We start from the raw sequence: 72,089 nt of genomic DNA, 5'->3' as shown, positions 1-72,089 counted from the left end.
TGCAGGTAATTTCTTATTAAAAAAAACAGATCTAATTGACATTTAATGGGAATTCTGGCAATGTTATTTCAAAGATACTTTTGCCCATTGTTTTGCATTTAGAAACACTCTGCTGTCAAACTCTTCAGTTTGATAGTCACTGATGGAATAAATATTTTGAAATTCTCTTTTTGTCCCCTGGTTAGATGGGAATAGACAGAGGATGATGGCTGTGCACAGCTTGGCTGTACTTGCAGGCTTATGATGTTGCACTTTGGCTCAGATTTTTGCTCTTTGATTCCCACTCCTGTTTTTGCCTGACTGCCTGTTAACAGCAGTGCCTGGGCCAGTTCCTCTTGCTGGGGGAATCTACCGCGATGGAATGCTGCCTCTCCCTCCCTGATCCGACCCTTTCCCATCCAATGCTACGCAGAGTGTGATGCCAGAATTGCCCTTCCAAAACCTGAAGTAATTTAATGTAGCATACAAAATGTCATCTATACAATTACATGTAAAATAGAGAAAATATGCAAGCACGAAGAATTGGCCTTGGAAGAGCTCCCCAGAAAGAATTTTCTTTTTAAAACACTGGCTTTATTACACCCAGGAGAAGCACAGATGAATTCCTGCTTCCCATTTCTTATGATGTGTGAGTTCTTCACACTCGGCCCCTGAGTTTCTGCAAGGCACTTGACAGAGCAACAGATGGAGAAAGGAAAAGAAAAGGTCTGAGACTTCTGGGGTGAATTTCACACCAAAGACCATCACAGGAGTGGATTTTGCCTAGCTGGGCTTTAGACTGATTTTATAATGCCTTGAGAAACAACAGCCTGCTAAGAAGAAACTGGATATATCACAAATTCACTTTTCTTGGGAAAAGGAAGACATTAAGGTAGTTGCTGTTTCCTCCATAGTGACTTCCTATTTGGGATTTGGTCAACAGGCAGTATTAGAGATGGAGAAACAAGAAAACAAAGCAAAACCCCACAAAATTCACTGCCCCATTTTCCAAAACATCTACAAGGACCCAAGTCATCTGTTGTCCTGTTGACTACAGATCTGAATGATATCATGAAGCTGACTGCCTCCAAAGAAATAAAAGGATGAAGGCTCAGTAGAATATCTGATCGTCTGAGTAAGATTCAGGCCAGTCAGACCCAAAGAATAAGAACAATCTCAATCTCCCAACATCTGCAACTACTGCTGTTAAAGGTGAAGTAATCCCTTTGCCAAACAGATGAGAAAAGGAAGCATCAGATGAAAATTCTGTGTGGTGCTGCTTCTCTTCAGAGAAAAGCATGAAAAGGGTGTTAGAACTGTTTCAGTACCACCAAGATAAGGAGATATCAAAGAGTTGCTTCTTCAAGTGTGGTCAAATTAACTAAGATTTTTTAAATTAACTTGTAAGCCATTAAGGAGAAAAATTCAATACTTCTGTTCTTTTAATGTGCTTCAGTGAAAATTCCCCTTTTTCAGTTGTTACTAAGGAAAGCCATTCTGACTCGCTTTCAGTGACTGAAGGAGCAGGAAAAGAAGGATCACAAGAAGCAGGAATCCTGGACTTGGCATCTCAGCCTTTGCCATCAAGGCAGCACCTGACAGCACAGTGTGTGTGTCAGGCCATGTCCTAGCTGCTGCTCTTTTCCCTGGTGACAAATATCTTTACCCAGACAATTTTACAGCCATCTGTTAATTGGGCAACACCACCACTCCACATTCCCAGGGAAGCCTCCACCTGGGTGTTTCAGGCCAAAGGATAATTGAGATTCCATTCCAAAGACATACCCAAAACAAGCTGGGTTTAAGAAGGGTGAGCCCTTCTGAGGTAAATTCCCCCAAACAGCACTAATGACCTGAATAATGAATCAGGGCAGAGCAGCAGCTGGTGCAGAACCAGGAGTGAGTGGGAATAGTCAGTCTGGCTGCCAAATTAAAACCAACACAAACAAATCAACCAGCACCTTAAAAGGATATGTTCTGCTTACCTGGCAACTGATAGAGCTTCATTTCAAACACTCCCTTCAGTTGTATCTAATAATTGCCTTGCGTAAGATAAATATTTCTCTCTTGTTTCACCTTTTAATGGCTGAAATATTACTGTAAAGGTCCCAAAAACTGAAAAAGCAATTAATGTTGGCTTTTGTTAGGTTTTTGTTAATTTTGGTAAAAACCTGATTATATCACACTAAGAAAATGATGAATCATCCAGTCCAGCTTCTCCCAGGTCTCATAGCATGGGTGAGGTAAATATAGACTTGGATAAATCCACCAGGAGAAGGGCTGGGGCACAATCATTTCTATTAAGTGTCATTTAGCCCAAGTCTGCTGCCTAGCAAGTCTTCTCTGGAACAAAGCAAGAGCATTTCCACAATTTATTTGTCCAGGAAAGTTATCCTGAAAGTTAAGCACTGGGAATGGAGTAGGATGTGTTTGATGTTTTTCTCAGCTTCAGTTAGGGAAGACATCTCAGCCAAGTTTAATCACATTGAAATATTTCCCCTGCCTAAATGGGATTTTGGGATTAATGCCTATTGAGCTGTGTGCTCTCAGTAACAATGGGACTTTAAGCCAGAAAAGATGGAAAAGTGTGATGAGCACAATGCTGCAGGAGCTCCCAGACCTCTGGTGCTTTGCAGCCATATGCTCTCTGTTCTGCTGTTGTCTGAGCAGGACAATCACAGGAATTACATGAAAGAGTTTCACCTCTGGCACTCAAGGAAGGTGTCCCTGTGAGCCCAGTGCCCCTCTCAAGTTCTGAGAAGTCAGGAAAGGTGAGCAAGAGATCACCTGGCTCGCCTGTGCTGGGTTCAGCCAGAAGCCCAGGGCAGTGCTCAGGCAAGTACTGACCCAAAGACCTCACTGAAGGTATTCACACCTTTGCAAACAGATCTTCACAAGAATATGCAGGTAAAAGTACAATTTCTGACTACAGCCTGGGAGAAAAAAGGAAAAGCCAAACATAAATAAAAGAAATATGATTTTCCTCTCCTTTGAAAAAAGTTTGAAAAACTCAAAACTTTAGATGTGCATTTTCTATTTCCAAATGCAAAAATGTAGCTGCATGGTGCAAGCCCAACCTGGTTAGCTGAGTGAGAAGTTTCTTTGACTAAGGCAAGGTAAATAGAATTCTGTTGTCGATTCATTTATTCAATTCTTACTCCCTGGGGTTAAACTACACCATCTCTCTTCTGTGCACAGCCCTGCTTCTCATTTTAGCAATTTGCTTATTGTTAGGCCCTCTACTGAGTTTACTGCTGGGAATCTGGAATTTTAGACCTCAGGAGATGCCATCATTCATTATCCTTGATATCATCTACTAATCCAAACCCTATCTTTCATCTGTCTACAGGAGAGCCTAATACCACTCCATCACACCTTATCTACCTGAGTCCTATTTCCATTCTCACTGCAGTCAGGAGAGCTGTACCTGTGCTGCAGATAATGCCCTGTTTTCATTTAGAAGAATGAAAAATAGGATGAGGTGGAGGATGGAGATGCAGAGAGAATAACCATAAGGAGTTTGTGCTCTCCCTCAGCATACCCTGGAGATTACAGGTAAGGTTTGAAGCTTAGGGAAATACAAATGTTTGACACTCTTCCCTTTTGGAAGCAAGGCATGATGTACATTTGTCATGTGCCACTAAGAAAATCACCTAATTCAACTACAGTGATGGAATGCAAATTGTTTAAGTGGCCACAGCCTCCCTGGGATGGAGAAATGTCCCTTCAGGGAGCTGATTGCTGAGGCCTCTTGCACAAAGTACCCAGGAGAGCTCTGCCAAGGGGGTTTTGCCTCCCTATCTTATGCTGTGATGAGCTGACTTTTGAGTTAATATAAATTATTCATGGCCCTTTAATCAGTTGTTTCTCCTACTTTGTCCTCTGCTTGATTTTGGCTCTAGTTGCCAGATTGCCTGGTGTCTCTCCAGTATAAATGATAAACTGATATTCCAGACACATACGTCATTATTTGACTTTTGCTAACAAATTCATACACTTCAGCATTTTAGTATTCATATATCCCAGCGTTAAATTACAGGAATTACAATGGTTGTTTTATCATCACAAAGAATACTCTGAATTCTTTGTGCTCCATTGGAGTTGTGAAATTATTTTGACGTTTTTAAATCCCAAGAGTTATTTCCAAGATACAATAGAATTGTTCGGTGGCTTCCTTTTGCCTTTTCTTTAGCTCTTGAGTTAGTAATAATTTTCTTTACTAAGTAATGCCCATTAGCTACATGCATAAGCTCCTTCAAAGTATCCAAAAAAGAGTACAGTCCACGGTTATAATCCTATCACAGCAAAACTGTTTGGGAGTTCCTTTGCAAAATGCCTTAAAAAATTGTATGCACAAGAATTTTCTATCAATGGCTGAGAGGCTTTTGGCAAAACAACCCTTCAAAGTATTCAACTCCTTTTAAAAAAACCAAACCTATAAAATCATGTGAATTTATCCTACTTAATCAGATTTATTAGGCATAGAATCTAAGCAAAAAGGAAGCATTTTCCATGTAACCACAGAGAGCAGATCCCATTCATCTTTGGAGTTTCCCTATCACAAAGGAGTTCAATGTATGTGGATGGAGCTGTGACACCTGTACTACCCAAGGATCTGTCCCCAAAACATTACAAATGAATCCCTGACGCACATAATTCTGCAGTTTTATACCCCACATGAACAGCTTCTGCTGCTTCCAAAGATTAGAAATGCCCAGAGAAGATACCCGTGGTATCCATCCATTCATCCCTGTGCTGCTCTAATCCCATTACAGCTGCGCTGCAATGTTGGAGTGGTTAATTGAGCAATTATGTACTGTGGAGTACAGTTAAATGAATAGAAGATGAAGAGATGGGAGACTCCAGGAGTGCCACAGGAAAGAAAAAAAAAAAGGCTGAGAGAGACACCAGGAGCTGCCGCGGTTTAGATTAATAAATCTTCAAATTTAGACTGAGATATCAGTTCTGAGGAAAAGGTAAACCCCAGAATTAGGAGGTTTTTTAATCCTGATTATTTAACCCCACTGTGACATCCAGTTTAAAATGTCCATCAGCCCAAGACATCCACAGAGAAGGTGAGGGGGACAAGCACCAAGGCACAGAAAAATCAGTTGTGCAGAACCTCCTTCCTTAAGACAACAAGCTTGGAACTGCCACATGCAGTAAAGCTGAATTTCTGTCCTCTGTTGTCTTGGGTTTGCCCATAGCTGCTGACTGACAGAGAAGCCCAGATTTCAAAGCAGAAGTTGGCAACTGGAAGTGTCAGGAGAGAAGAACAGAAGATAGAAGACAAGTGCCCAAGTCAGCAAAGCACTCTCAAGAGAGAAGACTTTGAAAAAATGAGTCATGGCTGGTTTTTGGCAATGAAGACAAATAACATGTTAAAACCAAGCTGGAGACTGCTCCTTTCAGAGGGGCACCTGACCCTGTCAGTTTGCACGTGCTCTCACCACATCCCACTGACTGTCCTGCTGCAGAACTGAATCTGGGGAGGAGCAGAAAGCTGGAAGAAAAAGCAACTAAAACCTGGGAACTGCAACAGTCACAATGAACAGCTTCAGCAAAGCAACTAAAGCAAATGTTTACTTCTGTAAGTAAACCTAAGAGATTAAATGCTCTTGTTTCTTCCTCTGTCAGCCTGCTTTATACATTTCTCATGTAACACCTGACACTTGAGCAACAGTGAATTTAGTAAGTAGTTCTCTTTGTTGATAGCTGTATCACTCTGGATATGCAAATCATACATCATAATATTGAAATAGTCACAGCATTTATTACAACAACATCAAATGCAATGCAATTCTCTCCTGTGCAGTCAGTCAAGCACAGCCAGGGAAGTGTTCAAGAGCTGGGATGAGAATATGTGACCACAGGCAGCACTGCCTCGGGAGGAGAACCAGAGTCAGGTACCAGTGCCTGCTGCTGACACAACATCAAGTGCTCTGGTCAAGCACTTCCCTCTCTGGGTTGGAGCTGTTCCAGAAGTGCCTCAGCAGTCACAGCTGCTTCCAGGAAGAGTATGCCAGGATTCAGAAATTGGGCCTTCTTTCACCGTGGCCTCCCAGCCAGCTTGTGTGAGAGACAGGCTCCTCACACAGGTCAGGACCCTCACAAACCCCAGCATTTCCTTTTGAAATGAAAGTGCCGGAGCAAGGCTTAGAAAAATGGTGAACTTTGATGCTCTTTGGTCCTATGGTGAGTTAGACCTTGTATTGACACCTGCCCCAAACCTCTTTAGGAAGCTTGGCCAACATGCAAAAAGGAATTTGAGCTTTATTTCTCCATTTATAACACATTCCTTCACCAGAAACTCAAGGAATGAAAGCAAAGTGGAAAAACGTCACCTGTGCACACATCAAAGTGTTTCTATATGAACAGATATTCTCCCTTTTCTATCACTAAGCAAACACACTCTGGCATGACTCAACTAATGCACAAACACGATAAACCTACTGGAAACAAAACAATTGTGCTTTTCCATTCTGATATTATTACATCTTCCAGATAGATGATAATGTTGAATGCAATGCTTTATTAATCAAAGCTGAGGTGGCTGCCTTTCTTAGTCATTAAAATTTCATGTTTGCAGCTGCTGATCACCTAACACTATATTTCATATTTTGCATTTTCCTTATATTTGACAATTCATTAGGCATTTGCCTGTGCTATTTCCCCAAGAACGTTATGCATTACTTTTTGAAGGAATACAGATACATTAATGTATACACATAAAGTTTCTTGCCTATGAGTGATCTTGCTTTGATGGACATATTTAATCAAGACATTTTTACATCCACAGAGCTGCGCACTCTAGAATTTTTCACATCACAGGTTTACTTTTATCACTCAGGTAAACATCCCCAACACGATACAGAACAGACTTCAAACTCCACTCAACATAGAGACACAAAGTAGTCACCAGCATCCTCTTCTCAACTGATTGAACAACCCCCAAACATTCAAAGCCATTATCCAGGCTGCAAGCCAGAAGTTTTCCTATTGGGGAAATACTCCAGTTTCTTTCACAAAATGAGGTGTATTCTATGCATTGTATTTATAAAAGAGCAGGTTTTAAAGGCATCTCAGGAATCCAAGTACAAGTGCTCCAGCACCAAACACAGCTCTCAAGATATACTGCACAATTGTACAATTCTACACATTCACTCTTCAGTGGAAATTCCTATCACTTCCACATGTTACATCCTAAAACTTCCCTACAAAACTAATCTGGAGTCTAAGACAAAAACTAAATTCTTTTTGCCTTTTATTACTTATTCTAGATAGATGGGGTTTGTGAACAAGCTTTTGCAAAGCTGACACAATGATCACTGAAATCCCATTTATAATAAATTGTACAAGCAAAGGTGATTAGAATGTATGAAAACAAAGATTTTTGGAACCTGCCTCTTCTGCCAGGTCACCAGCAGCATGCTACCAGCACAGATTCATTGTCCAGCCCCTGCAGGAGCCAGAGAAGTAAGAGCAGTAATTACCTCCACAACACACACAATTTCTTCCCCAAAATTGGACTGTCTCACTCAGTCCCTGCCTTAAAATCAAGCAACTGGGCATGTAACTCCAGAGCAGGGTTTGCTCAAAGAATTAGAGCATCCTCCAGAGTGATGACTTAACTCTGGCCTCTAGGAAAAAATATCTTCCAAGAAAAGCCACAAAACCTGAACAGCATTAAATTTATCAAGCACAGCCAATGAACCCATGAGGAAGAACCACTACATTGGATAAAACTATCAAACATTAACCAAATGACAGTCTTTGCATTCCTCTTGTGCCCTACAAAATATTTTACAAAATACTATTACTCCTCCTGAAAGTTGACTGAAGATACAGCTAGAAGCCACCTAGGGCTATTGTCAAATCATGTTTGAGAATAATCCTATTTGTTTTCAGCACCTGAACATGAACAGACCTTCAATTACTCTGCTGTCCATCCAGCTGGGTGAGGGGTTCCAGCCCCTATGTTTTAGAGGGCAAACCTATGGATCACCTATGAAGGATTCCACATCCCATCCAACATGGAGCACAACCTGCCAGGCATTCCACAGATTGCTCACTGCTGATTTTTCTTTTTGAGAATATTTCTTCTCTGCTCAAACACTGCAATGCAGAATTGGAAGGAATGTCCTGGGGTCAGTGTGCTGCTATCATAATGATCTCACCACAGCATATTTCTCCTCAGGGCATCACATTAAAAATCAGAAGGAACATCTTTAAATGCTGAAACATTTTCTGAATATTAAATAATTTTCATATAATTTAAATTGCTTCTGAGATCTCTATAAATATATTTTTCCTGTTTAAAAAAAAATCAACCTGTTAATATCTCAGTGTTTAAGGCCAGGACTCCACAAGCAATTTAAGCTCTTGAATAACTTGAAAGATTCCTTTATTAAATATTGAAAATTCCTTCCAAAGTATAAAATTACAGACCTTGTGAATTAGGATGGTAGAAGTAATACCCTCTCTTCCAAATTATCCTATTTTCCTTGTTCAAATGGTGCAATTTATTACAGAGTGAATAATTCATGAGTACTGTGAGACCTTGGCCAACCCTGCACAAAATCAATTGTAAACAACACACTGTTTGAACTTTAGGTCCCTCTGCTGTGGGTGCCTTCACTTCCCAGCATCTCTGGTTTATTGGCTGGCATATTCTTCTCAAACCCTAAATCACCAAAATTTGCACAAGAACCTGCCTCCACACTGACCTAGCAAAATAAGAATATATAACACAAGCTAAAATTTATAAATATCACCCCATGCTCTGAACTTTCAAAAGGAATTATAGCTAATATTTCAAATATCTTGAAGGCACAAGAATAATTTTATCACTAAAAATTAGTGACATATAGATGTTCACTCAGAAGTTTTGTGCTACCCCCACCCCCAAAATACCTTAATTTAGAGAAAAAATTTAAATACTTAAAAACATCCCACAAACCCTAATCCTCATACTCTAGTTTCAGGAATTCCGAATATCTTTTTAACTTAGAAAATAACAGCTCAAAGATACTGAATTCCCTGTACCTTAATCTTCCTTTTAGTCCAAAGAGAGACAGGGAAAGGGCAAAAAGGTGTGGAAGAACTCAGGACATTAATCACAATGGCAGCAACAGCCTGAGCTCTGCTCCAAGTCAAGAGAAATCTCACGTACACCTTGCATTTCTGACTCCTGACTGTGAGAAGCAAGCTAGATATTGATGAAGGAATAGAAGGCATGTGACTAAGGGAATACAGACTCATTTCAGACAGTGGTCTGAGACATGTGAGGGAGCTAATCCATTGCTGCCTCCTTTTCCTAGTATTAATATTAATTCCTAAATTTATCTGTGATTTTGGGAGTAATTTTTCTCTTTTCCACATGCTAGACCTCAACAATGAAAAGCTGTAGCCATAGTAACCCTGATGGCGTTATTAGGGAGAACTGTACATCCACTCAGAAAAAATAAAAAGTGGGTTTAAAATGAAATATCAGCACTGAAATGGCAAGGGTGGGGAAAAGGCATTTGTGGTGTGTTGTAAAAGCAAATGCATCCAAAGACCAATTCAGCATCAGTGCCAATAAAACAAGCAGGTTGTGACATTCTGTCCTGATGCTGCCTTTTTTTTTTTTTCTATTTTTTTAGCAACTCAGGCAGTTATGGCAAAGAGGCCAAAAGGCCAAGAACGTCATCTGTGATATCCTACCCTTGCTGACGTCAATGGTCTGTCTCAGGGTGATTTCCTAGGGACAGGATTTCTCCACAGTTTACCTCTGGGGAGAGTTTCTGAGCAGGATCAAGTTGGTAGGACACTGAAAAAGCACCTACAGCAGTGCAAACTTCCTGTACCTCCATCCTGAGTGTATCCTGGATGTAGGAGACACAGCCATGCCACAGCTAGGATCTGTCCTAGATTACAAGATAATGTGTGTATTCTATTCCCATCTGTTAGAGGTGGGGCAGTTATCTTCTGTTAATAGGGCAATTTTCATCTCTTCCACAACCAATTCTCCCTCCAGGAGATATCTTCTGATAATGGGCCATTCTGTTAATGGGTCACCACACTGCTGATAAAATTCCATCATCCCATTGGGAGATGCTCCGCCCAGGGGGAGGAGCCAAGCATTCCATCCTGGATAGAATCTGTGCTTTTGGGACACCAGGCCAGCCTTTTACACTGGATTCATAGAGGAACAGCAGCCTTTTCCACTGGATTCCCAGAGGAGGACCAGGCCCATTTACACCACCACTGGACCTTCAGAGGAAGACTTCTACAGGATCACTGCTCCAACACAACCACAGCTGTCAGTGCAGGAGGGCTGCAGCCAGCATTTAATGTGACTGCTACCAACACCCTGACCCACAGGGTGTCAGGTTGTATTCTGACTCTGTCAGTGCTGTTTTGTATTACTGCATTGTTTATTTTATTTTTATTTTCTTCCCTAATAAAGAACTGTTATTCCTGCTCCCATATCTTTGCCGGAGAGCCCCTTAATTTCAAAATTATGTCAGTTCAGAAGGGTGGGATTTACATTTTCCATTTCAGGGGAGGCTCCTGCCTTCCTTAGCAGACATGTGTCTTTTCAAACCAAGACATGATCCTACATCTTGCCATTCTAAATTTGCCTTTCAAATCACCTGGTAATAACAGCGTGGGTGAAGACCACAGCAATAGTTCCCCCCCTTCATGGGATCCCTTTGGAAAGCAAAGTATGTGCATTTGGCATTTCAGTGAACTGACTGTGTATTCTCACCTCATGACTGAGGTCTTAACAGCACTAAATCCCAATTACAGAGTGACAGCAGCATTAGGCATTTATTGGATAAGTCCTCCTCCACCCACCTCCCACACCATCGTGCCTTAAAGAGGAGATGCAGAAGAGAGGCCCCACATATGAGGAATTCTATTATCCATGCAATATCCCACAACACCCCTGAACTCAGGTACTTCCTGTGGAAAGCTCTGATATGGCAGCAAGAGCAACAGCAGTGTCTACACGTTCCCATAGGGAAGAGAAGCACAAACTAGTGAGGGACAGAGGCACAGAGCCACTTTGCAGATTCTCCAGTGGCACCAGTGACCCCACAAGAGCGGCTCTGGGAGATCATCCATGCCCTGAGGAGCCACATCTGAACCCAATTTATCAATACCTCATATGAATGGAACTGCTCATGGCTGCCACCCAAATTCAGCACAGCTTTTTGACCAGCAACCCCAAAATCATATAGCAAAGCTCAGGGACACCTGCAGTGATACCCAGCATGGCACTGGCTTCTCCCTGCCTTTATTTTGGAGTTCCTGAGAATATATCCTGATTTCTTTTACAGCATTTCTTTTGCATATTCCCTGCTGGAGCAAATGATAGCACTATAAATGCCTCAAAAAGCATTTAATTTAGATTTAATAGGGCAGTAAAAAAATCTATGGGTTCTAAAAGAACACTTAGATCCATTTAATGAGTACATGGGATAAATCTGGGCAAGAAATATTCAATCAAGACAACACAGTGCCAGGTTTGGAGTTCATTACCTGGGAGATATACTTGCTTACTTTACATTTGTAATTACATTTGCAATAAAAGTTGCAGCCCAACTGAATCTCAAACCCCTGGTTTTCGATGTGAGTTAGAAAATGGAAATGCAGAAAACCCAGAAGCACTTCATCATCTTGCAGTCATTGTGGACATTTAGTGAAAATCAGCCCCTGAAGATCCTGCACTTGGCACAGCCGGAATGCTCTCGCTTGCTAGAGTAATTTCCAGGAGTTTCCCCGCTGAGAATGAGTTTTAATCAGCAATCCAACCATGCAAAACCTACCCTAGCTCTGTCTCCTTCTTCCTTTTGTTTTTTATAGCATTCTTCCTTTTTAACCCATCTGCAATAATCACGGCTCTGGATCAACTCCTAGCTTTTGCTCTGCTTGGAGGTGTCTTCAATGGCCATTTTTTGATCCTGGGGGCTGATTCTGGGCCTCATCCTGCAGCTGTCCTGTGTGCAGGGGTGCAGACAAACCTTCTCTCTCCTTTGCAACAGAGCTGAGCAAACAAGGGCAGTGACAAAAAATATTCTAAAAGTGCCCATGGCCTCAGTCCCTCCAGGAAAGAGAATGGATGGAGCAGCACCGAAAGATTGGAGCAGTGTTAGACAAGCTCTGCCTTCTCTCAAGTGAGGCAGCAATGGGGCCTCTCTCAAGACTGCACTTGAAAATTCTTGTTTTAAACTGTGCTTGCTGACACAGCTAATAAATGCATTAAGGGCCTTATTAAAGAAGATGGATTTTGAAATGTATACCTTTGCCATGTGGTTACTTTGCCTATGAAGTTCAATTAGCAGTACCTACTTCAGAGAGATCATGGAAGGTGCATTTATAATTAATTTATGTCCTGCATTTTAAGGTATTCAGAGGAAAGGCATCCTAGGGGCACACCATTACTATTACTAGCATGTTTCTGCACTGGCTTGTAAATATCTGTCCTACTTCTCTTTACTTTTCCTTCATTTTAAATTATCATATTCTGGAAAAAAACAAATGCTAATTGTAGGAAACCTTCAGAAAGAAAATTCTCAAATAAGCTTGGAAATTAGATTTTCTTTCATAATTGAGCATGTTTATTTTGGGCAATAGTACAAGTAAGCCAGAAAAAAAATGAGAATATAAAATATATATAGGATGCCTGCCACATAATTGTTTTTGCAAGAGAAGAGGAACAATAAATATTTAATAGAAATGCAAATATAAAGCCATCTGAGGAGAAACTTTTGCCATAATTTCACAGGGACAGACCAAATGAGTTAGGTTAACACCCTAGGTTAACCTCTCCTCCAGGGAGCTGGGCCTTTAGCAATTCATCCCCCTCACCTAGAAAGGATTGAGCTGAATTATTTATGTTTTGGAAATCTTTGGCAGTCTGCATCCATCAGTCCAGCACAGGAGGTGCAGTTACTGCCTGTTGCTCCAGCCACTGCTGCCTGACAAGCTCTCCTCATATCAGAACGGCTCCTGCTTCCAGCTCCAATTGGCCAATTCTCTCCTTGGCCATCTGGGTGCTGGCAGGTGGTGGTACCTGCAGGAAGCAGAACCTGGCACAGTGGCACCAGCAGGGAGAGAAAATTGGGTTGTTGCTCTAGTCTCTGGCAGCAGCTCTGGAGGAGCTGTGTCCAACAGAAGATGAAAGGACCTCAAGACTACGGTAAGTTGTTTTCTTATCTCTCGGATGTCTTTTGATACATGTGATCCAAATAAATGGGTTCTCTGTAATAATTAGATCCTGCAACCTATTTAAATGATCCTATCACCAAGCACCTAACAGGAAGCATAAATAATTTACTCCTTGCTTTCTTAGTAAAACAAAACCTCTTGTTTTGTTTTGTTTTGTTTATATCCACACAGAATCTTCAGTTAGAGAAATCTGCATGGAGCACTGATTAAGTTATGTTCTGGGATGCCTCATCTTCCTGTGCTGCAGTAGCGCCTTTCTTTTAGAAATTAAGATTAATAGAGTGCAATTTGGTAAGCAAAGCCAGAGCTATAAGCCTATGGTCATTTGCTCAGAATGCAGGATTAAAGTAGAAAAAAATTACTTAAACACACCTTGCTGGGAGCACTGGGTTGTCAGGGCTCCAACTGCTTGACTGAGCCACTGTTGTGAGGAGCAAAGGTGGGCAGGGCTCATCCTCCTCTACAAAGTCACTACAGGGCGAACTTGGCAGGTTTCTTTGTTTTCTCTTGGAAAAAAAAAATAAAATCAGAGATAGAGTTAAAACTCAAATATTTGTGGTACCATATCTCTGCCAAAGCACTGCAACTCAGAGTAGTTGTTGGAGTCCAACACACATATATTTGTTAAACATCTACCCAAAGGCCTTCATTTTTTGAAATAAGGTAGCCATGAGCATAAGAAATTTCTATTTGGACCTGTTATATATGTATAATTCGTGCAGTTGGGGTTGTATGTAATAGGTTGTAGTTATAGATGTTATACACTGTAGCCACAAAATGTTTTAGAGTTACTGGAAAAATCAAGGCAAAAGGAAATTTGCAGATTAAGTTGCCGGGCACCTAATTAGCATTTTAAAAAGCCCTAGAAAACAATTACCACAAAAAGCTGGCTATTAGGTCACACCCAAGTGAATCACAGGCAAGTGCCGTCGAGGCCTGGACCCAGACTCAACACCAAGAGGGAAGACAAGGAGGGGGACATCTGGACTCATCACTAGCTGATGATCTGCTGCTCAGAAGACATCAGCGGCCAAAATGCCTTCTCTGTGAGAGAAGACTGCATGAATATGCAGCTTGCCACAATGACTTATAGCCAAAGGCGGAATAAAAAGTATAAAAACCCTCTGCAGCAATACAATGGGGTGCAAAAACTCAAAGGAGGCACTGACTCTGTCGGGCCCCATTTTGCACCCGGAGCTGCTCTGTAGACTGTGGGCTGATCCAACCGAGCTGTGGTTGGAGGAAATTCGAACTCTAAATTGTTACGCAATCGCAAAATAAATTTATGCTATTAATTAATTAAGATTGGTTTGTCTCTATTTACAACAGACCTGATATTGCTTCCTCTATTTGTCCTCAGTTCTCCCATATGCCATGGAGAGAGGAAGTGCCCAAACTTGTAAATGGGGTGATCTCACTAGACAGAGGTGCTTGAGAGTTGTTATGTGTAATAGGCATGTTATGTGTAACGGGTATAATTCGCGCCATTTTTAGCATGATATATATAATATTAAATATTTGTTAGAATGTACCCGTTTGTATTAGAAGCCCCCCCACCCTCTCAGGCAAAACCAGGTGTGTGTTGAAACCCGATTTACAAGCAAAAGGATGTGGCTCGCCAGGAGATGGGCCTTAACTGAAGCAGATATGGAGACACCCAGGCGCTAATCATCGTGTGAACGACCTGAGATGGATATCAGGAAAATCCCCCGGGCTGATACATGTGGATACTGTGTTCCCATAAATTTCATCAAGGGTTTCAACGACTCCAGACTTCGAATTGTTCTACCTTGTCGCCAAGAAGGAAATCTCATCAACTTATGGGACTCTGAATGAAACAAAGGACTGAATGCTGAAATCCTGGCTTCAGGCAAAATTTTCCCTATAAAAATCGCTTGTACCAGGATGGTGGTGTGTGGGCATAGAGGAAAACCTCCGCTGAGGCTGACTTCTGTGTCTCGCACCCAGCGCCGATCCCGGGCTCGGCACTGCCCTTTTCCTTGTGACTGGCTAGTTAGATCTCTATTGCTAAAATAAATTTTTATTTTTGTTTTTAATTTGGCTGGATCATTTTTCATTTCTAACAGGCATAATTCGTGCCTATAGAGTGATATATAGATAGGAGTTTTTATATGATTAAACAGACACAAAGCAAGTGAACCAGGGCAAAGTGGGGAGGCTGTCTCATGTATGTCGAAACCATTGCAGACAAGGCTTCATTTACAAGTTAATGCAAGTGGCTCGCTTGGAGATGGGCCATTTCTTGAGATAATCTAGGAACTCCCAAGCAATGATTGTCCCGCCAACTACCCGAGATTGGAATCGCTGGAATCTCTGGGAGATGCATCTCAATGTCGCTTCCCGGACCTTGGATTGTTCAACCCAGCGCAGAGAAAAGAGACTTTATGAATATGTGGGACTTTGAATGGAAAGAAAAGGCTGATCACCGAAATCCCAGCCTCAAGCAAATAAACTGTATAAAAACTGCTTGGGCAGGACGGGTGGTGTGAAGCATAGAAGATACCCTCTGCTACAGTAGTGGAACCTGTGTCTCACCCATCACCGATCCCAGGCTTGGCACTGTCCTTTTCTTTGTGGCTGGCTCAGATAAAATTTGATCCTTATAATAAAATAATATTGTTTTTCCTTTTAATTTGGCTGAGTCAATTTTTACCTGTAACAAGAGTGACAGTGCCACACCCAAACTGATGTCACCTTATGACATTTCACAGCAGGCACAGAATTCACAGAACTTACCCCAGTTTCCACCACAGACAGGACTTTTGTAGCACAACTTTTTTTTTTTTTCTTTTTAATTCTCTGAAAAGTAACACAACTGACAAAAGTATTTTTGTGTCTGGCCTGGAAAAGAAAAGGCTCTGCAAACTCACTCTGACACCCAAAAGAAAAGCTGGGATATTTCTGTCTCTTGTATCTCTGATAGCAACTAAAACACAGCTTCTTAAACTCTGCTGGAGAGCCACAGAGAACTTTGGACTCAGGAGACTGCTGCCCTTGGACCTGGGAGGTGCCCTCTGCTAGGAGAGGGTGCTTGGACATCTGCAGAGGGAGCAGGGCTTTTCCAAGGAGGAATTCAGGCTTTGTGAAACCAGTTAGATAAGGCCTTGAGCAACCTGGTTTAGTGGGAGGTGTCCCTGCCCATGGCAGGAGCAGTTGGGATTGGATGATCTTTAAGGGCCATTCCAACACTTTCACACTCTGGGATTCTCTATCCCTTATTTTTGGTACTATCTCCTGTGCTCTGTTTGAGCCCTGTCCCACAGGCAGCTCCTCACAGGTGTTCCTGGGGAATTCACTGCTGTTTTCCTCATGTTCAGGACTCACTGAAGGGTTTAATACACAAAACATTGCCTCCTTCACTTTATCATATTTTAAAGAATCCTGGTTCAATTTTGCTCTCAAGCTGTCTTGTGGTGCAGGACCACAGCATGGCCCCATTTCCCTTTGTCTGTATGATTTTCCCCTTGAGCACACTCCTGGTAGAAGCCAGGGTAGGACTTCCCATCTGTTTACAAAGGCTCTGAACAGCAGCAAAGGACCAACCCCTCTACATTAGGGACAAAACACCTCTGAGCCCTTCTGTAGCTTGTGAGATTCTTCTTTGCCTGACACTAAAAGAGTTGGTGAAACTCAGATACAAGGCAAAAATGACATCCTGCCACTCTTCTCCTTCTCTGTTCTACTTCTGTAGAGCAGCCCCAGGGAATGTCTCCACTCTCTTTAAAAGCTGGAAGAAAGCTGAGGCACCTGCCATGAATCTCTGCAGTGCAAAGGTACTTCAAGCCCCCTCTTTTCCTTTCTGGGCATGCCATAGCCTGGACACAGTGGTGGGACAGCAGCCAATAGAGCAATGCCAGGCATTCCTGCCAGGAGCAGTGTTTTTATACATCTGGAACAGGGCAAAGAAATAATGGTGCCACCAGAGTTATATCTGCATTCAGCATTCCCTGTTAACACCCTGCTTTTGATAGCATGACTGTGCATCTTCATGGTCTCTCACCAAAGGGCTGTATTTGTATCATTTTCTTGTTCATTGCTCAATAAATAATAATATTTTTCTTCATGGACTTAAATTCAAATATTCTATCCAAGCTGCATACCTGTGAGTAGTTTCCCTGTAGGCCAACTCCTCTTTTGAGAAGGATTTGGTAACAAGTGGAATGGACTAGCTGATTCCCAGCCAATTATTTATTCAGAGAAACTTCTCCTGCTTGTGAGCAGACTGCAAAGTCCTCAGGTCTGTTTCTCACTCAGAATTATTCATGGCTTTTCTCAGTGACAGATAGTTGGTCTGCAAAAATGTGCATTTCACAATTTTTGTGAAAAAAGCTCAGTTGAAGAAAGCTCAGTCACTCAGGGATCTGGGAACGTGACAATCCATATAAGAAATAACAACTGTGCTGCACTTTGGACACTGACAATGCAACACTGTCCTGGAAAAAGAGCTAAAGATGCTCAGATTCTAGGAAAAATGTGGTGGGTTTTTTTTTTTTTTTTTTTTTTTTTTTTTGTCTATACCTGGATAGCTTTGTCCTCTATTTCTGTAAGGGGAATACCAGCAGGATTGTTCCAAGAGCCAGAGTTTTAGATGTTGATAGTTAATCCCTGTACCCCAAACAGCAGATATCTGAAACATTTTTGGCTGTGGAAGATGATGAACTATCAAGAAGAAAACTGAATTTCTTCTCCAAAGACAACTTCTGACCCACGACCTGTTGCTTGTTTCAGACATGTCATCTCATTAACCATAAACATGCATTACATTGTTCTTTTCCTTAGAAAGGTGCAGAAAGATCCCTATCCCAGTGAAGTCCACTGGAAATCTGCTGTATAGCCCCTCCAGGAAATGGTATTTTTCTTACTCGAAAGTGGACCATAAGCACTGTCATCTTTGATACGGTGCCTCTTATACAAATTTATCCTCCATATTTTTATTTCTCAGCAATAAACATTTGGAGAGTTTGTCTTTATAAACTGCTATTTTATCAAGCTGTATATTTACAGACATAATTTGCCAGTCCCTTTGTTCACTTGACAGCATCCAATTATCCTCTGAACTCCTTCACAGAGCACTTAATTTCTCACTTTGGCAATTCCTACTGTATTTCAGTGAACCTTTCTGCCCGAGCTCTCTACAATCTGTTAATAGCTCTGGCTTTTAAGAGCTGCAGACTCACTGACAATTCCCACCACCTTCCCTGTGGCACCAGGGTCTTTCTGCCCAGCTGGGCACTTGTCTTCCTCACCTGGCTTCTGCTGCACCCCCAGCTTTCCTAACTCAAGAATTTTTCTTGCTCTCTAGCTATTATTCTGCCCCTCACATAATATCTGATTCAGTCGTGTTTAAGGTGCCAGGTACCCTCTACAAACCTTTACATTTTCCTTTCTACAAATGCTGGGCTACAGTAACACATTCCATGTAACCATGTGTTAACATTCAGTCTATTTTTATTTTGCAGAAATGCTAGCAATGACTCAAATTGCTCTTGCTTCAGCACCAGGGGAGGAGGGAGAGAGAGGATGATTTTGCAATTAGTGATGCCCAGCTCTGCTCCTCCTCAGGAGTTGACCAGCTGCTGTAGCAGCAGGCCAATGCTAAACATTTGGAAAACCTCCCTGGATTTTCTTCACTATCCTTACAACAAGTATAACTGGATACAGAATGATTTCCAAACAATTTCATTGTGTAAACCTTGAGTAAACAAAAAATATTTCAGACAGTGATTAATATTTCGAGGGGAAAAAAAATCCCAACCCTCTAAAAAAATCAACAGAAACCCCCTACCAACTACTTGGATTAGGATAAGGAAAATTTTATTTATGTGAGCTTCCGCTATGTTGTGACGTTGTCCTTAATACATGGCTTCAGCTTTAAGTACGAATCCATTTTTTAAAATACTCCTCGAGTGTTTTGAGTCCCTTTTGGACACGCCTCTCTCAGCCCTCCCCAGAGAGCACCTGTTTAACTCTGGCTGGGATGATGTAAGGCAAGATACATATGTTAAATGCGAGGGTGTCCTCTAGTGGTGGCAGGGCTGGATCTTTTCCATGGGACACGGGCAATCCAGGAGGAAAGGATCCAGGAAGGCCGATTCCTGTACATTCAGTGCTGCCCCAAACGCAGGCATTTGCTCTCTATGCAACGTTTTTGCTTTCTTCTTGTACCTTTTCCTTTCTTTTCTTTCCTACTTGCTTCATTATCTCCTGTGGGATTTCTTTTTCACTCTGTAACATCCATACAAAAATCGAAACTACAGCTTTCCCTAAAGACAGTGGTGGGTTTAGGAGTTGGTGAAGTCATTAGAAAACATGCAAACTCAAAGTGGAATAGCTTCATTTTGAAATCTGATGCTACTTTAACCAGAAATCTGCACCTTAATTTTCACCAGTGCAGAGTAAATAATTAATTCATAGTGTTCAGTACCAAACTGCAAATCCTGTGGCTTTCTGTCCTTTCCTCCATTTCAGCTACAGGTCAGCAGTGCAACACTGGGGGCTCAGGACACAGAAAATACCACTCTCAATCTCCTGAACAGCATTTTTCAGAATGCCTGAGCCCTCCTGAAACTAATTTCACATGGCAGGTGGCACTAGGTTGTTCCACTAATTAATTTTTGTTGATAATTATTATTTTTAATATTATTAGGGAAACCTCAGGAGCATGGGTTTGGTTCTGTTCTCAAATGATTTATCTTGTGAAAACTTTGCAGCCATTCTTATGAAGATTCATGGCCCTGTTTGTGTGTCTGTATAGGAATATAAAAGGAGTGTCAGCTGCTCTTTTTGCGCTCTGCCATCCTGTGGATTTGTTGGCACGTCATCAAAAGGAAAATATTTCTTTCTGTATGTTGCTACAAAGTAGCAAGAGGTGATACACAGTAATTACAGACAAGAGACTGAGCTGAGCAAAAGGAAGAAATCCATCTCTATTCTTTGCCCTGTTCTGCTTTTTTCTTCCAGGCAGAGAGTTAAAGGGAAATTTGATGTGGATTCTTTGGGGCAATAAAGACCAGAAATCCTGCACACGAATCAAGATGCAAATGTTGCTTGTCAGTGTCGCTGTGCTGCCAGGGAAGGAAAGCAAAGTATTGGGGTTCCTGGGAGAATGAGGACATCCCCGAGGGTACCCTGGCAGGCAATGCCAGAGGTCATCTTCAGGGTGCCCACACACCCTCAAACAAACACATCAAACCACAGCATCTGGAAATTTTTGGTTTGTGAACTTGGTCTGAAAACGTCTTGGGAACCATGAGAGTCTGGGAAATTTTCCATCCTGCCAGTTCTTTCCCTGCAGAATAATGCTCCTGCTGCCAATCCACAGCCTACAGAAAACATATTTGTTTTACCCTAAGGCTGTTTTTCAAACCCCTGGATGACTTCAGGTCACCTGAATGAACCGTGAGGTTTTGTGTGAAGTTTCATTTTTCTTGCTACAAACAAACTGATGGAAAATACAAAGATGGGTAGGGCGGGCACAGAAATTGATGGACACAGCCATTGTGAGATGGAAGCTCAGTGATGTGGGAACAAGGCCAGGAGGAAACTAGTTTGAATGATGTGTTTGGGTGTCAGCCTCCAGCAGGTTACAGAGTCCTGCAGTAAATGTGACTCCTTTCACTTCTGACAGTTTGGGGAAAACAAAGGTCAGAAGTTACCTGCTGTTTTGGGTACTAGAATATCTGCCAGTGGAACATCAGATATTAATGATATTGGTGTTTTCATCTGATTCAAGACTTCCACTTCTGCTATGGAAGCATCTGCTGCTGTTACGAAATGTAACTGAGGCTATTGATCCATGACTCAGCTGCAAACAGTGGGAGCTTCCCTCACACTCCTCAGGCTCAGAGGATATTGGGAGCTAATGGCTCCAGCCCCACACTCTTCTCCCAGAGGATCTGCCAGGGCTGAAACAACTGCCCAACTGCACTGCCTCTTTCATGCTGACTCTCCAATACGCGCACTTGTCCACCTCTGACTTAAACCCTCTAGGCACAATAATGTCCCCATAACAGCACATCTCACTCACTCCATCTACGTGCTCATACTTCCCTCTGATTATTTTCAGCTTCTCTGAGACTGTTTCCAGTGGAGATAATTGTCAGTATTACACACTAATCCTGAAAGTATATTTTTCTTCCTAATATTCTTAGTCCTTAAAACACGGGGTATTTAAAAGAGAAGAAACACAGTTTGATGTCTATATTCTTCTACTTCAGGACTTTTGTAGAAAACCTCTTATTTCCAGTCTCTCATGACAATGTGCAGTGGGTGAAATGTAGAATACTTTTTAAATATAACAGTAATAAATATTTTAGTAGTAACTCCCTATTGTCGGACCTAGTTATGCTAAAAAAATTAAGTTACCTCAGTTATACGACTTCAGGTGGAGTCATAACATAAATACTTTTGATAGCCAGGTTTTACAGTGCAAGCCAAGAAAATGTTCTATATAAACAGAGATACCAAAATTATTTATTACTGCCACTGGTCAATGTTACACGAACCTTTCTGCATTCTTCGTACCACCTAAGAACAAGCACAATTCTCCTTTGCCTCATACCAAGTGATCTCACATGGTAGTCATGCTGAATTATGAGCCTAAACAGGCATCCATCACTGTGGAATTCCATCACTCATTAGCTTAAAGGTGAATAAAATGCTCAAAAAAAAAAAAAAAAAAAAGTGACGGGGGGGAACAAGTGAGAAATGTGATGTTAATTATATAACATCAGAATTACTCATACATATCTTGTTATAGCTCAACATCAGCAAGACTGGCAGAACCATCCTCTTAAATAAAAAAAAAAGAAAATGTTTTTACTTAGTAATTCCCATTCATTAATGCTAAGTAGCTTGAAACAGTTCCCAGTACCCAGCAAAGCATTGTTGGCAAAGCAGCTTCCAGTGCTGTGAAAATGTTTTATTTCTGTAATGCAATTTAATTGGTATTAATTCACTTCTTATTCACTGAAAGGCCATAGTTACCAGAAATTTTCCTAGTACTCTTAGAGGAGCAGTGTGTGTAATTCCATCACAAATACACTGCACTCCAGGATTCAGGACAGCATAGCTAAAGGCTTCCAAAAATCTGTCCCATTCCACACCACTGTCTGTCTTCCAGAGGTTTCTGACTCATTTATACTTATTTAGTTTAAGGCAAAGCTTGAGGAAATATTTTTATTATTAAATGACTAAAAGCTCTATTTTTCAGCATAACATCATCCACCAATATAGTTAAATATTTCTTGTTAGGTCAAATGTTCAACTTAATTAAGGAAATTCTCAGGGAAAATCTGATTTCTGTCAGCCAGTGGCAGGCGTACAGGCTCAGAGAAAACAGATGCTCTTTAACAAAAATCAAGGCATTTTTGCAAGCATTAGACTGTGGCTTTATGCTTTATTTTGCTCTAGCAATCCAGTTTCATTAAAAAAATGCAAGTGGAGATGCATTGAGGTGCAAAATAAACTTGGGCCAAAACAGAAAAAAAAACAGAAAGAGACATGAACACCTTCCTCTCTCACTGCAAGTCCTCAAAGGCTCCTTCCATGTGCTATTTGCTTTTTTTCTGCTGAACCCCCTGGCCTCTGCTCACTTGAAAGCTGTTGAAGTTTTCAGCTAAAAACCTATCAAGCTTCAGCCTTAAACAAGGCCTTCACCAGTCACCTGTGAAAAATTCATATTCCTGACAAACATAATTTTGGTCTCACTTCACCAACAAAAGAGAATGTCTCTATAGGAATAGCAACATTAACAACTAATCTTCATTAAAGCTCTTCACTGAGAAACACAATGGAAAACTTGCATCTGACCATGTAATTGGTCACTGCCAATTATTTTTTTCTGCAAAAAACCCTTCTCGTTTCATTTATGGTAAAGCTGGCCTCATTTTATGCCATCTCCTATTTTCAAATGGATGGGCAGCACAGCAAAGCCCACAGCTCTCACCTAGGCACCAACAAAAGAAGCCCAAGGAAAATTTTCCACAGTGCCAGGATGGCTCTGAGATGATCCCTGGAATGCACAGGGTGTCACTCAAGGCCCAGCAGAGCAGGGGTCCTGGGAAGTCATCCACACTGGAAAACTCAAGGAAGTGCAGGAACCTCTGTTGCCATTCAGCAGTTTGCACATTCCTTGGGGCTGGGCAGAGCTGTCTCCCCTTGCACACAGTTACAGTCGGGTCTGTCAGAGCCTCCTTCACACCATTTTTTTCCCCTTTTTTGGAACTAAGCATTTCTTTCAAACACAGCCACCAACCAGCACCTCCCTTGTTACGTGACAGCTCTGTGATAAATCTGCCATGAGGCTGACACGAAGACATGAAAGATTTTGCAACTCCCTAACCCATCTAAAAGGTTTCAGCTCCATTTTTTCACATCTAAGGAAAAAGCCTGAGTGGCATCTGCATGAGAAAAGGGGAAAGGGGAGACAGAGCTGAGAATTCCACTCCACCCTGTAAAAACGCAACACACCATCCTCGGAATCTATGAAGAACAGAGAATATGTATGTAAAACTTGCTAACCCAGTGATCAGGGTTATCCTCCTAGGAGGAGGATTTATGTGTCTTTTATAGAAAGCCATGGCTGTATAAAATAAACTATAAAAGTCCCTGGAGATGGCACTGAAAAGTCAATGTATCCTGCCAGATGGTACAGCACACACACAGGGCCTGTAGGAGCTCCCCCAGCTCCTAGCAGAGCTCCATGCCCCAAGGACACAGCAGGGGCTTTGCTGTGTTGGGCAGCACTTGGGCTGATCACCAAAGAGCCTCTGCCTCCATCACAAACACTTCTTGATGCAAAACCAATTGCTACATGTACCCCTCAGCCTTCAGAGAGACCAAGATATGGATCTGATTCTGGTTTTATTTTATAGGCCAGCACAAAATGAAGTGTGAGGAGGCCGATAAATGCACAGAGCATGGTGCCATGGTTACCAGTGACATTAGATCCCTGGCTGAGCAAACTGCTGCAGGAATGATTTCTGTTTACACAGAATTACTCAATTATGTCAGCTGTGTGTCTATAAAATGTGATACAATTGGATTTCACAGATGCAGGAGGTGGTTGGTGTTTGCTCTGCCTGCATGGAGATGCCTCAATGAACTCTTTTGCTCTGCTTAGTGGTGACACTGCTTCCACTCTGGCTTCCCTGACCACACCAGCTCTGCCCTGACTCCCAAAAAAAGGATTGGCACTGAGCTGGCTGAAATTGTGACTCTGTCATATTGTTCCAAGCAAAATAAAATGTGTCAAAAGGAGTTTCGTTTTTCACTCTCTCATGGAAAATACACCATTTACCTTGCATGACGTGGTAGAGGCTAAACAAAGCTCTGGAATTCTGGAAACCTGAGTCATTCCTGTCTCTGGAATTGCTAGCATAGCATGATACTGGTTGCAGTTAGCCTGCTCTAACCATGAGCCAAAGGCAGAGCAGGTTTCTGGGGCTGGTCCAGCTGAGCTGTGACTACATCCAAGGATGGAGATTTCACAACTGCTCTGGGCCTCTGTTCCACGTTTTCCCAAGCTCACTGAAGCATGATTCTATGGGGCACATTTGTAAGATGAAGCAAAGCCTCCTCATCTTGCTTTGCATCTGTTTTTGCTACTTCAAAGTGGAAATAGTGTTATAATCATAATTTTTAAAGTGGTCAGAGATCTGTTAATGAGAAGCATGACAATTGTTCCATTAACCAAACAGAGCAATGAGCTCTAGGGTAACAGCTGAGAGACAAAAATTATTGATGATAGTTGATAATGCAGCAACAAAAACAGATCCTCTAGGATTCGAAGGAGGAGGCAAGATCCTGCTGTGAGTCAAGTACTTATTCTTGTCTTGGATGCAGAATGATATGAAGTGAGACTGCAAACTAGTCACAGGTACTTGAACATTAAACTGCTCCATAAAGCTTTGACTTTAGGCATTAATAGAGCAGCTCGACTTCCAACAGCAGCACGAAATGCTGAGACCTGACTCTGGCTCTCAGCAAATGTCCACAGGACAAGCTGTGCCCTTGGAAAACATTGCCCCGAAAGGAAAAATTCATCTTCTGTGTGCTTGTGTTAAAGCTACACAACACACACACACCTGGGAATGTCTGGAGCTCCCCTTCCTTGGTGCCCACAAGAAATGTGGGATACAACATTACCATGGGGATGAGCAGGACAGCATTTGACAGGTTTATTCAGTTTGTATCACACTCAAACAGCAGCACTGCTGTGAGTGGCTATTGACAGTACCAGCACTGTAGTGCTATGGATTTTACACTCATAAATTACTCAATTGGCCTTAAGCCCTCCTTCTTGCCAACACAGCATCACAAATTACAGAGACACATCCATGAACAGCTTGCCATTAGCACAAGCAAGTGGACTGTTCCTACCAGTCTCTGAGATGATGATAGAAATTTTGTTTGAACACAGGAGTAAAAAACCAAAGGGTTTTTTTTCTGAGATTCTGCCTTAGAAAAGTATCTCTTGATGGTCTCAGGCTAATCCAAATACAGCTGATAAGTATCATTGGTGGGTTTTTACAACTAGTACTCTTCCATATCTCAGTTCACATCTCTTTATGATCCTTATCCTTTAAAAGCCTTTGATTGATGCTGTGAAAGAAAATCTCTGGAATCCTAATCTTCTCCTGGCTACTTTCAGCCACTTACTGTCAGATACCCCTTGCCAATGACACTCTCAAGCTTCAGATACTGGTCACAGATTCTGGAAATAGACAAATTCCAGTCTCCCTGCCCCAGCAGCCAACACACAGAATTTATCATTTACTTCCCTGTTCCCTTGGCACATACAAACACAACTTCTGCTTAGTCCTCCTTTGCCCCATAGCTACAGCAAACAGCTTCTGCATTTCCTTGTCCTGGGACTGCTGGATACAGACAATGGCAGATAAATGGGATGACTTTTTTGAGAAAACAATTATTTGTCATGTATTTGAAATTTTCTTATGGTGTTTTCATCACTGAGCTAAATGTGATGGTGTAAGAAAGAAGGCAAGCTCAGCTCATGAGGAACTATAAGGAAAGATATGAAGGGGAACTGCTATTCTTTCAGTAAATTCTATCTATTTAAACACAATTTCAGGTCTGTGAGTGGATGTCAGGGAAGCAGAACAGAGCACAAAAGGGGTCACAGGAGCGCAGGGCTGACCTGCACAATCTCACACACCGCTGCCAAACCAACAAATCACTGAGGCACTCAGGTCTTAAACAAAATGGTTCACAGCCCTTCTGCAACACTGAGGTGAGACTTGGAAACCAAAAGACACAATTATTCCATTCATGCTTTCATCATCCTTTTATAAGACATTCCCACTGCCTTGAAGAGTGAATTAAGGAGGGGAGGATTAAAGATAGAAGAATAATAAAGGATGAAAAAAGGCAAAACATGAAAGGATAACAATGACACAAATACTCCAATTTCACCTCTCAGTAACAACTTTCATTTTTAATCCTTCACTGACTGGGAAAGGACTATGTGTATTGAAGAAAGTGCTCATATACAATTTGTGACTATTCTAATTAAATTTTCAAAAACCCAACAATGGGGAATTTCTACCAAATTATATTGACTGTTCAAATTAAACTGAGAAAACTCAGTGTCTTATTGTGTCTGCATAATTAGCTGAGTTTTCATCTGAATGGCAAAAAGCTGCAATTAATCCCTGATTTATTCTTCTTTTCCATTCTGTATGGACCAATGGGATTTAACAGCTCAGTTTTACTCCCATGCACATAAGCTCTTCTATAAAAGTGCTCCTACCTGCAAGTCCCTCATTGAGCACAATGCTTATTGCAACTGGTGCTGCCCCAAAATCTGTAGCTTCCTGTAATTATGAGAATATTCTGTTCTTGCAGAATACTGTAACTGCAAAATCAGAGTGCTGAATTTTCATTGCTGTCCTTGGTAACCCCCACAAGTGATTTCTGAAGTAAACTGTAATGGACAAAGCTGACAGGCACTTGGCACACTCCTGGTAAGTCAGAAAAGGGCAAAGAAATGGCTCAGCAAATGTCCCCAAAAGGATGACTGTTGACAAATTCTCCTGTGAGGGAGGAGGCAGCCCATCACTGGGATTAGCTCCTGACTGCACTGATTTGGAACATCCCAAACAAGACAAAACAACTTCTTTCCCTCATTTCTAGCATCTTCTGATTTATGTGAGCCAAGCACCTATCAACTTGGACATGTACAAAGACATGCACATGGAAAAGGATTTAGAAAAGCACACACAACATTTTACCTTCTGAAGAATAAAACAGAATGCGTGTGTAAACAAATTCATCTGCATTTACATCCTTCCTGCTTTACACCCACCCATCATAGGAGAGGGAGAGCCACAAATGTTGCTTTATCTTGCATTCCATATGGGAAGCAGTTCATGTTTATTTCTAAATACTTTTTATTTAAGACAAATATACCTTTACTAGCACCAGTCCTCTAAAACAGCCATTTCAGCAACCACATGTAAGATGTTCTGTTTTAATGATAAGAGCAGTAGTAACAACAGGATTTGAGGTGTCAGGGTCCAAGATAACCTCTTGGCAGAACACCAGGAGGGAGTTGTAGAAAATCACGCTATAAATCTCCTGAGGTGCTAAGACATTTTAAATAGTGAATCTACTTTATCAAAGTAGCAATTGTGTCATCTCTCTTTTTCCCTTTGCTTACTCTGGTTATTTCTAATGCACTCCCGTAGCTGCACTTAACTACTAGACAGTAATTGTGTATAGGACGGAGTGTGAAAAGCAATGATTTCACAACTACTTCTAATGCATCTAAAAGCTGCATATTAAAGAAAGTGGCAACACAAATGCTTAAAGATCCTAATGCAATTCAAGAAAGAAAAGGAAAAAAACAATCAGATGCTGTGAGACAGAGAAGTAGAAATAAAAGCAGCCAAGGTGTTGGTTTGAAGGCATTCTGGAGGCACCAAACCATCACTCAGCAGAGAGTGAACATGGCAGGGACAAGAAAAAGAAGATGCAGAAGATCCATTTTCACACTCATGTTTGACCACTACGACAAAATAATGGTCCTACTTGCACAACCTACATAAACTACAAACATGCTTCTCATAGAAGAATAGAGAATGAAGGAGAGAAGGACATTTTTCTCAGCTGATAAAAATCAGAGTTTGAAACCAGTGACTTATTGACACAGCAAATCCTCAGTTCAGAAGAAATGGGTAAGTGGTGCTGCCTTTAGTGTTCTTCTCTCATCTCTCAAGAGTAACAATTCAGAGCTCTCACATAATGGTGTGAGAAGAAGGTGCTTACATCACTACTGCCACTGTTCTACAGACAGGATGGAGAAAGTTCCAGTAACAGGGAAAAAAATTGGATTACATATTAACATTTCTCTGAGAGAAGCATTTACAATGCCACCTCTTGTTGGGTGAAAAAGTGCATTTGTTTCTTTAGGACTTGCTGCATTTCTTTGTGGAATCTGCTCACTGTCCCACTTCACTGCACACCTGGCACATCCTCTCTGGAATTTTCTCCAGAACTGGATGCTGGCAGCTCAACAAGGGAGAAAAGCCATGGTCTACTGTAGTGCTTGGTAACTGGAAACACCCAAACTCCATCTCTGTTTTCTGTCCAAAATGTCTTCTTCACAAAGATCCCATAGAAATAAAGCACTGAGTTTTAGGCACAGAAAGCCAAGAATTACTCCTATAAAACCCAGGCACTGAGCAGAAACAGAGCCCACAGGGGAGCAAAAGGTTTCACTTTAAATACACAAGTATTGCTCAGCTGGTGAAGATCTGCAAGAGCAGCTCTGGATTTCAGGCTGCAGCTGTTGTGTGACAGTCCCAGCACAGGGAAATCCTGCCCATTTCCACAGCCAGACAACTCAAATATGGAGCAGCTGGAAAGGTGGGCACAAAGTAAACTCACTGCCAGAGAACAGGAGACAACACAAGGAATGTTCCTGCTGTTACTTCTAATATTCTAAGGAAATTGTCCAAGAAAATCATCAGGGCTTTTACATTTGTTCTGCTGCGTCCCAGGAGGAGCAGCACCACCTGCACCACCCAAACAGGAATTTGCAAAGCTGATTTTCAGTGAGATTTTATCTCATTGAAAAGAAAAAATAAGGTTAATTTTCATCAAGAAGAATCAGAACCCTCATGGAAAACATAATAAAAAGTTTGCTGTTTTTAAAATTTCTATTTATTTTTTCCCATAAAAATCAAATCTATGCTCTGTAACATTTTGGACTTCTGAAATGTTCACTGGGATAAAACCCTAACTACTTGATGATCTCCAAGCTTCAGGATCACGTTTCCTTGCACATCTACAATGAAAAATATTGAGTACAGCTTCTAAGAAACCTTTCATTGCTGGGTATTTAGCAAAATTGATTGAAAGTAAGATTTTTTTTGCTCACTGGTAAATTCTGATAACTCAGTATTTATTTGCATTCCAAATCAACACAAAAATTTGAAATATTCATAGATTATGTAAAACAAAATGCACTTAACAATTTTGCGTTAGAGAAAATTGACTTTTTAAAGCAACTTAAGTGCTATTTTTGCTTTCTTGGATATACCTTCTCCTGGAAGTCAGCATGGGGACTTGTAGCCCTGATTTTGCCCAATGAGATATCATATGCATTAGGGTTTTTCCCCCCACCAATTCATGTGTGATTTTTGTGAAAAAAAAAAAAAAAGAAAAAAAAAAAAAAAAGTGGGAGTTACTTAAATCCAGAGCTTTTCCTACCAGCTTATTGCTACATTTTAAAATTAAGCCCTTAGGTATCAAATGAAATTTGAAGATGAAAAGAAAAATATTTACAACCCAAAGTAGCCAAGTGACCATCAATCATTAAAAGTGAAAATCACCTCAAACCCAGATTTAAATTATTACATTAGAGACTTGAAGCTAAATCTTTCCTCTCTCACCACAACACTATTGCTTAGTGCAGGCTCTTTCCTTAGTTTTTTTCTAGGAAAAAATCCAAAGTAAATGCATTTTTTTTTCCTAAAGCAAAGCAGGAAAGAACCTAAGTCTCATGTGGTTTGTGGAATGGGAAAAACCTTCTCTTTTTATCTTTTAGATATATTTTAAAGCCATGTCTATTGGGACAAGCTGCAAGCTCCAATAAATCTCCAAGTGCTTCCACAGTTCTGTATTTCACACTACAGCCCATGCACCTGTGTTGTGCAAAAGCCTGGGCTGTGTAAAACTCTGGATTATCCTCAGGAAACTGGAATAATGGGAGAAGAAAAGGAACTGACCCACACATGAACCTAAGAACTAAGCAGAAGGTGTCATTTTATATTAAACATAATCATAACACTTGGCCATGTTTAACAAAGATCCTGGTTCCCCTGTTGGGGTGATCTGCAATCCAGCAGCCAAAGTCACTTGGAGAAACATGTCAGCAGCACCAATTTAATGGCAATTGCTAGAGTCACACTAGTGCCATCTTTCCCTCTGCCATACTCTATTATGTTCTGAATATGCACGGGGACATCAATGACAGCCAGTGACTCACAGCCCCAGGGGACCCTGTTCTCATGGCTACACAGAGCAGGCCACACGTGTCCTCACAGCAACAGCCTTCACACACCACACACTAATCTGTGTTTGGAATGTCACTTCTAACATGCAAAAATGAAGAAAAAGGATTTGAGCCTTTTTAAGGATTGTTTTTTGTAAGGGGCCATCAGAGAAGTGGGTATAGCACGAGCTTCAGAGCCTCCAGTGCATCCCTTCAGCCAAGCAGAATAAATGACTCTAATTAGCACTGCTGGGGGCAGCAGTATGAGGCAGGTATTTATACACATGGGAACCCTCAGTTGTGCTGGACGTTCTCCCTGGCACAAAACAGGAGATTACCTGTGATAAGCACACAGTAATGGCAAGCTGCCTTTAGAGATGCTTTGTATTAACAGCAAATAGTGATTCTCCCAGAAGGGCCACTTTTTAAACTATCTGAAAGTGCATTATGATTAAAAGCATTGTGAGGCACTCAGAAGAGGTTGTTAGGCTGTGCCTAGGACAAACAAAATGGAAAACAGACACTCCAGGTTGATTGCCATCATATCTGGTCTCATTCAAGAGACAGAAATTACCTATATTTATCCCATTTGCATCATACACATCAGTTAATGTCTAAATAGAGATGAGTGTACAGGATCTTGTGCTGAACTACACCAGTGAGTCACCAGAGAGGGGGACGGATAATCTTTTCTCTTGCCTGTACAGGCAAGATAGTATTTGTCAGCAAATGAAAGGCAATGTTGGGGTACAGGAAATTCTGATGTGAGAGACAAGGGAGGTGAAACACAGACAGGGGCCCAGATAAGCCACGGGATCTCCTTAAGTTCTGCTGGACAAGGCCTTGAGCAAACTGACTTAACTGAAAGCTGGCATAGACTATGCTTGAGGCATAGACTTGGACTAGAGGCCTATAGAAATCTTTAAAATTTAAAGTATTCTGTGATTCTAAGAGGCAACATGGACCAAAATAGAGAGGCAGTTCCGGGAGTCCACAGCATCTGAGCATCTACCTGGAACTATGCTTTTCTTTGAGAAGCAGCAATCCTTGTTTTCTTGCTGGGAGACACTTTTTATGATGCTCTGAGTGACAGAAGTCACATAACTATAAATCTCTCTCAGACTTGAAGAAAGGTGGGTTGTACAGGGACTGCAGAATATTGCACTAGAAGCCTTACAGGGGATTTAGGGAATAGAGGGGTTAGGGAAAGGGAAAATGCATCTCACTGGTAGCAACATCAGTTAAATCCAGTTCTGGTGCTTGCATTTATCTCCACAGTGCTTTCTATCATAAATCAGGTATTATTTTCCTTCTGCACGACCATACACAATACAGTCAGCAGCAACATCTGGGCTCTGCTTTTCTTAATAGCACCTTCATACAGTTATAATGCAAAATACAAGAACTGGAACTGGAAATAAACCAGAAATGCTAATTTGACACTTGGAACTTTATTACAGTTGCACAATTTAAAGTAATTTTAACTGTTTGCTGTTAGGTCATATTTTTCAGTAACATCTTTTTTCATCCAGAGGTGCTTTCTTAATCATCATCACTTGTGTTTTGGATGGTTTAGACTTATTTTTCCTGGTTTTTTTTGTTTTTTTTTTTTTTTTTAACAAAAGGCCATGGGTCACTTTGAACCAATTTTATTTCCCTTTATGCAGTGAGTGTGCCCATGACTGTTCCCTGCCATGTTTCAGGATGAACAGAGCTTCCTCCCAGTGAGGTACAGACTGACCTGCAGTATCCCTGCTGTCTTTGCTTGATCTTTGACATCATGCACTTGTAATGAGGCAGACCAGAAGTTTAGGCATGACACCAACATTTTAACTGTATTACCTTCTACTTACCTGACCACATCTATAAAGGACACAGGGTGAAAACCCTCACTTTATCATCCCTCTTAATGCTCATGTGTCACTGGTGCTGGCCTCTAAATGTCTGTGCAACACTTCAAGTAACACTTCTGTAAACTGCCCCTCAGTGATAAAAACGCAACAGCATCCAAAACACTAAGGGGGAAAAGTATAAACCTGTCCTGATGTCAGCTTTGTCTCCTAGACCGTTAGAAAACCACAGAGCAAAAGACACTTGACCTGATCTGCAATTTAACTGCAAATACAGCTGTGAATGTGTGGTAGTGCTTAAAGTGTTCCTTGCAGAGCAAATTCTTTCTTACACATCAGTTTACACCATTTGTACCTCTGAGAACATCAACTAACCTGTAATTTCCTTTAGCTCAACATTACATTGATCCACAAAGACCTTTGGGAACACTCCCCCTTCTCATGATATTTTTATTTTCCTGGGGAGAGAGAAAGGTTCATGGTCACAGATCAACAGTGCATTGAGTTTCCCTTCCAAGCCCACCTTAGCAGTCCATGAAAACACCTTCCAAAGCTCCTGCAGCTGGCAAAGCTGCTGAGTGCAAACACCACCAGCACCTGGGGCTGAGGGAAAGGCTGGAGAGGGGCCAGCACTGTCCACTGACTCATCACTGTCACTGCTGCTCTCCAGTCAGGCTGAAGAAAGCCTGGGACTTTTGTTCTTGTTGATTTACCAGCCTCCTCTTCTTGTGTGTTCCCTGGGAGCACCTTGAAATGCTGGTGTCACAGTGGCTACAATAACACAATTTACAGTAATTCAGAAGCAAGTTAATTAGCTACAAATATATGCAAAGTTCACTTACCAGATCACTGAGATTTGTGAAGTGTTTGCATCCAGGCTCCCATTTTCCTATTCCCCTTGTTCTGCCTGATTAACACACAATGCATTTTCTTCTGTCTTGAGGTTAGATGTCTGAAGCTTTTCCACAGGAAATTACAAACAATTCACATTTCTTGAGTTAACATTCATTATTTCATTAGAAAGAAAGAAACAACAAACATTTCATAAGTCTTAGGTCTTTTATTTCCCATGAAATCAAATAATCACCAGTACAGGCTGATCCCAAAATCTTGTTTACTTCCATGGGCTTGAAAAAATTATTTAATAAATTTGGGTCAAATGCTGTTTTAAGATTAATAAGTAATTTACTGTTGACCTTAGGCAGCCAGAATTCTATTTTGTATATCTACCAGGCTAGCAAATTTGAAATAATCCCCATCTGCCATACACCAGCCAATTTTGCCTCTTTTTGCTACCATTAGTTAACAGTAACTATGAATTGGAACAATGTCCATTAGCTTTATTTAAATAATTTGGGAAAATTATTTTTAGCGGGGAAATAAAACCAGAAAGGGACCAAAGGAACAAGGAGGGAACAGGAGGAATCCACTAAGTGTCACCAATGTCATGACACCACTGGGTCCCTTCCCCAGGAACTAAGTGCAGCTAATGCTGCTTATGGATATAGATGGACAACACCCAGCACTTGATCAGGGCTGAAAAAATAGGTTTGTGATGTCCTCATGTGCACTATACAGACAGGGATTTCTGAATGGGAATGTTGAGAGGAAATCAGGCAGCTATGCTCAAACCCAAGCTCAGTATCACACTTGGATCTAAACTGTGAATGTGAGCTGCATCCGGAATGTTGCCCATATGTTACTTATTTACCAAGGGATTTGAGGAAAAGGAGGTTAAGTGGCACATTCAGACAAACTCTGATAAATCACATGTGGAGCAGACACAAAATAAGGAGCTGCAGTTGTATGGCTGGAGGCAAAGGGGAGACAGAGAAATTGAAAGAGGGAAGCAAGAGGTCTACAGCTGAATCATGCCCAGTCTCCACATCATTTTTGGTTTTAACAGAATCCTTGGATGTGCAAAACCAGTTTAATTTGCCAATTTGTTGTTAAATGCTAGCCTGTGCTAATAACTACTACACAGAGTAGGTGAGTAACTTACAATAGTTCTTACAAAAGAAGGCATAAGTGTTACTGACAGCATCTTATACATCTCCCTCAACTGATTTTATGATACTTTCTTTTCCCATGCCCACTCCTTAAAATGAAATAAATTAGAAAAAAGAAAATTCTAACTATATTTAGAAAGTGTAACGAGCCATCCTTGACTTACTATTTTTCTGACTGACTCTAAACCTCCAACTGCTCATGTTCTGTTCCATCCACACAGGTGGGAAAGCACAGTGACACTTCATTCAGGGCAGAACCACACCAGTTTAGAACCACTGAGGATCATAAATATGATGCTAATTAAATGGGTGGGGAGCAGGGGAGACATCACACAAAACCGCCACAAAATCTCGATCATTTCTGTGAATAAACACCCAAAATGCAAATTCTACAGCTGGCAATTGCAGAGAAGCTCCTCTGGCTCCCAGCAGATTTCTTTTCAGCAGGAAGATTAATTAAGGTGGGTTGTTTTTCTTTTCTTTGCACACAGGAAATTCCCTCTGCATCTGCCACACAGAGTGATTCTTTCATTTTCAGGAACAGGAATTCAAAGGAATCCCTGAAGCATTATCAGAGTTGGGCTTGTGCTAAATATCAACCGTACTTATCTTCTAAAAGATGCTATTTGTCTTATTTGAAACATAAACACTAATTCAAGGCTTGCTATCATTTTGCCTCTGCATTGCTACAAGAACTAAAGAAGTTAATGGAGTACATAAAATACTGAAATAACCCAAGTTTGCCCCCCAGCATTTCTAGTTCCCTTTCTAAATTAGTTCAGGGAAACAGCAACTGGGTCACTCTCATTTTAGATCTCCCAACAGCAAAAAGGCAGATTTCCCTGATTTTGGTAAAGAAGCTGAAATTGTTGGTTAATTAACAAAGCCATTTAACTTTAGAAATCAATCAAGTCCCAGAAGTGAATGTCAAGGCTATCTTGAGTCAAGAACACTGCAAAGGAATAAAACAAGGTTTTATCAATATCTCTATGCCACAAACATGTAGAAGAATACAGGGCTTTATCCAGAACATGAAAGAAAGAATTTCAGAGCATCAGAGTTGAAAGCAGTATTGGCAATACCTTCAGATCTGTCATGATCAGGGTCATAGTGATTATTTTTTCTCTGCCAATCACAGAGGGGAAGATAAATCACATCTCTGATTTTTTTATTTTTGTTTTTAAACAAAAGAAGGGTCATTCAGGTTGAAAGCTGTACAGCTGGTTAGAAGCAGCACTACCATTAGCCACAAAGGACAAGCTTAAACAGAGTCACAGGATCTCACACTGATGCCAACAAAGCCTCGCTGCTTTGTAGCACCCAGAGAGCAAAACCAGACAGATACCTGAGGAATACACAAATCCCAGGAGCAAACTGCAGTATGCAAGGAAGGGACACAAAACCTCTATGGACAACTCTGCTGGGGCTGCTGAGGGTCCGAATGCCTCACCAAAGTGCTGCTTTTCCCTGGACAATCCTACCGAAAAAGTTAATACTGAAAGTCCTCACCAGGACAGCCCACACAGCTGTGCCAAAGGACTCCACAAACATTGTGATCTGGGGGATAATAAACAATAACTTCAGGACACACAGAAATGCAGTGTTTTTCTATACAGTACTTCTAGATTTTTGTCAAAAATCCCTCCGTATCTACCAGTGCTCTTCTGAGTGTACAAGTCACACCTATATTGTTTCGGGGTTTTATTGTTATTTTTATGCAAACCTCCTCAGAGGACTAAGTGGGCTCAGGGGGTAAAAATAAAGATTGAAATTTTAAGTCCTATGACAACAGAAAGTGACATACTCTCAAACACCATAACAGGGGAAGGGTATGAACAGCCCCAACTCACCTGACCCAGCCCGGCAGACATTGATTCCCCCTCATGGGAACATTCCTGTCCTGCTTTCCCTACAGCTCTGTGGAAAAAAAATGCAGCCCAGATGCCAGGGTCTCTGGTGGTCCAAGGATCAAACTCAATTCCTAAAATATTTGCACTACAAGCAGCCAAAAGTGTTCTGGCAAGCAGCAGGGGCCGTGGGTGCTGTGAGGGGACCCAGTGCTGGGCGTGGCCCTGGCGACCCCTCAGCCTCACCACAGGGGTAAAATGGCAGCCTGCCCTGAGGGAAAAATCTTCAAAAAAATAAACATTTAATTGCCTTATACACACTGTTTTATAGGGAAAACATGTTTCCCTGGGATTTGACAGCAAAAGCTAACTGGCTGATGTGGGTGGGATAGTGAGATAGTTTGTGTGCCCTTGTCACCCTGATGGCAGTGAGGACTGGAGCCCCCTCACCTCAAGGCCCATTCTTTCCACAGCAAAACAACAACTGTGGACAACGGCTGGAAAAGTGAAAAATTCAAAAGTCAGTACACAACAAATGGAGATATACAAGGAATTTTAAACAAATAACCTGCGTGTGCACATACCAAGAAAAACGTGAGAGAAAGATCCCTTGAACAGCCATATTGATGAGCTCTCTCCAGCTCCCATTCCACAAATCCTTCTGTTGAGGGAGTCACATCCTGAGCAATAGTAGGATATAGTTTAAAATGTGCATTGTTTATCCCTCCTGATACATTATACATACAGCTCAGCTGGCTCTAATGCAGGAGCAATCCAAGTACCACACTTTCAATACAAAAATTCATTAGAAAACACTCCTGGCCTTGACCAAAACAGGTCATTTTTCCTTCCTTTTGGATTTCAGAAATAACCTTATGCAAAAAAAAAAAAAAAAAAAAAAGTGATTACAGTTGTAATGTCAATAAGTGAGGGGAAAATTACAGTAAATAATGTAGTGTCTTTTCTGACCACATCAAGGCTTTTGGAGTTTCAATATATGAAGGGTCTTTTTTATCTCAGTAAGCTGGGTAATATAAGGTGTCTAAATGTAGAGAAAAAGAAAATATCATCTGTCACTGCCCATAACAGCAAGAAGATAAAATTATTTCTATAGGTTGAAAACAGAAGTGCTCCTGAAAGAAATCATTGCTGGAGAATTATTTTTGGAATGGTCTTCATCAAAAGTTTAAAGGGGGGGGGAAGAAAAAAATGTGCATTGGGGGAAAGAAACATAATAAGAAAAATTAAATATTTAAAATGCCTACTGAAATATACTTTCTAAATGGAATTAAAATTTTAGGAAGTTTTACACAACCTGTCACATTTTTCCTTTTCCCCGTTGTGTGGGTGACATAAAACATACAAACAATGTACTAAGATAAAGATGTTGTACTGACTGATATTGATTCCTTTTTTTTTATTTTAATGCCATGTAAACCAAGACTTGAGACCAGCTTAGGGCCAAAAGACATGATATGAGCTGTAACAGTTCTGATCAAGCCATGATTCATTTTTTTTTTCTGTTTCCTGAACAGAATCAATGTTGCTTCTTTCCACTTTTGCACCACTGTGGCTGCATCCAGCTCAGGACTGTGATTTTGGGCTATTTGAGAATCAGATCAAAGCATTCAGCAAAGCTGTACGATGTCTATATGAAATCTGAAAGTGGCTTAGAGACTGCATGGAGAATTCCATTCAGCTTTCTGAATGCAATCAAGGGCTCTGTCCTCTGACCATGATTCTTTTTTCAGGTTTAAAAAGTAGTGTTGTGTTTGCTGAATAAAGCTTCAAATGATTAATCTGTTTGGTACAAATTACCATACATATTATAAAGGTCAGTTAGGAAGAAAAATTGTTATTTTAAAAGTTAGCTTTCTTTAACTTGACGTTTGATAATTTTGCCTTTTACACTGCCAGCCTTTTTTTCTAAAACAGTCTAAAGAAACCTGATCAAAGATAGGTGGTCTTCATTTTTCAGCAGCTGGAAAACCTTTCTTTTTTAAAATTCTTTCACTGGAAAAAGGGGACTGAAGTAATTTTGCCTAACATTCCTGAAAACATTCCATCAGATTGAAGTCAAATAAGAGAGATTTCAGCTCCAACAATGAACGCTGAATGTGCAAATCATACATTAATCATTAATGGTTTTTAATGGTTCTGCCTTGACAAAAATGCTCCAACATGCACCAGGCACCCAGAGCAGCCTCTTCTCTTCCAGTGCTTCATACTGGGATGTAGGAAATGGCACCCCAAGTTCCCAAAGAAAATGAGAAACACTGAATATATTGAATGTCAGTGTGATCAAAAGGATCAGCTAAAATATTCATTGCATAATCTTTCAATTTAAATACCTTTTTGTCTGTATAACTCTCAGACAGGATTTCATCTCAATTTGCAGAGAGCATTTATATTTATCCAGCTAATTCAAACTGCAGATATCATTAAAAGGAATGCACTGATACTTTGTCATCATCCTGACAAATCCCAAGGGAATGTAAATGCCTCACAAAATCCTTTTAGATTAAACCCAAGGTATGTCACTAAAGCAATCTGGCTGAAGATTCAAGCTCATGACATCACCCAAACTCATAGCAGGCATGTGATGAAAGGCAGCACAACACTCTGTGATAAATGTACAGACTTTCCAAGATAGGTGTAATAACTGCTTACCTAGACAGCTTTCTGGAAGGTGGACATGAGTGTGCAAAGAGATGTCAAATGGGAGAAAACCCTCCAAAAACACCACAGGAAATCCAACCCTGAAGCATCAAATGATCAAATATTCAGTTTGCTCTGTATCAGTTCTATTTTAAACCAGGCTGTGTGTTTGCATTAACAGTCAGGGTGCAAAACATAAATAGGGTTGGAAAGAAGATCCAAGATAGTGGTGACTCCAGAATGACAAGACTGCTTCAGAAAATGCACCCGTCTCCAAGAGAAGCTTTATGACCAGCACCAGCTCCTTCCCTCCTGTAACAGGAGGCAGATGGATAAATAATAAATAGGTTTTCTCACTGGGTTCTGCCTTCTGCAGGAAGCATTTTGTCTGTCCTTGCTTTTGAGTAAGGAACAGAACCATGCTTCAGAGTCCACAGATGCAGATGATCACTGCCACTTGCAACCAAACTGTTCTGTGTTTTCTCATCTACAAAGGGTTCAAGGAATTTAAAAATAACCCCCTTTTTGTCTCATCAATACAAAGGTTCTTCTTTCAGCAAAAAGCATTTTTACCAGCAGCAGCCAATCCCTGAGACTGCTACATTTAGCATCAGCAGAGATGGAAACTGGCAGCAGCAGGATTGTACAGCTCCTTCTTAAAGAAGATTGACACCAGAGACCAAAAAGGCTCTCAGTCACTAAACCTACACAGATTACTTCATTCATGCCAAGACTCGCTTTCAGCCCAGGATCACTCAAAGATTTCTATCCTGATAACATTTACTGATAAGACCAACCTGCACTCTCCTATGCCACCCTGATCTCACACAGTAGGCTGGGCTTTAGGATGTGTACAAGATAAGTTGGTATTTGTAGGCCTTATCTATATTTTGCCTTATATGCCTTTTATTCTGCCTGCTCCCTTCCAAATGGATTTCTTATTTTTAAAAATCACCCCCAAACACTTCAGATTTCTCTCTTGTTTTTAAATCTGGAGCCAAATCTGGAATTGCTATCTGCTAGTTGAAACATTACTTCAAGCAATGAATTGCCATTCATTACCATTTTTTTACCTGGGTTCCAAGACATTCCATGATAATCCTGAGTTTTAAAGGAGTTAGTAATACACTCATAAATCAACCCAAACTTGAAAGCAGGAAAACGAGTGAAGCTGTGTTTTATCCTGCTTCTTTTTAAAGGTTGCCAATGCTATTTCCTTGGATTTGAGATCTGGGCTGTCCACACCCTTAATGTGGAGTATTTTAGAAAGGGACAAAGAGCTCAGCACTGCACTTGAACCACCTGGAAAGGGGAGTTTATCCTGGAAGTGCTGAAAATTCCAGGCTGGAGGGGCAGCAGCAAGTGCCATTGTCAGCAGTGCTGAATGCAGAGGTGCAAAATTAATTTTTATCTGAGACAAAGGCCAAGATATTCAGCTGTAGAAACGAATCTCCCAATGTAAACTATTTCCACTTCAAGAGCAGCCTTATACAATTAAAGCCTGCAGTATCAGCTTCAAGTGAAGAGATCAGATGGAGGTCCCCAAGCAATTACATGAAACAAAGTCACCCTTGTAGCAGTCTCTGTAGTAAAACCAGGGCTCCATTTCATACTGTTTTATTCTCCAGAGATATTTGCTAACTAGGTTTCAAAAGGAATTCAACTTCTGCAATTCAGAAGCCCAGATTAAAAAATCCAGTCCATAGGTCAAAGACACAATTACCTCAGTTTCATGAAAGTCTCTTTCCCTCACGGAAAAGTTGACAGCTTTTTTACAAGAGCAAATGAAAAGAATCATAGAACTGATGTATGAATGTTTTTTCATTGTCTGCTACCAATTTGAAAACATAACTTTTTTTAAATTTTTTTTTTTGGTTTTTTTTTTTTGGTTTTTTTGTTTTTTTTAGTTTTAGTTTTCAATCTGAAATTCCTGGATTTTTCCTCTGTTGCTCTGTTCAGTGACATTTCCTAACTTCTGCAGTGTTCTAATGAATCCTTCAGCAGCTTCAAAGACTAAAATCTTGCAATGACTTCAGTCTGCTCGGGTGGACTTTATTCTTTCTAACAGATTTAAACCAAATTTGTTGCCTTGTCTGCAGCCATATTCTATAATTCTTGCTGAATTTTACATCCATCATCAATTTATCCATAGACTTAATTTAAACACTCACACAGATATAAATCACAAACATATAAAATATAGCACTGCATGTGAAGCTGATTAATGTTTCTCTTAACACCTATTTGAACTCTTACCTAACTTGTACATTGATGCAAAAGTCTAATTTCTTCCTTTGCTGCAAGAGAGCAAAGGGATGAACTGGGCCATACCCCCTTTACAAGCTCATGTATTGGAATTAAAATGTGGAACAGCACAAGCAAAATTTCAGTTCTACTTAAAACAGGTTTAAAACTCTCCCTGGCCAGAAAAATCACAAACCGCAACTACAAGCAAGAAAAAAAAAGACAAGCTCCTCATCCAACTTTATTACTAAATCAACTGCCGAAATACTGGCAAACCTCTGAATCATGAGGAGGCATCAAAAAAATTTGAAAGCTACAATAGCTTAATGTCAAAATCTATTTTTTCCTTTAACAATAATGCAATGGCAGTACCTTTCTGTAGCCTTTCACACACAGTTCACAGTACAGCAAACCCATGGCTGGTGCCAGTGATACTAACAGAAAAAGATCTACCAAGCAGGTTCAAAGCAAATGCAACATTTCATCCAGAAATCAAACTTTTGGCTGTGTACTGGAGAGACAAGGTATGAACCCCACACCTTAATGTCCTGTGCTTTTATGGTGTCTGACAGATGGACCTAAGTGAGCTTCTGAAGCACTAATATGCTAAACAATAAAATAAGGAATCAAATGCCTCCACAAGGCACCACTGCATTTGAACAATGAGCTTAAGAACTATGGCTAAAGCAGCAGAAAATAGATAAATAGCATGAAGAGCCTGACTCACTCCTGAAGCTCAGATTTTTAAAGCATCCTACCTACCACTGATGGCACAGCAATAAGGGATGAGCACAAACACCTGTAAGGCAAGGCTGAAAACTGCTCTAAACATACCAGGGGCAAATATCATTCCTACATGAAAAGCAACTCTAAATTATCTACTAGTTTATAAGTACAATGTGCAAAAACAGGGCAAGAGCAAATGTAACCATGGTTTAAGTGCAAGGAAATGGCCATTTTCTGGGGAAACTAAAAGGAAAGAGAGAAAGGGAACTTGTTGGAGCAAGTATTGGCATTTTAATCAGCACTACTGCTCTTGGTAAGGATCAACAATCTCATCAAGGCACATAGGAGCCCAAAGCAGCAGTGTCTCACTTCTGCTCTGGCAAAGAGCTTGGCACCAGTACTTTATCCTGCTGAAGCACTTCATTCTTGGCAGCAGCAGCTGGACCCTTTCCTCTGACAACCCTCCAGGGAAACTCAGGGAGCTGTTTAGGAACAAGTGTGGGCTCCTAAGGTAATACTCCCAAACCCTCCTGCTCTTTAAAGCCACTGCAATGCTAAATTCTGGGGCCAAGATCCAAGGACTTGTTTGGCACTTGGGTTCACTGAGAAAGTAGTTTCTTCTGTGTGTTAATGATGAAGAAAGAGGAGCATGGTCCCCCACAGATCCAATCAATCACCCACAGAAATCAACTTGAGACACCTCTGTGTGTTAAAAGCCAGCACTGTCTGTTTGTTTCTTACCTGTAACCTTTCCACACCTAAAAGCCAACTGCTGAAGAGCCAACTGCCTTTCAGGTTATATTTTTGACCACAACAGTGTCACTAATTCAGATTTCTGACTGTAAGCAAAGCTTCTGACTAAATGTAAGACACACTTGCTGCTGTCATCAAGGGGGTGGCGAGGGGAGAAGTGTCCTTTTGCTCTGCAGATAAGGACCTGCTTTGCCTCTTCCTGGTTTTCAACTACAACACAGGGACTGTAGTAGGTGACAACGGGGAGCAGGCAGTGCTGCAAAGTTCAGCACCAAGTGACCCCCAAGGGACTGTGTGTGACCAACTCTTTTCCAGCTCCTCCAGCCCAGAGGGAGGGACCTTTAGAAGGGGAATGGACGAAATCCAACTGACCTTTGCAGGAGCCAAGAGCTCCCTGTCTTGTAGTCCTGCACTGCTGGAACAGTGGGGATGTGCCTATGGAGTCCCTCAGGTCACTTACCACTTCAGGTCTTAGAGAAAGATAAATGCTAAAACTATGATAGACCAAAATGCTTTAGATATTTTCCAACTTTTTTTTTTTAAATATTGTCAGGTTATACAATGACATGTCACACTGACAGCTGATGACCTTTATGTATAAATGTATCACTTCCACTTAGATGTAGTTCAGAAAACATGTGAAGAGGAAGGCAAGAGGAATTGTTCCCCTAGTGCCACATTCAGTCCTAAATAAGGCAAGGGGGTGTGTGGGTCTTACCAGGAGAGGTGGGCTTTGAACCCAGCATTTCCAGGAAGCCAGGAATAGTCTGGCAGTGGGAGTGAGAGATTGTAACACAAGCTCCATGAGTGCCTACTATGGTACAGGAAACCTTGAGATGGGCATATACGACCAGCAGTATTTAAGCACAGATTCTGGGAAATGGACTGAAACAGACATTATCATTTCTTCTGTTCAACCAGTCAGTGTCTGGTCCAGTGAACAGCTGGGAACACCATCTTGATGCTTTTAGTGCTAGAACAGACATTTACTTAGTGGAATTGTGAATATCTTGGATGTATTCAGTTTGTGCCTGACATGCTTTGCTTCAACTGCAGCACTTTCAAATACCATCCCTATTACTCTGCCTACAAGTAACTCTGAAATAATTCTTGATTTGGAGTTACAGAGAGTTTAACTCTCTTCATAAAATAACATGTAAAAATCATTATCAAATGTGACCCTTTTTGACACATTCAAAAACCTAAATGCTCTCACATCAAGATATTTCAACCTTGTATGTGCCATTAGTGAAAACCCCCAGGGTTCTCAGAGAGTCTTGTGTGTTTCACAGAGTTATAGCCATCAACAATTTTATTTTTTAGTGTAGGAATGCACCAGTGCACATCTGAAAGTGCAGATCGGCTTTGGGGGCAAAAAGGATGCATTGCCATTCCCACAAAAGCCTTTACTGGCCCTCAATCAGCAGTATTTTTTCCCTGATGCTGTAGTGCCTGTTTTCCCCAAGCAGAGAGCATCAATTTGACTGAGGGAATCAAGCAGAAAACACGACATTTGTAAAGACATTTTAAGAGCTACCATTGCCACATTACAATTTGGCCTCCTGCAGGCCACCGTCTGTGCAGCAGAGGTTGATTGCCTAAATAGATTCATTTATTTTAAAGGCAGCCACCTTCCCACTTATACTTCCCACTCTCCATAAAATAGACTGTGATACTACTTATCTATTACCAACACCTCTGGCACAGCCATTTAGAATTATTCCTCATTTATCCCCACTGCTATCTGTATTTTAGATCAAATATTCTATCACCTGCTGTTATTTTGGTTAATTAAAATGACCTTGAGAAAGCAGACCAGCCACAAATACTTAATGCTACCCTGCTGATCCCCGAGTAAGTGGAGTAACTGATCTATCAAAAGCAGATACCAACTTCATTAACATCAACTTCCAACAGTAGCACCTGAAATTCTATAACAGCTTCCAGCACTGTTTCTCAACTATTATTACTTCTAAGATTAATATTTATTATTATTATTATTATTTCCCAGCTTGGGTTTACAGACTTAATACTGTTAAGTTTATACCCATAAAACCCACTTTAATCTCAAGGGCTTTGATGCCACTCCTTAAAAACTTGTGGAGTTCAGAGAAGCATTTCTGATTTAAATTATATTTGAGTAGCTATTGGTATTTTTACAGTAAATATTGAAACTACTGCCACAGACTGCCTGCTCACCCCTCTCACCGCTTCTTGGCAGTTTTCTTCCCTCCTGGAACTTCACTGATAGGCACAGGGCTGACAGGTGGGAGAGGTTAAGCTCAGCAGGCTCCAGTAGAAAGAGTTAAATGGCTTCAGCTGGACTCTGTGAGATCTCCATGAGATCACAGCAAACCAGAACAACATCATAATATTTGCAAAGAGAAACCTGTGGCAATTATGTCAGCAATGGGATTGTTGGTTCTAAAGCAAATAATTTATCCTCAAATTCAGTGGGAAAACCTGGAAACTTTGCAGGGACTATTCATCACAAGTCAGAGCACACTCAAATTATTCCCAAAAAGACATTCCCAAACTCCAAAGGGCTACATCAAGAAATAAGATTTGTGAGCAGTTGTACTTGCAGTAGAAGCCCTGATCCTATGGCAGGCCATTTGGGAGGAGTGGTTTGATTAAAATATTAGTGATTTGGGCATTGAAGCAAAAAAAAAATTAAAGATGAGATTGATTTTCCTGCCGGTGTGCTCTAGTAACAAATTGAAAATTAGATGTCCTTTAATTACCTAAGAAATGCTCTAAAATTATCTTTTGTCTGGAAAATCCTTTTGGAAATAGACTCTATGCACAATAATTGCTATTGATAAACATTTTCACCTCAGAACTATGTTCAGGACTGGATGTGCACAATCTAATCAAATCTGGAATAATTGTTTAGAAAGAAACTTTCCACACAAACTATTTTGCTTTTGCTCTCTGAAAATTGACTTGGTTAATTAATCATGAGGCTTTTAACAAGTATTTCTACGTCTCCAAGGGCAGGGCAGAGACTGAATATGGCAGCATAGAAGTCTGCCCAAAAAGGCTGAGCTATTCAGCAAGGTATCAAGCAAGCAGGAAGGCTCAGTTTCTAGGGGCTATTTCACTGAATTTGAACAATAATAGAACTATTTCAGAACATTCCCAAGGGACCATGTACCCCTTGGACTATATACAAAGAAAAACTAACAGGATAAAACAAAAAACACAGATAGAGGCGGACATGTATCAGCACCAGGGGAAAGTGAGTATTTGTACCTCAAGATGTTTATTTGTCACCAATCTTTCTCTGGGAGTCAAAGAAAAACAAAAGTCTGATGTATTCACTGTAGACTGGGGGCTTCCAATATTTCCTTACATATGGAAAGCACTGAGAAAACCTGGAAGTGAGGGATAAAGAGCACACCACCAGCAATGGGGGAGCAGGAGACAGGCCTGCTATGAAAAAATTATCAAAACGAACTGCCCAGCTCCCACAGAATGTGTTTCTCTTGGCGTCTCCTCATTGGAAGAAATGCAGGGAGGAGCTGAAGCACCTCTTGAACCAGTGTGAGTGAGAAAGGCTCCTGTGGGGCAAGGCAAAAGGGAAGCTGGGAGGTGATGCAGAAAGGAGAACGTGCTTGGGCTGGTGAGCCAAGAGCAGCTCTGGAAGCAGCTCTGTGATGGGAGAAAGGCCAGAGGAGAGGAGCCATGAGATGCTGGGATGGCTTTTGGGATTATCCCCCTCACCCAACCCTGTTTGCTGTTAGTTCAAGTCAGGTAGAGCAAACAATGAAGAGACATTTCCTGTAGGGAAACCCCTCTGTGGCATTGCCCCTCCTATGTGCTGTGGGCAGCAGGAGCTAGGTGAGAACAGCACAGCGATTTCATAATGAAACCTTTCTGTCACTCACTGGCACGTGTGAGCTAAAAACACCCAGCCCCTCCAACTTGGTGTCTGACAGCTCCAGGATGCAGGATGTGCCTAGAATAGCAGCCTGTCTGCTCTGTGCATATGCTCATTTTTATAATGATCCCTCGTTTTATTCCCTCTCCCCAGCAGGAAGCAGGACTTTATGAACGGGGTCACAAAACGCCATTGATGAGCTGCAATGAAGGCTGAGGGCAAACAAACCGTGGGGTGAAACAAGCAGGTAACAGGTCATGCACATTTTTATGCAGTTTGAAATATTATCAAGAATTTGCCCTTTGAGCCAGAGAGGTCTCAGGCAGGTGGCAGGAGCACTCTGTGCTGTGGGTATTCTCAGCTCAGTCAGAGAGAAGGAGAAAGGTTTTCTAAGAGCAAGAGCCTGGAAAACAGTTGGGAAAGAATGTAAATAATTCTCTAATCTATCTTGTTATTCACATTGTTTATAGATATGTTCTGCTACTGTGTGTCATTCACTGTGCACCAATGGTGTGAGATGTTTTACTCTAAGACAAATGAAATTAGTCCGCACAATGTTCTCTATATATAGAGTGGTACATTTGAAATAAAGGGAGAGTTCATTTTCTTAGCCTTCTGATCTGGAGTTCTCTGTTCTCGTCCTGCTCAACAGTGTCACTGTGCCATCACTGCCTTCACACCCCCTCCAAGATGGAACTTTTTTCCTTGAAGGAAATCAAGTAATAACAAGTAGGAAGAATGATTGTAACATGAGGAAGAAAAACAGCAGGAGCAAATCTTGGGCTTTCCTATTTCTGTGTTATATAGAGATGAAGCTTTTGTTAGCTGGGGATTCTGGTTCCAAAAAATGAAACATCACTGCCCCCTTCTGTAATCCAAGCCAGCTCCATCCTACCAAAAATGTGAGTGAGGCACTGCGTAGTTACATGCCAGCTGACAGTGACATAGTGGACTTGCCCAAAATATTAAACAAAAAAAAATATTAGTTAACATTTCAGTAATTACTTCCATGTCTGTATCATTCTTCAAGAGCCTGGTAAAAATCTAGCCCCAAAGAGAAGAAATATTGAATAAATCCACTGGAATTTATTGATTCAACAGTCTGTGTAGAGACAGAATCATGTTCACTTCTCAATTTATTAAAAAGCTGTCAGAAATTTCCAGCATTCATTGAACTGTCATCTGGGCCTCTTGTCTAAAATGAACTAATTTTTCCCCACAGTTTTACAAGAAATTATGTATAAAGTTGATGTTAAATTGCCCTATGCTCCAGGGAAAGTGGGAACTCAGTGCCTGGATAACATTTCCAGAAGGAACCTGGAGATGCTCACCCACACTGACTGCAAACGTTACCCTTGCCAGCCTGTGATTTAGCCTCCCTCTCTGCAATGCTCAGAATTCCAGTGTGTACTAAATCTGCCCTTGCTCAACCACCAGCAATTTCCTCACTCTGCCCACAATACCAAGTCCTGCACCCAAACTTTCCAATTTCCCAGAACCTTTCCTATGACCTTTTCCATACAGAAACACCTCTGGGCACCCACTCCTGCTTTAAGCCTCCTCTTTTAAGTATTTTTTCAGCTACAACCAGCACACTCTCAAGGCTCTCATCTCCTGAAAGCCAAAAAACCAAAACTGAGCTCACCAAACTGAACACTCCCTCATGCAAGTTTAAAATAGACTTGAAAACTAAAAATATTTTATTTATTGAAAGCTTGCAGCAGCCTTTAACTGCGTAGGCTGAAACTCGAGATCGTGGATGTTCCTGCAGGGCCAAGGCTGATTATTTCTTGGGGAGAAATCTGACCTGCTGGTAGGTTTGAAAAGATTTTACACATCTTTTTCCTTACAATGGAAAGCTTACCTTCTCTCCTATGCTGCTGGAAAGGACATGTAATACAAAATCATTCAGAGAATAGGTAGAATATGAAAGGGCAAGAGAAAGTAAACTTCATGTGCCCACAGCTGACCAGAAAGTAGAAAGAGCTCCTCCTCTACTCATGATTAGCCCTGTGGGAAAACATGCAAACCAGCATCCTGTTGAATTCTACAAAGATGCAGACATCCTGTAGAACAGGGCAAGTTTCTAATTCTGCTGACTTGCCCTTTCCAGGCAGAGCATTCTTTATAGTGCTGCAGTGCAGTGAAGAGAAATCCCTATTGATGTTTATGAATTGCTAAGCCAAGACAGCAAAACCATCTGAATTATGAGGTTCTTATACACAAAAATACAAGGAGTTATAGATTTCTTTTGCCACATTAAACAAACACACCAGGACTACAAGAGTCCCTGTTAAGAGCCATTCTTCATCCAGCCCTGTGAGCCAGAGCTGATTTATGCTGCAGGGAAGATAAACATTTAGGTCTGTTTTGAAAGCTGAGCCAGGGCCCTTGCACTTTAATTGCTTTGAACTGCCCTATGATTTTTTTTTTCATTTCAGTCCACAACAGTGACAAGGAGAGGCACTGAGAGTATAACAGAAATATAATTATCTTAGTGTCAGCTTGATTCAGTGGGGTGTGAGTAGCTCTGTTTCAGTCATTACTGCTGGCAAGGCCAGGGATACTGTAATTTTTACATAAACAACTGTAGTCTGCTTCTGGAAATGCTGCCAACCAAGTGTGTGCACCTCAGAACAGCAGCACTGGGGAAGGGATCAGTAGGCTGAGTGCTGCACTGGAACTAGGGACAAAAGCAAAATATGAGAGAAATAAAGGTGAAGCAAAGAAAAGGAAAACTGGGGCAGGAGTGGAGTGTGCACAAGGCATGAATGGCTGCACGCGGTGCCTGCAATGCCAGGCAATGGATGATGATAAGAGCTCTTTCCATCCCTACATAAGGTGGTGGGGAATAGTTAATAATGCTGCTATCAGCTGATGAAGAGCCACAGAGAGTCCTTTTCTCCCCTTACAAAACCACAGACCACAGCAAAGGAGCACACATGGATGCACACAGGCCCACTGACACATGAAGCTGTGTCCACACAGAGGAATCCACTAAACTCACTCCAACACTCAGAAAACAAAAAAAACATCCAGCACTGCAAGGCTCTCTACAAACCTGTTAAAACAAAACAAAACAAAACAAAACAAAACAAAACAAAACAAAACAAAACAAACCCCCCCCAAAAAAACCAAAACAAAAAACAAACAAACAAACAAAAACAAAAAACCCCACCAACCTATCTGTAATGCTGAGAAAGCATTTGGTATTTAGACACCGAGTGTAAATTTGTGAAGGTGGTCTGCATGGACTGACTGGGTGACTGCCATTAAAATCTGCACTGGTTCTTGGCCACATTCCTGCTCGCTCTGACTTTGACAACACACTCCTGAAGTCATTTTTCCTGGCTGTTTGCAAAACACTACAAGGTGAGGACTACATCATGATGCAGTTTTCTCTGCAACCAGTGCTGCAGCAGGCAGCTGCTCCCAGGCACTGCTTCGTTTAGGGCTCAGTCTGTAACTGATGGGAAGTGATTTTAGCACCTGACAGTCCTCCAGTACAATCCAGCAGCAGCCTTGTGGTGTGTTTCCCCCATCTTTTTATTAAAGAGTCTCAAAAATTATTCCCTGTGTTCCACATTGTATCATTAGGGACCAGCAAGGGCTGGGCAACTTTCCTGCTGTGCAAAAATACAATCCCAGTAAAGTCAACTACTCCATCTGGGCAAGTACTGTGGCTCAGGTGGGTTCCAGCAAGGACTGACTTTTGCAATCCAAGAATGCCACCATTCCATGGCTCCCTGAGCAGTCAGGGTGTCCATGTGCTGACACAATGCCTTGTCAAATATTAAAATTTTGATATGTGCAGGCCAAACTCATTTCTAGGTGAAGCAAACCTCATATTTTTGATTTGAAACCCAGATAGTTTCACATCACTATTTAAAAAAAGAGTAACCTTGGTTTTATTTTAGTCTGAAACACAAATAAATCTGGAAATCATGAAAGCTGCTGCAAAGTAGAATTGTTATTTCTTCTGCCAACTATGATATCAAAGACAGGCAGCCATGGATCATGGATCACTGAGTAGTTTTCACTTCTCCCATAAATCCTTATTACACTGATCTTCTCACAAATATTGACTCTGATTCAGGAATGCACTTAAATACGTTCTTTTGAAGTCAGCATCACAGAGCTGAACTCCTCTGTAGAGGCAGGAGCAGTGGGCTGGGGAGGTGTGAAGGGCAGGCACCGGGGCTTTGTCAGCTCCATGAGCTCATTTCCCCTCCCGGAGGATTATGAAGAAAGGGCAGCTCAGGAATCCCCAGATTTAACAGCACTCACTGCCCTTCTTTTCCTGCACAGGATTGATGTTTCAATGGTTTCAAAGCATTTGGCTCAGGATTCCTGCTCTCAGCTGCTTTATAATGTTCTGACATCTGAGCAAATGATTATTTTCCTGATTCAAGGGCCTTTGCTTCACACCATACATTGCAATGTGAACTTCTCGTGTCTGTGCACATCCCTCAGGACTGATTCTGATTTCAAAGCTGCCTTGGTGTGCCCTGGCTCTGCCAAGTGTGAGCCACAAATACTCTTTCACAGACAGCCTATGCCAAATTCCACTCCTGAGCTTCAAATGGAGAATGGATGAAAAAGAATTTTTTACCTGGAATAATTAGGACAGACACTGTTTCCATTAAAGTTCTACCCTTTGTAGAGAAGGATGTTTGGGTTTTTGGATCAGCAGATCTTCACAAAATGATGCTGGTTGTTTTGACATAAAGTCACACTGCCCATGTGAAGGTATTTTTATTTCTAAAATTCACAATGAAATCCCTGAAATTCATCTATTCATATTTTCCTTCCTTGGAAGCTTCTGGGCATGCTAAGTGCGGTAATTTCTTTCTTGGAAGAAGTTCCCATCCCCTAGATCCCAGAGAAAGGGTTGCCACCACAGCAGAACAGCAGGAGGTGGCACTGCTCTATGAAGAGGGAGAAATTAAATACAGATACAGACTTTTGGAGATGGGGGAGGTTTGATGCTCACTGTCAGCAACTGTTAAAATTCTTGCCATGAACTGTGTCAGGAACACTGACAGTTTTGGTGTATAATTCCCACCATTCAGGCCAACTTGCAGCTAAATCATTTAAGCTTTCTAAATATAGCCCAACTCAAGATACAAGCAGGATTTAAATATTTTTGCTGGGTTCCTTTATGCATTCTTTGCATTGTGCTAAATAGGGCAGGGATAAGAAATGGAACAAAAGAAAAGATTGGTTTTTATTTCACTAAAGACTTCAAAGGCAGTGAATGTGTTGTGTCTAGAAAAAAAAGTACAAATACACTCTCAAATGGAAGAAACTGGATAAACAGAAGTTGTCATCAAGAAATGTTGATAGAAAATGATGTAGCCTAGGCTGCAACACCTGTTTTTTAAAGAAAGCATCACATTCAATGCTTTCAATACTCAAAATCAATTCTCAGGGAGGGGGTTGTTTGTGTTTCCTCTGCCATTCTTCTGTAAAACCCCACTGCTAATCAGAGATTTCCAGAAAGTCCAGGAAAATCTTGTAAAAATGACTGATCATAAAAATCGAAGACAAATGTTTCACAAGTTCATCTTTCCTTTTTTTCCCACAGACTGCAGGACAGATGGATTTTCTGAAAAGCATTAAAACACTTCATCAATAGCTATCAAATCATTCCTACTGAAATAATTTGTAAATTGGCTTCCAAAATCATAGGTCAAGACTAAGCAGAGCCCAAGCAAATGAGCAGGCAACCAGCAGAGCATCTCCTACAATCCCAGCCACTCAAGAACCCTTTCTCCCCTTGCCTCATCTGCCCCTCTCAAGAGCAGGGGCTATTGCTACCCTGGCCTCATTTTTGTCTTCTCAAGTCCTGCATGAAGTAGAAAATACTGAAATGTTCTCAAAATGCCAAATATCTGGTGGTTTTTTTGTTTTTTTTGTTTTTTTTTTTTTTTTTTTTTTTTTTTTTTTTTGGTTTTTTTTTTGTTTTTTTTTTTGTTTTTTTTTTTGTTTTTTGTTTTTTTTTTTTTTTTTTTATTTTTTAAAGAGTAAGTTAATGGGACTAGAGCATTGCAGTGTGTCACTTGATTATAAAATAAACCCAGCCATGAGCAGGAGGTTTTCTGAGGGCTTTCTGCTTGTGCTCACTTGAGCAAACTGAGCACTCCCTGTTGGAGCCAGAAATCCAGGGGCAATTTGGACCTTTTCCATGGAGCTGCCTCTATCCTTTTGCACTGCTGAACTCAAACCCTGCACGAATGCCTGAGTCCCTTCAGCTGCCTCTGCTGGCCTGTGCTGCCACTGAAAAGCCAAGAGAGGCCAGATCTCCCCTGGCAGTTTTCACTTGACTGCAATTAGACAATTTTCAGTGCTGGGTGGGCAGTGGCCAAGCAGCTGCTGGGTAAACAGCCTTGGGGACTGACAATAGAACCTCTGTTAGTCTTGGAAAACACATATTGGAAAAAACCCCAAATAATGGTTCTGAATCACAGTCATTTCTACTGCCTGCCCTCAACAGAGACATGATCTCTTTATTTTGTTCCTTTCCTTCAAAATTGCAGCAAGGGAACCCCTTATGTTGAAAAGTGATTTGAAAGTCTCTGTAAAGAATCCAAATCCAGTGCACCTTTCAAGATGGGAAAGTTCTCTCAGAGTCCAAGAGGAAAAGTTGGAGGAAAGGTTTTAAAAATCATTAAACCCTGAAAACTTCTGAAACATCTTTTTTTTATATCAACTGGTATCTTGAAAGCCCAGAACCAAAGAAGGAGTTGTGCTGGCCAGAAGTGAAGACAGAATCCTAATATTGCCTCAAATATTCACACAGAGCTGCACAGACATTGGCTTTGTTTTAAAGGCTGCAGAGCACAAACAACATTTTCTGTAGGAAACTCCTCATCATTTGGATGCACTTCTGATAAATGGGTGGCCAAAGCTCCATGATTACTCTGTAAAAGATATATTTGTGAAAAGGAGTGGATTTGTGCACTCTGTAAAAATATAGGCTTAAAATACAGAACTGCAAAACCTGATTCCAGAGCACTGCTAAAACCATGGAAAACAGAGTCCTCTAGTGGCTTCCGCTTGCCGTAACAGTAAAAGCAGTCAACAATTTAGGGGAGAAAGTGCATGGTCTGAAACGTGACCTCACAAGAAATAAATTTTAGTCCAAAGCTAATAATAAGCAGAGAAAATTTCCCCCATGAACGTCCATGAAATATATCAGACTTTGGAAAAGATCACAGGAAGATAGACATAGAAACAAGTGGAAAAAACAATCTATGTACATTTCCCAAGAAAACAAGGGGAGGATAAGGAAGCTTTGCCAAAGTACCTATTAAAGGAGCTAATGAAAACACGGCAAGAGAGTGAGGGAGAAATGGGATATCGGGGAAGGTAAACACTACATAGGACACAGGGGTGCTGGCAGGGAGGCCTGCTTGCTGCCCACACCAAGTTCACAAGATGACACCTCTTCACACAAAAAAAATAATGTAAAGAATTTGACACAGTAGACAGGTGAAATAGCCATGCACATGTTGCTGAAATAGGTATGTATGTGTTGGTGCCAGTTTTTAGCTGTTTTTATTAAAACCAAGAATTCACCTTTGTGTAAAAAAAAAAAAAAAAATTAAACTGCATGTTCATGCATTAATTTTGTAGGAATCCTGAATAATAGCTCATGACTGCAATAAATTATTAAAATGAAGTTTTTTAAAGTAACCATCTCTTTCTCTGAAGATATTAAAATAGTGGCATCAATAACAAGCAAATGGCAAGACAGCATTCCTAAATTACACAATGAATTTTCTGACATCTGCTCCATGCACTGCCAGATCTTAAGCAATCCCTTGGCCAAGGTACAAAACCAGCCCTAAAAATCTGGCCAGCAGCAGTTTCTGAGGAAGGTCTGTGTGGTCCTCGTACCAGACAGTTCCCAGCACTGTCTTTAAAAACTTATCTCAGAGAAGCACTTGGAAAAATCTGCCCTCCCTTTAAAGAAGAACCTCATCAGTCAGAGCTGTGGGGTCATCTATCAGGACCATCAGCATCCCCCACTCCAGCATCTCCAGCTCCACCTCTGCAGAGTTAGAGCATGAAAAGGTGAGTTTCACGTGCAAAAATTCCAGGGTCAAACCTCACCTGGCTCTGTTTGCAGATGTATCTTCAAACCTTTACCCCTACATCTGATTTTTCCTCTCGGTGCTGGCCTGGCTTTTATCAGCTTTACTACTTGTAGTTCACATTCCTACCACAAAAGTGTTACTTAACTTTCATACAGACATAAAATAAAGTTTGAAAAGATCCAATTTTTCATCCAGCAGGGGAAATGATTCCCTTTGAACAGGCTGTCAGCCTCAAACAGGGTTTGGTGCAGAGTGCTCAAACCAGCATTTTGTTTTGTATTTTTTGTATTAAAATACAAGTCCTCCGGGCTTCACCCGGGTGCCCAGCCTCTGGGGGAAAACCCTCAGAGGACTGGTCCGCGGGGAGGATGTGGCGGGACCCGGATAGCTCCACCGTAAGGACGAGAGGGCTCCGAAGTGGCTTTATTCCTAGAGGCTTTATTTCAGGAGCGTCGCAGGAACAGGAGGGTGAAACGAGGGGCACAAACTCTCCAGAAGGGAGCGCACTCCGGGAGCCCCGAGGAAAGGCGGGGCTGGGTATTAGGGGCAAAGGAGTGGGTGTGGTTAGGGTACAAAACAGCCAACGGGCAACGGGTAAAGGGGGGAGACAGAGTGGGGTGACATACAGAGAACTAATCGGGGTACAGAGGAGGAGTGGTATTCTAACAGGAGCCAATGGGGGTAACAGAATAACTGAACTTTCTGGAACTGGGGAGTATGCTAAACATTGATGGACAGCTCTTCTGGGGTGGAGAGCAGCAGGTGATTGGCAACCTTTTTCTAAACTGTTGCTGCCTCCCAAGGGAGAGCAGGAACCCCTCCCACATATTTTGACATGTGCTTCCAAAACATCAAAAGTTGCTGTGCCTGAACCAATGCAGAGCTGCAAACTCAACAAGCCTGTGGAGATACAACTTGGGAGGGAATTTCAATGTCAAGCAGGCAAATATGTGCAATAACCTGGGACAAAAAATATCAGGAAAAAGATCAACCCACCAGCTAACAAATGCAGGAATGCAAATTAATTTCCATAAGGGCTGTTTTAGCAGTAGATGTGACCACCCCAGTATCAAACATAAGCTCCTTTTCCTCCTAAATGGGAAAGGAGTTTGAGTTTGGAAGTACAAAATTCTGAATGTTGCTGTGCTGTTAGCACCATCACCCCCACAGACTGCCTGAGGGACCCAGTAAATTGTGATTATTCCCTCAGACTCAGTAAGAGAATTATTATCTGCAATGACAGTGCTTGGTGCAGCATTGCAGAGGTGAACTCCTGCTCGTGAGGCAGGGTGTCAGAGCAGGGGGCAAAGGAGAAACTCTTTATTTACTGGTCTGCCAGGGCTACATTCAAAGAACAGGAGATGCCTTTTATGCCCTCTGAGTTCAGTAGAAATGATGGAGATGACAGAATGATTGAGGCTGTCAGGGATCTCTGGAGGTTGCCTTGTCCACCCCCTGCTCAAGCAGGGCCACCTGGAGCAGGTTACCCCAGTGACGAGTGAAGCTTACTCATGGCTGGAAAAATCACTGTAATTTCAGCAAGCACTGTTCACACTGGAAAGAAACCTCTATCAGTAACAGCCCTAATTTTTATTAATACCAACAGCTGTGCTGGACCTCAGCTTCACAAACAAAGGTGAGCAAGAAGGTAAAGATGGGACATTCTCTACAACCCTGTAGGGCCTCTGTGCTACAGTCACTCAGTAAATATGATCCAGGTGCTAGTCACATTTCTACTCACATTTCCAACAACAGGGACAGACTTTATGTTCAGTTCTGCTGTTTTCCTATGGATGAGTCACAGCACTCCTTCCAACCATTAGCACATGTTCCCATCTTCTGAGAGGAATCAGGAATGATTCCTGACAATAGGATCTTACAGCACACGGCCCTCTTGTAGTAAGGAGAAGAATGGATTTCTCATTGTGACATTGAAGTGGCATGACTGGAAATCTCAAGTGTCTTTTATTCACTGATGGCTCTAGAGATACACTCAGTGCTCCATGAAATCCAGTTGCTATTTGCATTATCCAAACATGGTTATTTTCCAGCCAAAGTTTCTACAACTTCAGCTCCTGGTTGTGTAATCGCCTGCCTAATACTGTAAGCACAGAGAAGCCTTTTTGTTCTCCCTGCAGTTCAAAGAATAACCTTTGTCTGCCCTGGTTATCTTTGCACATCCAGTCCCTGTCTCCCACAGCTCTCAGTGCAGGCAGAAGGGGGTGACATCTCTCTCAGTCCCTGCAGAAGCTGCCCCATCAGCATGGTCCCTGAAAGTCCACTGATGACCCCATGTGTTCTTCCCTATCCCATATCCTAATCATTCTGAGGAAAGCAATGAGTTCTTCCACATTCTTATGAGGTCTTCTTGTAGTCTTAATTGAGACTTAAAGTGGACATAATCCAAATGGGAGTCATAACCATAACAATTTAATTAGAATTATTAAATCCAAAGAGCCAGAAGTACTTAATTAAATAAACAGCTTGTTTTGTGAGCAGAGACATACTTCAGATCACTGCAGTCATGAAATTCTCACTGTGCAAAATTATGAGTTGCTGTTTGATAACAATCAATAGAAGAGGCCATTGAATAAACACCTTCTGACTTGTTTTCCAAACCATCATACTGGTCATAGCAGTTTGCCCGACAGATGTAAATAATGATGCAATTGTGTTTCCAGTCTTGCTGTTATTGGTCCCTGACATGACTAAACAAAAAGAGGAGGAAGGTAGTCTGTCAAACCTCGCAGGTCATTGGCACTGTAACCTTGTTCAGGGCTGGGGCTGCCAGGGCTCCTGTCCTTGTCATTTGTGTTCACAGCACAGCCTTTTGGTCTGAGGCTCGGAGAAATACATGGACACAGAGCAGATGGATGTGTCTCACTGAGACTGCACTGTTGCACAGGGCCAAGGAGGGAAAATACCTAAAATGTGGAATCATAGAATAGCTGGGAGTTGGGAGGGACCCACAAGGATCATCAAAGTCCTGTTTTGGTCCTGCTCAGAACAGCCCCAAGAATCCCACCCTCTGCCTGAGGGGGCTGTCCAGATGCTTCTTGAACCCAAGGTGTGGAAAAGAAGAGGAATAAAATATATGGAAAAATTCCATCATGCATTTACAAATTATTACTAGAGATGACAAGTTAGGAATCCAAAGCACATATTTTACATAGACAGGGCATTGCAAATCTCTTACAGGTCTCAGGCAGACTACTAGCTTTGGTTATTCCTCCCCTGAGATAAAACCTTCCACATTCACCTGCAGTAGAACCAGAACTTCCTTCCTATGGCTGGACTTAATTCTGAGCCCTTCAGTAATGTGCAGGTGACAAGGAGCCAAATGATCCATTTCCTTGGCCTGGAACATTTTCAGTGCATTTGGGATGAGGAAGCATGGTACAAGACATGGAATTTCCATCTGCTGCTCTCTGGCCCCACAACTTCCTTTCTGCCTTTACCCACGTTGTGCCTCAGCCTCCTCTGTGAGCCGGGCCGCCCCAAATGCACCCCACACACGTGTGACGTCTGTGCATATCCATAACACACACAACAGCCACACAAAGCCAAAAACCCGGGAGGAAATCTTCTGGAGCCTCCTTCCCAGCTATTCACCCTGCGAGCAGCAGATGGCATCCCTACTGCCATTCCCGTGTCCTGCTACAGAGCTCCCCCTGCTCCGCAGCTCCTGCTCACATCCAGCTCCAAAGCCTGCCCGAATCCTGCCCCTTCCCACCTCTCCTGGCCTTTTGGAGCTACCCGTCACTGCAGGGAGCTGCCAAGGAAGCTCAGCCTGCCAGGGACTCTGCTGTGGATTTTCACCCTCTTTTCCAGAGTAATGCCAGTGACTCCCTGATTTCGGTAAAATCCCTGCCCACAGCGAAAGTCTGTCTGTAAAATCCCTGTGGATGGACAGGCATTTGTGGTACTGCTGCTTTCTGGGCTGAACAAAGAGTGGGCAGAGGAAGAGCTTCACAGCCCTCTAAAAAAGGATGTTTGCAAGAATTATCCCAAGCCCAGTGATTTCAGTGCTGCAGGGCTTTGGGCTCGCTCACTTGGAATTTAACTGCATGATTTGTCAGCCCTTGCTTGGTAGGAACTTTGAACTCTGCTCTTTGGTGTCAATCTGCGTTGTTTTCTTCCTTTGAAAGAAGAAATGTGTTCTGTATGAAATGTCTTAGCCTGGTAATAATTTTTGAGTGATGTTTTCCTGCAAAGAAAACAAGCAATTGTCTGCATATCCCATCTCCAGCTCTTCATGTGCTTCTCCTTGTGCAGTCGCTTACCCAAGCACAGAATAAAAGGAGAAATAAAAGGGTTTGCTGGCACTTCATACAAATGTACAGGAGAATTCAGAAACTACACCTGATAGAGAGAAGCAAATCCACTTGCTCGGATTAGGACCCACATTTCATTATCTGCTTTGTGCCCTGCTTCTGCCAGGTGCTGACTGAGGTAAACTTTGTCCAACTCAGTTCAAATTCAGAAAGAATAAAAATAATTCAACTTTTCCCAGCAGTTTCTGTGATATTTTCCAGTGTAATTATGATCTCTATCAGGGTTTTAGACAGCAGAACAAAACTGAGGAAACTCAGTTTTAAGTTTCTGTCTGGACTGGCTGCCCTGTGTTGTAAGGCTCATGGCAAATAAAGCCTCCCTGCCATAGCATGGGAAGTTTGCTATAACCAGAAAAAAAAAATTATCCAAGAGCAACAATGTTTATTTTCCACACTCTATTAGTAGCCCAGAAACAATTCAAGCATGTTACTAGAAACCGAACCCAGCTAATTAAAAATAATGTTCCAAAGCTCCACTGATGTGTTTTGCATCTGGAGCTGGCTTCTGCAAATAAACATACACAAAATGAAGGACAAATCACAATAAATCTAAGCAGACAGGTACAAACAAATTGGTCTGTGGAAGTGACATGTCTCTCTGCTTAAATGTCTACCACAAATCCCAAGGAGATGTGGTAGGATTTAATCTAATTGGGTTTGCCACTTCCCTGCAGCTTAATGTGAGAATAACAGCAATTATATATGACTGTACTTAGCTCAGTACCAAAAATCCATTTATTAGGCTATTAGAAGCTATAGAAATCTGGGTTTTGAGATAATTTTGATATGCTGGTTAAACACTTGGCCTGCTAGCTGTTTTGTGGTTACAGTTTCCAAATTGCCACTGATGAGGTGGTGGTAGAAAAGCAGATGCAGTTAAGCACTTCAAGGGATGGCATAGAAAGGTTTTCTTCTCACTTCAGGATCCATAACGGCACCTTAGAAGTTGGCTCAGTGCTCTGCAAATCTCAAAACATTCATCAAGAGCCTGAGAAACCAAGAAGCTGCTGAGGTTCAGAAATCTGTTGATCATAAAGCAAAGCACCTTTGCACATGTGGGTCCCCACAAGAGTTGGCACAGCAGGCACAGAGATGCCAAAAGAATGATGTTTAAGGCCAGCATTATGGGGCAACAGAGGGAAGAGCCTCTAGTTTTTCAGCATTTGAGAGGGTACGATTAGCAAGAAATGTAAGAAAAGCCATTGGGCCACTCCAAAAAAATGTAGTCTTGTCACTCTCCTGCCTGTTCAGTCTGCAAGGGGAGCAGGTGACTGATAGGCTCCCTGTGGAGCTCAGCATGAGAAAGCTGCATAGCCCTGTCCTCTAAGCCTTTGTCAGCTCACACAACCATCATAAAACCCTTCTTGCCAAACAGATGTTTGCAAATGAGGCTGTAAACCTTCACAACTTCATTTTTTTTCCTAAACCACGGTGAGTACTGGAATAAAAGTGGATTTTTTTTTGATGTCTGAAAATCTTCACCTGTAGCCACAGTTCTCCAGTGCTCACCCTGTGGGAGTAAACGCCTAACAAATGGTTCCTTCAGCTCCCCCCACACTCCAGTGAGGGCCTGCAGTGGGGGAGGACTCAGGGGCTCTCTGTGACCTCTCAGATACCACTCACAAGGTATTGGGGCCATATTCAACCTGCAGATTTGTTTTCAAAACCAGCCTTACAACATGAGATGCTTACATTCAGCACCTGGAATTACGAAGGCTCGGTTTTACTCCCAACGAAGTGAGTGACCATGGAGATGTATCCATGGAGACACAGGGGCTGTGAATGTCTAACTTTCCATCCAGAAACTTCCCAGCCTAACTGTCCTAGCAGCTGAGATGTTGATCACCTTGCACAGCAGTCTGGGTTACACATAATTTTAGAGATTTCTCTTTTCCAGGGCTCAACTCTGATCCAAATGGACAACTATCAGAAATTAACACAATTCCAATGAGCTCTGCTTGAATCAGTCACCCCACTGATTACCTGCTAGAATTCAAAGAATGTTAGTTAAGGTCCCTGTCCAGCTGCTGCAAAGTACTTCTATGGGAAGTGAATAAATGTAAACCTAGTTATGGGCATTGTTTTTGGGGTAAAAGAACAGTGAACAGAAAGGATTGTTTAACAAAATCATCACCCTCATTGCTCTCATTGCAGCACCACAAACATGGGTGGCAACCTCTCTCCAAAGGTGCAGGCATCCTGAACCTGTCCGGTTTTCTGCTGCCTTCTAGCCTTAGGATTACTTTAAAAAGGTTATAATGAACACAATTACCCAGACTGATGTCTGAAATGAATGCACAGTTCAAGGGAGCAGCTTTAGGACTGGCTGTGGATTTGAAGTCCCTTTTGTCCCCGACCCCTGCCCCCACTCTTATGGGGATGGCAGTGGCATTAAGCACTGCAGTGGGGCAGGCAAGGCTATGCTCCCTAAGGAAGGTCCCTGTCTCCTCTGAAGGAAAGGCTCCAGGTGAAGTAGAAACGCTCCCAAATCAGCCCAAAGGCTGCTGAGCGCCAGGCACCACCCAGCTCTGAGGATGGGTGGGAAACACAGGAGAAAACTCCCACTCTCCTGTAAAAAAGCTGATAAAATCCTACTGGGAAACACAAGCTCTTGTTTATGCTTCTGCAGGTGAGATCTTACCTCTTGTCACCTGGCTCCCAGAGAAGCAGTGAAGAGGAACACACAAAGGTCTCTTTTATGCTACCAGCGTCCCTGGGATTCCCAGGTTCAAACACCTGAATGAGGTGGGTGCAGCTACCCTGGACAAAAATTGGTTTTGAGAATATTCACCTTGATCAGCCCAAGTCAAGGGCCAGTAAAATCCTACACATTCTGAGGAAACTCTTTAACCAAAAGTTTTGTTTTACATGCTCATATCCTTCTGTGAGTATGAGGGGGTGACCAAGCATTTCCCCCAGAAAACCTCTAAATTGTAGCTGAAATGGGGATGCACTAAAACACTTCTGACTCCTCAGAAGACACATCCTTCAGCATTACATTTAGAGACGCAGGAATTATCAGGATGGGATCTCAAATGCCTGCAGTTCATCACACCCTAGCAAATTCACTGCACCACACAACCTGATGGCACATGACAAAGTGTGACAACTGATGTGTATTGCTCAGGAGAGATTGTCGAGATGTGCTGAATATTTTCTAAACTGTTATTGCAAAACATATGTTTCCGAGGGGTAATGATACAGTGGGTCTGAATAACTCATAAAAAATATGAATGAAGTGTTCTCACCTTCATTTGACCTTTTTTACTTCTCCAGCAGACAGAGCTAAATGTGTGGCACACCAGAATGCATCTGAAGAAGAGACAGATGATAAGAAGAAGCTCTTAAGAACTGCTTATTCCACTGGCTCTATTAGTTCAGCTTGCTTGCACAGAAAGAATTTCCCTGCATGTGTGAACATGAGCACAGATCAATAAAGGGAAATATCCATGCTGATCCTTTCTTAGCCTGAACTCCTCCAAACAAGATGCACACACAGTCCAATGCCTTGTGGAAGGCTGGAGACAGGGGTTGTGCATGAGGAACCACAGAAATCATGGTGCTGTTCTCCCTGCACAGAGCATCTCCAGCACCAGCTGGGAGCATTCATTCCACCCTTGGCTGATGTCACAAAGCTGTTTGGAAGCTTTAACTCTCATTTTCCTGTCTCCTACAGCCAAGGTCTGCTTGGCTGCTCACCTTGTCAGAGATCCTAAGAGATCTTACTTGCCTTAAAAATATGACTGCTTGACATGTTTTTCAAACATCAAAAGGAGAGCAATATATTTCAAATGTCAAGAAGAGAGTAATACCTGTGTGCCCTTGGAAACACATACAGACTGTAAAAATACAGTTTGGTCAACCAAAACAAAGCATCTCCTGTCCATAAGAAAGTAATCCAGATTAGCAGCAATGGTTCCAATGCAATCAGCCTGCCCTAGGACAGGAGGAGTGCCTCGGTTTAAGGCTTGCTGATGTCTTCTCACACCTCACATCTGTCAATTCTTTTTTCCCCATCATCACCTGTATATGCTGAATTTTCACCACATGCTGAGTGCTTCTGGGAATGCTTGGTGGTCTAAAGCCTTTGCCGGCTTTGGGAGTGTCCATCCCTTTCCTTTCAATGCTCTCTGGGTCAGGTACTCACATGGTTTGGTTTATCCCAGATAAACCTCTCAATGCTATTTTCATTTCTGTAAATGTATCCAAGCCCAGCCAGAGGGATTTATCTCCGGCAGGCACCGGGATTCTCAGCTCTGATCTGCCCATGGCATTCATTTCACTTTGCCATTAAGGCCCAGGGAGTTTTTCAGGGCGTGGATTTTCTGAGGCATTTAACAGTCTCCTTGTCTGACTCTGCATCATCTGCCTCACTCCCCTGCCAGTGCCTGGGGCATGATGGGCAGGAGGAATGGGCAGCATTTTGTCACTGAGGAAGGAGGTTTCACACACTCTGCTGAACAATCCCACAGATGCTGCTATGACAGCTGACAGGTGATTTTCACAAGGCTCTACATTTCCTCGCAATTCAGCCTGTGGTCTCCAGACACAGCCAGGGCTATGCACAAACCCTTGGAAAGGATTTGTGTCCACACTGTGAGTTCTCGGAGGAACTCATGAGGAGGAATTACATTTGGAGAGGTGGAGGGTACCCAGAGCAGGCACCTAGGAATGTGGTAGGGCGTGGTGGAAGAGCTGGGTGTGTGCTGAGCTGGGTACGAAGGCTCTTCTGGGACGGCACAGCCAGACACGTGCTACACCCATCTCCCTCTGCTTCTGGCTTGGTCTTTGCCATCTTGAAGCATCAGGGAGCAGGCAGCAAACAGCATTAAGGACACATATCTACTAATTGAAGCCATGCACAGGAGTCTGCACAGAAAACATGTTGCAGAAGTGCTAAACCACTGCAAATGTTAGAAAAGCACGGGGTAAAAAGGAGGGGATTGCAAACAGGAGCGAGCAAGCATCAAACACAAAGGAAGTTGTAATGAGAGCAGGAGCATGAAGAGTGGCAATACAGCATGGGAAAGATAAAGATGGAACAAGAATGGGATCAAGAGAGAGCTCACAGAAAGGATGGGGAGGAAGAAAAATTTGAAATGGAAACTATGAAAATGGAATATGATTTCCAGAGGGAAAGAATAAGGGTGAATGAGGGTCCTACTGGGTCAGCCCATGCATATTTAGTCAGTTATAATAAGGCAAAATTGCTTCCTCATTACAAAGAAGGGAATGATGTTGATATGTTTTTGCAGTCTTTTAAAAAACTGTACAGAACTTATAATTGGTGAGAGGAGGCATGGGCACCACAGTTCAGCCCCTGTGCCATGGGAAAGCCCTGGAGGCCTGTGCCAGGCTGGTTGATAATGACTGCCCTGACTATCAAATTGTGCACAGAGCCTTCCTGAGAAGGTATGGGCTTGACCCCAGAGACCTGCAGGGTTACACTTGGGTCTCCAAGGAAAGGCTCTGATAACTCCTTTCCTCAATTGGCTATAGAAATGACAAATTTATTTAACAGGTGGATAGAAGGTGAAAAGATATCTGTATCTGGGTTTCCCCCCCCCTTTTTTTTTTTTTTTTTTTTTTTTGTTAAATGATGAAATTATCTTGAGGAGCAGCTTCTAGAAGATGTTATGGATGATTTGGGAGCCCACTAGACAGAAAGTCCTTCTATCAAAATTTTCAGCCTATGAATCAAAGCAATTTTTTATGAGAAAAGTAATGGGAATCCTACCTACTTCCACAAAGTCTTGCCCCTTCTTTCAGAAACAATCAGAAACAGACAACAAAATATACAACTTCCAGAATTTTATAAGCCACAATCTATTACTTCAAGAACATAATAACCTAAATCTCATTACATTTCATATGCAGAGACCACAGATATGCCATGGAGCCTGATGGAGGAGATCAGTTCTTGTGCTTAATTCAGCACTGTAAAAAGAGTTTTACATGAGCAAGTTCAGATGCAGTTTGTTAAAAGACCCTTAGAGGAAGCACTCACACCAGCCTGTGTTTCCTGGGGTGGTTGGCTCCTTCCTCCTGGAAAGCATTACCCACAATGCAGCCACATTCCAGCCTGGATTTCCATTTCAAACAAAGCAGGAAGGACTGGAAAGTGGCTGCAATAGGAGACAGATGTTTTTCTCTGCTTTCTGAAATATTTACTGTTTGTAATGAGTCTGTAAAACTCAACGTTGACTCAGCTACTGCATTCCCAAATTCCTTCCAGATTCTTGATTCAGTCTCCTCTCTGCCTGGCAGTGTCCTGCTGCTTGCTCTCACCCTTCCCTGCAGCTCCAGGGGCAGCACATCCCTTTTAACAGCACAGCAGCCCCGAGGTGCTTTGCACCAGGCTCTGCAGCCAAGGCTAGAATGAAGAAATTTGCTGTCTTCAATATAATTTTCTATTGATCATTTATCCTTTCTCTTTTTAACTCACCCATTTTCTCATTTACTTTCTAATACCCTTAACAGAATATCCATTATACTTCTTACTTACCTCTGACCATTTTATCTTCAAATTCCCCCTGAATCTGCCTGTGTGTACAGCCACCTTACTGCCAGCATCATTTGGGCTTTCATTTCATTGCCTTTTCATGTTCTGGATAGGTTTTGGCATGGATAATTTCCTGCATTTTGAGGTGAGAAGAAAACAGCATTTCTTTCTCCTTGAACTCCTGCTTCTCTTCTAATTCTTGTGTAAAAGCCTCTATCATCTACAAGAATTTCAGTGGAGGAATTACCACCACCTCCTCACATTGTATTTCCCTCTCTCTACAGAGGTCACATCCAGACAGGGGCTTCACTGAGGGGCTCTGCTGACATCAAAGGGAGCAGATTTTGGTTTAAAGGCATTTCTTGAACATTTCCCTGCAGTTCCCACACTTGCATATGCTGTACCCTATTTCCCATCTGTGCTAGTGTGAAAAGAGCTGCCTGTGGGCCATCTTTAGGGTAGCCACCACCATTTTTTCTGTCACCTCTCATTGAGTATTTGTCTGACGACCCCAAAGTATTTCAGAGAGAAATACCAATGTTTACACTTGATAAACAGGGAAATGGAGGCACAAAGTGACTCACACAAAGTCACACAGCTCAGAGAAGTCTCATGAATTTGTCATGCAAATGCTTTATCTTTGATGCAGAACTTAATCTTGAATTCCTTCATCCTATCTCAGCCCTGACAGAGAGAAAAATCCTTGAGAGAAACAGTGCAAGCTCTTGGCCTGTCTAGCATAGTGGAGCTGTTCTGACTAGTACCAGCTCACCAGCTGTTCTTGACTGATCATTTATCCCCAGTGGAACAACTCCAAGCTAAAAGAATTCTGCATGTTGAGCTTGCAGAACACATCCAGGGAAAGCACGTGCTGGATTTAAAGCGAGGTTCAGGTGCTCCTGTGCTTTGGGGGTGAGCATTAGAGATCCACATAACAAATAGGAGGTTATTTTAATCTTCTATAACTGCGTGAGATTCAGATTTTAATTGACTTCTTCCCTCCTGAACTCATCTCATAAAGCGTGTTAGGTATATCTGCTGAGTAAATAGGAGACAATAATATGTTTAAATTTCTGTCTGGAGAGTTTCTTCCACTCAGAGCTGAAAATCGATACAGCTCAGAGAGACATCTCCTGTTAATATAACTTTTCCTTTCAGCATGTTTCTAACATGTTTAATATTTTTCAGTGTTTTGCTGGCACTGAAAGCCCAACCCATGTCGCCAGATCCCTGAACTGGGACTCCAGGGATGTGTATTCCACTCCTGGAGCTGTTTTTAACATCTTGGAAAAGTAAGTACAGCTCTCCAGGCCCTTCTATCCATTCCCTTTTGGGCCTCTTTCCTGTAAAGATGTGTGCATATACTTGATTGTATAAACTGGGAAGGTATTTAGTGACTGGGAGCAGTCCAGAGACTTAAAGTTACTGTTAAATCCAGCACCTGAATCTTTGTAAGACACGGTTTTGAATTGTGTACTCAGATTGTGCTGAATTGGGATAATAAAATGTGAAGCTCTCAAAGACAATCTACCTGTAACGCACCAAAAAAAAGGCCATTTCTGATGCTCCTGTCTGGCCTCAAAGTCAGATTTCAGGCTTGGGATTGAGCAGGGAGGAAGTTTCAGGTCAATTTCATCTGTCCCTGGGTTCTTACAAATAGCCTGGATTTGCCCCTCTGGACTAAATACTGTCAGGCTGAAAATATACATTGGAAAAACACTCTCCATTTCCTGCCCAGATCAGCCTATAAATAACCTGTGCATCCCAATGTGGCCCTGATCCCACCTCAGGAATAGCTGCTGTGGTGCAGCAGTGACAACAACAAAGAGAGGGGAATTGGTTAAGTACTTTGGGGGTTAAAATGTGTGCCCTGCACTGTAAATTTTATGGCCAAGAGTAAGTCTTCTATAGTCTCATTTATTATTGCAAAAATGATTGGAGCTGGGGACCATGACACTATTACTTGTTATTGCAGATTTATTGAAAATTAGCAATTCCATTTATATCTATGAGATTTAGAAATTATACTGTTATAGACTGGAAAACTGATAGATTTATAATGCTGGCAAATCCAGTTGTACCAACTAATAGAGCCAGTGAGAAAATTTAGAGGTTTGTACTCCTAAAGGAGTTAACCTTTGGATAAAGAAACATTTTTCAAGCAGCATCTGAGAAATTACTGGATTCATAAATTCTTGCTGCTGTAGCATGAAAAATATTCATTTCCTGGGGTTTATGTTCTTGTTCAGAAAAGATACAGAAGGCAAAATTTAATCTAAAACCATTTCACTTCACTCCTGCTCTAATTGCTATTGTACCTTCTGTTAACCCTTTGGCATTTATTGGCAGGGTTTGCCTGGCTGGCCCTGAGGAAATTTTCAGGGTATGAATCTTCTAAATCCATTAATATTGTATTGACTTGAGTTAATCTGATTTTACCTTAATTTTGATTTTTGTCTACTCGATGGACTCCTTAAAAATTGACCCAAACCTACAAAGGTATTAAATTCCTGTCAGGATGTTGGGAGTTCTTTAGGATGTGTTTTTTGTTGTTTGTTTTTTAATGTGTGAGATCTCTGACCATGGATGAGCTTGTGTAACTCAGCTTTCACTTTTGCATGGCTGTTTTAGTATTGATTATTGCAAAAACTGGAGAAGTGGCAAACAAATCTGCAATTTATCTAAGAAAATATGAGAAAAATCTAATGGGGCCCCAGCTCCTTAGTAATGTGAGAAGAGTGATCATTGTATTCCTACAGAATGCAATTAAAATCCATCACCCAATAATACAGATTGCCCAGGATGCCGCTTCTTTTCCCATTCAATATTCCCCAATCCCTGTTGTTCAGGCTTGTTAAGGAGGTGGCTGGGCCTCATTCAAACCTCAGTCCTGCTGAGGGAAAACATTATGACTTCTTTGGGACTATCCCAATTTCTCCTAAGGGAGCAGAAGTAAGGAACTGTTTCACTGATTCCAGCAAGGAAGTTGGAAAAATTCAGCCTTGGACACTGGACTGTGAAGATTCATTTTGGCTCTTATTAACTTATGGCTATTTTTGTCTGAATTACACATACATATACACATAAACAGGTTTTTTAAAAAAGTACTTTTTAAAATAATTCAAGGGTTTATAAATCAGAAAAGCTGCAGGTGCAAAGGTCTGAAAAAGAAATAAATGTTGAATTTAAGTAATCCAGAGTACTACCACTTCAAAGGGGAAGAAGAATGACAAGTGTTTGTAATAAAAACCACATCCTCACCCCAGTGGCATCAACTGAGTTTGGTTATTAACTTTGGAAAGAGGGGACATCCTTTATCTGAGAATCTCTAAGGAAAAGAGCCCCTGGAATTACCCCATCATTTCCCAATCAATAAGGCAAAAGTGGAGTGTGCAAAGAATTATGATTCCATTCCTCTGTTATAACACTGCACCTGTAACTTGGGAATAGGGCAGTTCTCAGTGTCCAGTGTTTCATAGCAGCCACAAACCAAGTTTAAAGTGCCCAACAGAATTTTTATTTCTGTTTATATTGAATACAAACTTATGGATGAGATATTGCCAGCTACAATTAAAAAGAACAACAAAAAACAAACAAAAACCCGAACAAAAATATTCTCTTTCTGTGTTCTACTATAAAGTTGGCGCTGACTTTTGACTCAGGACAAATCAGCACAGATCCATCAAAGGCTGAGCTATGGCCATTTACAGCTTTTCAGAATCCAGCCCAGAATGCACCAATTTCCCATTATTGTGGTAAAATATCCCAACTTTTCTCAATTCTTCACTGCAGAACCAAATATAAGAACTGGAGATGGAGCTACATTTATATATAAGACTTGGTCAGAATACGGACTTTTCTCCCTTTGCAGTATAAAGTAACTGTATTTCAAAGACTGTAGATCATTTAACAACAGCAGTGACTCCTGTTCAATAACAAGAAAATATCCTTGATTATAACTGAAAGAGATTTCTGGTACTTTTTTATGCAAACCCATTTTTGCATCTCTCCCTTTCTAAGGACCAAATGCAACTTCTCTGGTGGATGAATTCATGGCTTTCAGAACCATTCTTCTAAGGATGCTCAGTGGATGTCAAGAGGCAGGAATTGTGCAAGAATGATGCAAGGCAACCAGGAAGAAGTTGCTGAACTAAATAGAAAACATTTATTCCCCGCCACAGCTGCTGAATTCCACCTGGAATATTTTTCTTCACATTGTTAAAGGAAGCTCGATATTTTTTTTTCTACAATAATCAGTGCATCAGTACTTCAGACTATTATGAAGGCAAGTATTTTAGCCCAGAGACAGGCAATAAAAGGGAATGTGAACAAATAATGAGTAAGAGAGCAAGAAGGCAGGCTACCTTCTTCATGTAAATCAAAGTTGTTCCAGAAAAGCTGGGAAAGAGAGGTTGCTATTTCCAGCTGAGAGTCAACTGAAAGTTAATGGGGACATCACTAAAGATCACAGACAAATGGGCACTGTACTTTTAATGAATATTTTATTCATGTCACCTTTAAATTAGTTAAATTTGATAGGATGATAATGTAATGCAAAATGGCTTCCTCCCCAGACCATTTTAGGTGGAGGGTAGATCAGAATTTAATTTTAGGCTAATGCCAGGTCAAAATTAAATTTAAAAAAAAAATGGTTGGAAAGTAATAAATCCAAAGTGACCAATGGAAAAAAATATTAAGTTAATGAGATGTGCAAGCCATTTAGAAAAGCACAGATATTTTATATGACATATATTTTTCTTAGCTGGAAACAAGCCATTTTAATACCTGATGACAGGGATGAAAATTGGGAAAGGAGAAGGGAACACTCTTGAATTTATTGGTATCAGGTCTTGAAAAAATTGTGAAGATAAATGCAAAAAGCTCATGGTGGGTGTATTCATCATGTCATCAGCAAGCTTGATAACAACTTAAAACCCCTAAATTCCCCTTTAGGTATTTAAATGTGTGTTCTGCTGCTCAGGGTGTTGTCACTCACATGTGCCAAGGAAAAGGGTTGCAAACTGGGTTCAGCAGCAGCCCTGAAACCATGAAGGTGGGATTAGGCAGCCCCATCCCTCTCATTTCTTTGCTCCATCCTGAGCTGGAACACACAAACACCCAGGATATGCATGGGGTCTCAGAATTTACATCTGCTCTTACACAGCCTCACCAGTCCCATGGACACTGTGTTTCCCCTCCTTCCTCAAAAAGGAATGAAAAAGGACACCCAGAGACCCTGTCAGAAAGAGTTATTATAGCAGATATTTCTTACATCCAGCTATGAGAGAGTTCATCATCATTTGTAGAATGAAACAAGTAAAAAAAGTCAAATCATGTAAAGCCAGAGCAGAAACTGTGAGTGGGGGACTCAGTAAGAGGAATGTGAAATGAGGTCTGAGTGAACAGGAGTGTGGAAACAGAGCTCCTGGGACAGGATGAAACTCATTTAATGCACAGACATTAAACTGCATCGTGATGTGCAACCACAGAGTGTAATGGTTCCCCTGCAGTAAAGCTTTGGGTTTGTGACTATTGTCAGAAACAGGAAATACACCCAGGGAGTTTCACAAAAGGAGTAAATCACCTGATTCCAAGTTATTTCTGTATATTCTGCTGGCAGCACTGCAGCTGACTTATCCAACCATGTCTGCTACTTTTCAGTGTTAATCTGCTGCATTAGCCATGCCACCAGAGCTGTGACACTGGACTAATGGACTGGAGCTTCCCTGGAGCCCCCCTCCAGATCATTTGCAAACTGAAGCCGTGGAGAAGAGTGTCTTCCCACCCATCAAGCAGCACACAAAGTTATTGCAATGCTTCAGCAGCCACTGGGGCAAATTTTGGGTGGAATTTCAGGTGTGGGTGTTATTTGAGAAAACCCAGAGTGAAAATGGGCACATGGATGGACATGGCTTTCCCATCTCCACAAAGCAATGAGAGGAGATGTCAGAGCCCAGCAGGAGCCAAGGCATTGTTGCAGTTTGCTCTCCTCACTGCACAGCTCACTGATAAGCTGCAGTGGTCATCAGGACTATTGATTTACTTTCTGAAGGGGAGTTTGTGAATGCTGGCTTTAAGCAATCTCTTCTCAAGGCTCAGTTTGATAATCCTTTTCAAGCTTTTATTTAAACTCTCTAAGAGAAAAAAACAAGAATGAATTAGAAACTGGAAGAACACAAAGAAGCTTGAAAGAGAAGATCAATAACTCCCATGCAGAGCAATAAACAAACTGGAACAATTACAGTGAGAGATGGTTATTGATCAATATCAGGAGCAGCTCATATAGCAGTACCTCTGTTTATACCAGACCTCAATTATATTGTTACTTGCTCATAATAATATGACTGCATTCTACAACTTTTATCACCAGGGAAATTTTAATTCCCTTTTATTAGTGTATAATAACCACATGTTTCCAGGCAGTGGTGGCTCTTAGCACATTTCC

At 41.6% G+C, this 72,089-nt stretch overlaps 2 long non-coding RNA genes across 4 annotated transcripts; one reads left to right on the top strand and one right to left on the bottom strand.

The window, feature by feature from the left end:
- Positions 1–13,591: 13,591 nt before the first annotated feature.
- Positions 13,592–36,652, bottom strand: LOC128785333 (uncharacterized). 3 transcript variants are annotated; one of them, XR_008429842.1, is made up of 5 exons: positions 36,446–36,652; positions 34,760–34,871; positions 33,429–33,578; positions 32,962–33,044; positions 13,592–13,703 (listed from the first exon to the last, which is right to left on the bottom strand). It is a non-coding gene; the product is annotated as an uncharacterized LOC128785333 (long non-coding RNA). The 3 variants fall into 3 exon arrangements; XR_008429841.1 differs by lacking the exon at positions 13,592–13,703 and adding an exon at positions 19,073–19,443; XR_008429843.1 differs by lacking the exons at positions 13,592–13,703; positions 32,962–33,044 and adding an exon at positions 33,056–33,357.
- A 23,450-nt stretch (positions 36,653–60,102) lies between these two features.
- Positions 60,103–62,506, top strand: LOC128785642 (uncharacterized). The gene is made up of 3 exons (XR_008429957.1): positions 60,103–60,879; positions 61,772–61,887; positions 62,419–62,506. It is a non-coding gene; the product is annotated as an uncharacterized LOC128785642 (long non-coding RNA).
- The last annotated feature ends 9,583 nt before the right edge of the window (positions 62,507–72,089 follow it).

The sequence above is a fragment of the Vidua chalybeata genome, chromosome 3 (genome assembly GCF_026979565.1).
Source record: "Vidua chalybeata isolate OUT-0048 chromosome 3, bVidCha1 merged haplotype, whole genome shotgun sequence".
NCBI lineage: Eukaryota > Metazoa > Chordata > Aves > Passeriformes > Viduidae > Vidua > Vidua chalybeata.
This window is presented reverse-complemented; position numbering and strand designations above follow the sequence as displayed.